The following is a 72,089-nucleotide window of genomic DNA, read 5'->3' as shown; positions in this document are numbered from 1 at the left end:
CATGCAGACTGGCAGCTCGGGCTGCTTCATGTAGACTGACAGCTCTGGCTGCTCCATGCGGACTGACAGCTCTGGCTGCTCCATGCAGACTGACAGCTCTGGCTGCTCCATGCGGACTGACAGCTCTGGCTGCTCCATGCGGACTGACAGCTCTGGCTGCTCCATGTAGACTGGCTGCTTCATGCAGACTGGCAGCTCGGGCTGCTTCATGTAGACTGACAGCTCTGGCTGCTCCATGTAGACTGGCTGCTTCATGCAGACTGGCAGCTCGGGCTGCTTCATGTAGACTGACAGCTCTGGCTGCTCCATGCAGACTGACAGCTCTGACTGCTCCATGCAGACTGACAGCTCTGACTGCTCCATGCAGACTGACAGCTCTGACTGCTCCATGCAGACTGACAGCTCTGGCTGCTTCATGCAGACTGGCAGCTCTGGCTGCGCTGAACAGGCGGGAGACTCCTGCAGCGCTGTGTCGGAGGAAGGCTCTGGCTGCGCTAAACAGGCGGAAGACTCCGGCAGCGCTGGAGATGAGGAAAGCTCTAACAGCGCTAGATAGGCGTGAGACTCCGGCAGCGCAGGAGAGGAGAAAGGCTCTGGCTGCGCTAAACAGGCGGGAGGCTCCGGCAGCGCTGTAGAGGAGGAAGGCTCTGGCTGCGCTGAACAGGCGGGAGGCTCCGGCAGCGCTGTAGAGGAGAAAGGCTCTGGCTGCGCTGAACAGGCGGGAGGCTCCGGCAGCGCTGTAGAGGAGGAAGGCTCTGGCTGCGTTAAACAGGCGGGAGACTCCAGCAGCGCAGGAGAGGAGAAAAGCGCTGGCTGCGCTGAACAGGCGAGGCACACTGAAGGCCTGGTGCGTGGTGCTGGAACTGGTGGTACTGGATCGAGGACACGCACAGGAAGCCTGGTGCGGGGAGCTGCTACCGGAGGGCTGGGGTGTGGAGGTGGTACTGGATAGACCGGACCGTGCAGGCGCACTGGAGCTCTTGAGCACCGAGCCTGCCCAACCTTACCTGGCTCGATGCCCACTCTAGCCCGGCCGATACGAGGAGCTGGAATATACCGAACCGGGCTGTGCACCCGCACTGGAGACACCGTGCGCTCCACAGCATAACACGGTGCCTGCCCGGTCTCTCCAGCCCCCGGTAAGCACAGGGAGTTTGCGCAGGTCTCCTACCTGGCATAGCCATACTCCCTGTAAGCCCCCCAAGAAATTTTTGGGGCTGACTCTCGGGCTTCCATCCGCTCTGCCGTGCTAGCTCCTCATAATGCCGCCTCTCTGCTTTTGCTGCCTCCAGCTCGGCTTTGGGGCGACAATAATCTCCAGGCTCATTCCAGGGTCCTTTACCGTCCAATTCCTCCTCCCATGTCCATAACTCCAGGTGGTGCAACCTCTCCCACTGTAGCTGCTGCTGCTCCTGCTGCTGCTGCCTCTGTTGCCTCTTCTCCTGTTGCTCCTTTGGGCGGCTACACTCCCCTGGTTTAGCCCAGGGTCCTCTCCCGTCGAAGATCTCCTCCCATGACCAGAAATCCTTGGTGAGCATCTCCTTTTTCGGCTGCTCCTGCCTGTTGACACGCCGCTTGGTCCGTTGGTGGTGGGTGATTCTGTAACGGTTTTCTAGTGGTGATGAAAGAGAGTCGGACCAAACTGCAGCATGTCGATTGCGATCCATGTTTAATATAACAAAGAAACACGAACTTACAAAAAACAATAAACGAAACCGAAACAGCCTATCTGGTGCAAACTAACAACGAGTACACATAGGACACTAAGGACAATCACCCACAACAAACTCAAAGAATATGGCTGCCTAAATATGGTTCCCAATCAGAGACAACGATAAGCACCTGCCTCTGATTGAGAACCACTCCAGACAGCCATAGACCTTGCTAGACAACCCACTAAGCTACAATCCCAATACCACCACCAAAACCCCAAGACAAACACACCACAATTACAAAAACCCCATGCCACACCCTGGCCTGACCAAATACATAAAGATAAACACAAAATACTTTGACCAGGGCGTGACAGACATGCCTTAAAGTTGTCGTTTTTGTGATCTATTTACTTGGAGAGCAATTGCCTCAAAGTTTAGTTGATTTCACGTTATTTGGCAGCTCAATTAAAACTAGATGTTGAACTGACACTTGTGCCCAGTGGATAAAGCCATTGGGCCAGCTTGATGTCACACTTATGTCTATGATCCAATCTGAAACTAATTAACCTTTTCCCCTCAGATTGATCTCTTCAGTACAACATTGCACATTGACCACAACTCCACCTCTGCCTTGATGACCAACGTCTTCAGGAACATCCAGCCTGTCAACGACTGGGTGGTGACGACCCAGGGCCGTCCAGCGTCGGGAGCCTCCACAATGTGCTCCTCTCTGGGCCTCATGGCCCTGGCCTGGATGCTGCTGAGGGTTTAGTGACGGCGAATAACTCCTTACCTGAAGTGCATTGCCATATCTCCATGAACCCTCAATCTACCAACATATTTTCCTTATATCGATTACCAACAAGGGTCATCTTGACCCCAAGAAGAAACTATTGGAAAAAGCAACAATCATAGCGAAATGTGTTTAATCCTTGGTTGGTAAATATAGCCCCAGGTTACAGAGTTTTCTACCAGTGATGACTGTAAACTAAGCCCGAGCATGAAGTCAATAAAGAATGTCAATGTACTTGAGAGGTATGATTGATAAATTCAATGTATTTTTGTTATTACATTGGCTATAGTGACTGCTTGTGTGCCCATGTTGTAGCCTGGCTGATGTGACTCACATGGTACACAGCGAGGAGACCTGTGACACACTGGTCTGAACTGGAGTCTGTTGTTGGTGCAGTATTCACGCAAAAGCTGGCTTGAGCTTTGATTGGTTCTCTCAACAACAACAAAATAATTCCTGTGGGCTTGAGACCTCTCGTTGTTTGGATTTGAAAATCAAACAGTGGTATTTGAAGGGGCAGTGCTGGGGGGCTGTGTGGGTGCCCTTGTGAATGCTTGAGTGAGAAAGATACAGAGGAGAAAAAGCCTTTCCAGATTCTGAAGTCAGGGGAACTTCAAGGTTGTTGTCAGCCAGCCAGACTTCCAGTGTCATGTGCAATTTCTCAAATATTCTGACATTTCTCCTGGAATGAGAGAATGAGAATGAGACAGATGGATTGAGATAAGGGAGAGAAAGAAAGGTGGTAATGATGGTATCAATGCAATTGAAACTTGTGACGTCACATATCTTGACATTTGCCACCACCTGAAACTTGTGACGTCACCTATCTTGACATTTGCCACCACCTGGCCTCTCTGATGTTGGATTGTCAGTGTCTAACTTGTGCAGATACTCATATTCCATGGCATTTATTATCAGGTTTATCTGCTTTCTGGGAGACTGTGGGCGTGTTTCATGTGATAAGTGCACACGTCATTTCACTGAAGCACTGCCAAGATATCTGAAAGCAAGCTGTATTAGCATCACTCCAAAGCTGTGCAGTCAAACTGTACTGTATGTTACACTTGTTCACATACAGTAAACTGCTTTGTGTAAATGACATGTCACAGATTGGAAGCCCAAATAAGTGTGTGTGGGGGGGTGGTTCAGGGTTCAGGGTTCAAAGTTGTGTAATACTGTAAAAGAACGTCTGATTGACGCCCAATTACCGTTGACCTGAACAGGGCCCAGGACCAGTGGAAGCAAAATAGCCCCATGACATCAAAGATCCACCACCCAATTTGAAAGTAAGTATGGGGTTGTTTTCTGCACATGCATCTTTCTTCAACACAAAACCTACCACCGTTATGAGTGGGTTTTGCCTCGAAAGAAATATGCATATGGCGAAAAGAGCACCCATACCTACTGTACAATATGCTGGTGGATCTTTGATGTTACTGGGGCATTTTGCTTTTACTGGTCCTGTGACCTTTGTTAAGGTCAAGGCATCATTAACTTTACCCAGAACCACATCCTGGTTTCATAGACAAGATGTAAATCCAGGACACCAAAAATAGTATGATGTGTTACGTTTGGTATGGTTACATAAGACAAATAGTTACTTAAGGCAAAAACTAAGTAGAGTGGTTGGTCGGGGTGGATGGCTAGGCATATAACGTAAGTATTCAGACACCTTCCCTTTTGTTACGTTACAGCCTTATTCTAAAATGGTTTAAATAAAACATTTTCCTCATCAATTTACACACAATTCCCCATAATAATGTAGCAAAAACAGGTTTTTAGACATTTTTGAAAATTATTACAAATAAGAAACAGATAAACCCTATTTACATAAGCATTGCTATGAGACTCAAAATTGAGCTCACGTGCATCCTGTTTCCATTGATAATCCTTGAGATGTTTCTACAACTTGATTGGAGTCCACCTGTGGTCATTTCAATTGATTGGACATGATTTGGAAAGGAACACACCTGTCCTTATAAGGTCCAACAGTTGACAGTGCATTTCAGAGCATAAACCAAGTCATGAGGTTGAAGCAATTGTCCGTAGAGCTCTAAAACACGATTGTGTCGAGGTTCAGATCTGGGGAAGGATATCAAAACATTTATGCAGCATTGAAGGTCCCCAAGAACACAGACGCCTCCATCATTCTTAATGGGAAGAAGTTTGGAACCACCAAGTCTCTTCCTAGAGTTTGCCGCCCGGCCAAACTGAGCAATCGGGGAGAAGGGCCCTGGTCCGGGTGGTGACCAAGATGGTCAGTCTGACAGAGCTCCAGAGTTCCTCTGTGGAGATGGGAGAACCTTCCAGAAGGACAACAATCTCTGCAGCACTCCACCAATCAGAACTTTATGGTAGAGTGGCCTGCTTGGAGTTTGCCAAAAGGCACCTAAAGGACCCTCAGTCTATGGGAAACAAGATTTCCTGGTCTGATGAAACCAAGATTGAACTCTTTGGCCTGAATGCCAAGTGTCACGTCTGGAGGAAACCTTGCACAATCCCTTCGGTGAAGCATGGTGGTGGCAGCATAATTCTGTGTGGGATGTTTTTCAGCTGCAGGGACTGGGAGACTAGTCAAATCATATCAAATTGTCTTATTCACATACACATGGTTAGCAGATGTTATTGCGAGTGTAGCAAAATGCTAATGCTTCTAGATCCGACTGTGCAGCAGTATCTAACAGGTAATATCTAACAATTCCACAACAAAATCTAATATCTAACAAATTCCACAACAAAACCTAATACATACAATCTAATAAAGGGATAAAAGGAGGGATAAAAAGGGATGAAAATACATAAATATAAAATATATGGATGAGCAGTGACAGAGCGACTAAGATGCAATAGATACATACACCTTAGCCAAATACATTTAAACTCAGTTTTTCACAATTCCTGACATTTAATCCAAGTAAAAATGCCCTGTCTTATGTCAGTTAGGATCACCACATTATTTTAAGAATGTGAAATGTCAGAATAATAGTAGAGATAATTATTTCTTTCAGCTTTTATTTCTTTCATCACATTCCCAGAGGGTCATGTCACGCCCTGGTCGAAGTATTTTGTGTTTATCTTTATTTATTGGGTCAGGCCAGGGTGTGGCATGGGTTTTTGTATGTGGTGTATATGTATTGGGATTGTAGCTAGTGGGGTGTTCTAGTTAAGTCTATGGCTGTCTGAAGTGGTTCTCAATCAGAGGCAGGTGTTTATCGTTGTCTCTGATTGGGAACCATATTTAGGCAGCCATATTCTTTGAGTTTGTCGTGGGTGATTGTCCTTAGTGTCCTTGTTCCTGTTAGTTTACACAAGTATAGGCTGTTTCGGTTTTCGTTTCGTTTCGTTCGTTACGTTTATTGTTTTGTAGTGTTTGTATTTAGATTCGTGTTACGTTTGTTCATTAAACATGGATCGCAATCTACACGCTGCATTTTGGTCCGACTCTCCTTCACACCTAGAAAACCATTACAGGTCAGAAGTTTACATACACTCAATTAGTATTTGGTAGCATTGCCTTTATTTTTTTTTTACTTGGGTCAAATGTTTCGGGTAGCCTTCCACAAGCTTCCCACAATAGGTTTTGGCCCATTCATCCTGACAGAGCTGGCGTAACTGAGTCAGGTCTGTAGGCCACCTTGCTCGCACTAACTTTTTCAGTCCTGCCCACAAATTTTCTATAGGGTTGAAGTCAGGGCTTTGTGATGGCCACTCCAATACCTTGACTTTGTTGTCCTTAATGACCTTTCTGGCGACCCACCTCGCCAACATTCAGTGAAATTGCAGAGCACGAAATTCAAATTATAGAAATAGAAATATTTAACATTCATGAAAATACAAGTGTCTTAGATCAAAATAAAGCTTAACTTCTTGTTAATCCAGCCCCAGTGTCATACTTCAAAAGGATTTACAGTGAAAGCACACCATGCAATTATCTGAGGACAGCGCCCCGCATATAAAAGCATGAAAAACCTTTTTCAACCAGGCAGGTGCGCCACGAAAGTCAGAAATAGCGATATAATTAATGCCTTACCTTTGAAGATCTTCTTTTGTTGACAATCCAAAAGGTCCCAGCGACATCACAAATGGTCCTTTTGTTCGATAAAGTCCTTCCTTATATCCCCAAAAAGACCAATTTGCGACCAAGCTTTAATAGGGATGATGTGTGCTAAATTGAGACATTTGAGTTAAACTAAGCACTAAGGACGGTTATTGTGAATTTGGGCTGGATCATTTATAAATGTTTTAGTTATGAGTTGGATAAAGCAAGTGTCAGGGATTTCCTCCTCTTCTTCCGAAGAGGAGAGGCAAAAAGGATCAGAGGACCAATATGCGGCGTGGTAAGTGTCCATGGTTCTTTTAATACATAAATGTGTACATGAACAACTGACTACAAAAACAATAAACGTGTGAAAACCTAAACAGTCCTATCTGGTGCAAACACAGAGACAGGAACAATCACCCACAAACACACAGTGACACCCAGGCTACCTAAGTATGATTCTCAATCAGAGACAACTAATGACACCTGCCTCTGATTGAGAACCATACTAGGCCGAAACATAGAAATACCCAAATCATAGAAAAACAAACAGACTGCCCACCCAACTCACGCCCTGACCATACTAAATAAATACAAAACAAAGGAAATAAAGGTGCGGACTCCGGCCGCAAAACCTTGACCTATAGGGGAGGGTCTGGGTGGGCGTCTGTCCGCGGTGGCGACTCTGGCGCGGGACGCGGACCCCACTTCACCATTGTCTTAGTCCGCCTCATTGTCCGCCTCCGTGGCTCTCTAACCATGGCAACCCCTCTCAATGACCCCACTGGACAGAGGGGCAGCTCGGGACAGAGGTGCGGAAGCTCTGTACAGAGGGGCAGAAGCTCTGGACAGAGGGGCAGCTCGGGACAGAGGGGCAGTGGCTCTGGCGCCTCTGGGCTGAGGGGCTCTGGCGCCTCTGGGCTGAGGGGCTCTGGTGCCTCAGACTCCAGCAGCAGCGCCGGACAGGCGGGAGACTCCGGCAGCAGCGCCGGACAGGCGGGAGGCTCCGGCAGCAGCGCCGGACAGGCGGGAGGCTCCGTCAGCAGCGCCGGACAGGCGGGAGGCTCCGGCAGCAGCGCCGGACAGGCGGGAGGCTCCGTCAGCAGCGCCGGACAGGGGGGAGGCTCCGTCAGCAGCGCCGGACAGGCGGGAGACTCCGGCAGCAGCGCCGGACAGGCGGGAGACTCCGGCAGCAGCGCCGGACAGGCGGGAGACTCCGGCAGCAGCGCCGGACAGGCGGGAGACTCTGGCAGCAGCGCCGGACAGGCGGGACCACCTGCAGGGAGGAGACAGAGAGACAGCCTGGTGCGTGGGGCTGCCACAGGAACCACCAGGCTGGGGAGACCTTCAGGAGGCTTGGTGTTAGGAGGCACCTGAAGGACCGGGCTGTGGGGGAGCACTGGAGCTCTGGTGTGCAACCTTGGCACCACTTCCCCAGGCTGGACAACTACTCTAGCCCGGACCCTCCAGAGTGCAGGCACAGGTTGAACCGGGCTGTGGATAAGCACGGTAGATCTAGTGCTCACTACACGCACCTCTCCCTTCGGCTCCATTCCCACATTTGCCCGGCACGAGCGGAGCGCAGGCAGAGGACGCACTGCACCCTCCCAGCGCCCCGGAGACACAGCACGCAGAGCCGGCGCAGGATACCCTGGACCAAAACTGCGTACTGGCGACCAGACCCGCTGAGCAGGCACCATACGCCCTGGCTCGATGCCCACACTCGCATGGCACTTTCGGGGGGCTGCCCTATAGCGCACCGGGCTATGGGCACGCACTGGCGACACCGTGCGCTTAACCGCAGAACGCGGTGCCTGACCAGTAATGCGCTGCTTATAATAAGCATGAGGAGTGAGCTCAGGTCTGCTACCTGGCTTAGTACCACACCTCGTCTGCCCCCCAAAAAAATTTTTGGGGGGCTGCCTCTCGTACCTGTCGCACTGCCGTGCTGCCTCCTCATATCGCCGCCGCTCAGCTTTCGCTGCCTCCAGCTCTGCTTTGGGGCGGCGATGTTCCCCAGCCTGTGCCCAGGGTCCCTCTCCATTCAGTATCTTCTCCCATGTCCAGGAGTCCTGTGATGCTGGCCACTGTTGTTGCTGCTGCTGCTGCTGTCGTCGCTGCTGTTTACCACGCCGCTTGGTCCGAGTTGGGTGGGAGATTCTGTCAGGGATTTCCTCCTCTTCTTCCAAAGAAGAGAGGCGAAAAGGATCAGAGGACCAATATGCGGTGTGGTAAGTGTCCATGGTTCTTTTAATACATAAATGTGCACATGAACAACTGACTACAAAAACAAGAAATGTGTGAAAACCTAAACAGTCCTATCTGGTGCAAACACAGAGACAGGAACAATCACCCACAAACACACAGTGATACCCAGGCTACCTAAGTATGATTCTCAATCAGAGACAACTAATGACACCTGCCTCTGATTGAGAACCATACTAGGCCGAAACATAGAAATACCCAAATCATAGAAAAACAAACATAGACTGCCCACCCAACTCACGCCCTGACCATACTAAATAAATACAAAACAAAGGAAATAAAGGTCAGAACGTGACAGCAAGAGAGAGTTGCTTTTGAACAGGTGAGGGTTAGGGGCACTGTTTAAATGTATTAGGCCTAGGGAAGCTCTGGAAACGTTATCTCTAAATTGTTAGAACTTACTGGATGATAGCTTGGGTTAACATAAAGGTTTTTGTTTCTTTTGTTTTATTATGTCATTATAATTTTAATGTTACATTGTATTCATAAATAGAGATGTCTGGGTGATAGAATACAAGTAATTACATGTAAGGTTTATAGTCTGTGTTTTGTAATAACACCCAATGATGGAGATGAAGGAGATGGCATGAAGACCTGCATAACATGGGCATAGAACGTTATGGATGAACGTTTTTTCCCCAGTTTTATTTGCATTAAGAGTAGTGGGAAGTTATTAAACAAATATTTGTTTATTTTTCTGTTTTCTTGTTAATAAGTCAATGTGTTTTAAGGTTTTATAGAACATGAGAGTGATCATTGTTCCAGAGGAGGGATTGATGTATATTGACGTAATGATTTTAGTATGTTTATAACTGTAGAAGTGCATTAGGAGTAGTGACTAGTGTGTTATGGGTTAGATGGAATGATATGTAGGTTGAATATTCTTCCAATTCAATAATCTCTTTCCCAATTTCTAACAGCCGGTGAACTCTTGATATATTACAGGCAGTAGTTATTCTCACGGCAGTTGCCGAACAAAACATACATGTATTGTGTAACATGATGTCCTATGAGTGTCATCTGATGAAGATCATCAAAGGTTTGTGATTAATTTTATCTATATTTCTGCTTTTTGTGACTCCTATCTTTGTCTGGAAAAATGGCTGTGTGTTTTTTCGACTTGGCGGTGATCTGACAATCATCTTTAGCTGTAAAGCATTTTTGAAATTGGACACGATGGGTAGATTAACATGTTTATCTTTCATTTGCTCTATTGGACTTGTTAATATGTGAAAGTTACATATTTCTAAATTATTTTTGAATTTCGCTTGCTACCTTTTCAGCGGAATGTTGTCGAGGTGTTCCCCTGCGCTAGAAAGGTTAAATAAAAAATGTACTTATTCAAATAACTAGTCAGCTTAGATTACAACTCTTTATAATTTCCTAACAAAATCATAGAATTTCAAAGTAGTGATACGATTTGAATAGAGATTGGTGTTTTTCATTTATTTTATCATTTAATCCCACCTGGTTCGATCATTTCTAATGAGATTGATCAGGTCTCATAGGAAAGAAATCGACACCATTAAAATATTTGCTCTCTCTCTCTTCTTTCCCTGACCTTCCGAAACCATTTAAATACCTTTCAAAAACATTTCTATCCTTCTGCATAACCAATTTAAATCTGAATTGAAAAGAACCCATCCAAAATAAATCCCACAGTGTCAACAACACTAACCCATATTCATAACCAGTAAATGGTGTGTGCATGCTGGTGTAAGTGTGTGTTAAACCATATGTCAAAAAATAAACAGAAATGGCCCAGCCTTCCCATGCTTTATTCAGCATGCACTACCCTTAGTCACTATACACCCATATGATATTATATGATTGGTCTGTCATAATCATGTACAAATATTCTGGTATTGTTAACAGACCAATTTCCAATCAACACATTTAATATCTGTTTCACCTTCGATTGTTCCTGTTAACCATTCTAAATGTAATACTTTTTCATTTGCAAATGTAGTCAATTTCTCAGCTGAAGAAATCAGTGATATTTGATCCTAGGCATCAAATAAAAAGTTGTTTTAGACATGGTCACCTATGTCTCCCTTAATTAACATACACACTGTATTGAACCTGCATTTTTCCTGGAAGCAAGAATCCTTATTCAAGACCCATCAGATAATATAGTGTTCCATTAAGTGGAATTGACCCCATTTTAAAATAAACAATCCCAGAGCCCCTTTCCAGTAATCCTATCAATTTAACCTGTTGCATAAGTTTAGTAAAATACAAAACTGTTGTTTAACAAATGTAGAACCTTCAAAAAGTTGGTGCTGTCTTATTAGCTTGGCAGTCAAGACGTATTTCATTCTGCTTGTATTACTGGACACTGCTCCACGTAATGGAGACAGATGATCATTTTATAATACATTAGCTTCCTGCTCAAATTCACTGAAGTTGCCTAACTATAAAACCAAGCAACAATAATCAAAACTGTCAAATAATGTTTCTCATACCTCTACTTCAAATTTCCCACTACCTGCTTGCTTTCAACCGCAGCGAATATGTTTTACAATCTTATGGTTCAATCCCTCTACTCATCCTTTAACCTTGTATTGAAACCTCAGCCTATCAAATTACTAAAATATTGATAGAGTGCTATAAAAAGGTACTAATAACATATTACCATTCACATACTGTCAACACTCATCACATCTACATCAATCCTCCTTTTCAATTACTATATTTATCACTAACCACTGCTTCACACTCATTAAACATCTATTATTTTAAGATTAACCTGTAATGTGCCTAATGTAGAAAATACATCAGCCAATTCTTAATCAATTCAAATTCGAAATTCTTATTTTCCAAATGACTGTCTTTTGTTACCTTCACTAGTCTACATCTCTTCACTTAAATGAATCAGAGTTTGTTCTGACACTAGAATAGGGAGTAATGCTGATCTGCCATCAGCTATTAAACAAACTGGGTTGTCACTGGAATTAGCTGTGTTTGTCCCGAGCATCCTATAGTTTTGGTATATTTGTCAGACATGGGGAGATGAGAGGCATAATTTGGATTTACATATGTGTGGATGGCTCCAGAATCTATCATCAAGGGTGTGCCTCTGTTCTCTATTTGAACTTGCAGCATAAGTTCTTGATCAGCTCTCGTGGATATCATTGAAAACTGACCCTCGCCTGTAGGATTCTCTGGGCATCCCTAGTATCCCTGATTAGGCCTAGTATCCCCGCCCATGGGTTTACAGGGCCTTGTGGTTGTCGCTGATTGTTTTGCCAACCATCACAATGTTCATAAACTAACTAAAACATTTTGAAGTTCATTTTAGGTTTAATAACCTCTTTCCTAATTATTTTACCCCTCCCTTCTATTAACTATTTTCTAAGGTAGGGCAATCCACTTCCCAGACAATAATTAATTAGTCACGGCACTTAATACCTTGTATTAGAACCTATACTATAATGTCTGCAAATGTATTACTGAATAATACAGATTACTTGTCTTATTCCAGTATAGCGCCTCAAATATCACTATTATTGATAACCCACGTTACCAAAACCATTCACACTTGTCTTCCTATTTCCACATCATCTTTCATAACAGTTCAACTTTTCTGGGTTCCTTCCTGCACCTTGCTCAGTCTCCCCTGTCCTTTCCAGGTCTTTTTCTTTTACCTAAGAGGGCACAGAGAGAGTCTCCTTATCATCTTTCACCTCTATTTCTCTCTATATTTCCACAACTCCAAACACCAGGGGGTATTACCCACTGGTGTATGGTGGAGGTTGTGTAAACCATTCCACCTTCTTCCTGTCTGACTTTTCATTGTCCTTCTTCAACATTCCTGAACCTGCAGCATAAGCTTTCTTTATACTTTTGAACAATCCTTCTCCTTCTTTAAACATTCTCAGTATTTATTTTTCTCTTTCTTTCTTGTCCTATTGCTTCTGATATCCTTACTTTCACATTTTTATTTATTGTTTAGTTATTCTTTTATCTTCATTTAATATCCGCACTAGCTATGCTGTCTTAGTTATTTTTATTGTGCTATTCACCTAATTAAAACCAATCCTCCTCTGTTGCTTTAATATTTATCCCTGTCATTCCTGGACTATATCTTCCTAGTTGTCACGTTCTGACCTTAGTTCGTTTTTTATGTCTCTATTTTAGTTTGGTCAGGACGTGAGTTGGGGTGGGCATTCTGTGTGTTGTTCTATGTTTTTGTATTTCTGTGTTTGGCCTGGTATGGTTCCCAATCAGAGGCAGCTGTTTATCGTTGTCTCTGATTGAGAACCATACTTAGGCAGCCTGTTTTCTCACTGCACCTTACAGGACTGTTTCGTTTTCGTTTCGCTCTCATTGTTATTCTGTTTAGTGTTTCTGTTCCAATTAAATAACATAAACACTTACCACACTACGCATTAGTCCAATCCTTCATACTCCTCGTCAGAAGAGGAGGAAAACTGTTACACTAGTGGTCTGTTAAGTCGTGGATTGCTCGTCCACACTCTGTTTCCTCCTACTGTTTATCCACATTACTAAATGCCTCTTGGAGGTGCTACTATAAACCATACTACCGTACTGTCCATTATGTGTCTATTACCGTTATTTATTCCAATAGCATAGATTTATTTCAACCATATAATATAGCTATATTTCTCTGTAAATTATACTCCTCTACCCCAGCATATACTTTATACTCCTTGTTTAACACTTGTTTAATAATTCCTCTGTATGCAAGGATAGTTATTCAACATACTATTTTGTCAATCTCCTATCTTTACACAGTTCCATTAAAAACTTCTTAGGGATAGGAGGCAGTATTCGGAAGTTTGGATGAATGAGGTGCCCAAAGTAAACTGCCTGTTACTCAGGCCCAGAAGCTAGGATATGCATATAATTGATAGTATTGGATGGAAAACACTCAAAAGTTTCCAAAACTGAGAATAATGTCTGTGGTTATAACAGAACTGATAAAGCAGGTGAAAACCCGAGGAGAATCCATCCAGAAAAAAATATTTTTGGGAAGTGACACCACTTAAAATGCATGTCTATGGGAAAATCAATGGAATACCTCCCAGATTGCAGTTCCTAGGGCTTCCAGTAGATGTCAACAGTCTTTAGAAAGAGTTTCAGGCTGTTTTTTTGTTCACTTTTTTTCACTTCATTATTTATCTCCGGTAATGAACATACATTTCTCTGTCTTAAATTTGATTGTTTATTTACATATTAGGGTACCTGAGGATTGATTAGAAACGTTGTTTGACTTGTTTGAACGAAGTTTATTGGTAACTTTCGGGATTCATTTGTATGCATTTTAAACGAGGGAAAACGGTGGATTACTGAGTCAAGCGCGCCAACTAAACTGACTTTTTTGGGATATAAAGAGGGACTTTATCGAACAAAAGGACCATGTGTTATGTAGCTGGGACCCTTGTGATTGCAAACAGAGGAAGATCTTCAAAGGTAAGGGATTTATTTCATCGTTATTGCTGACTTTTGTGATGCCTCTGCTTGTTTGGAAAATGTTTGTAATGATTTTGTATGAGGGGCGTTGTCCTCAGATAATCGCATGGTATACTTTCGCCGTAAAGCCTTTTTGAAATCTGACACCGAGGCTGGATTAAGAAGAAGTTAAGCTTTTAACTGATGTATAACACTTGTATTTTCATAAATGATTATTATTATTATTTATGTAATTTGAATTTGGCGCTCTGCAATTTCAGGATTGATTAATGATTCACATAAAAAGGAGGAGAGTCTGAAGGAAATGATAACAGTACCTCACTAATGCTGTTTTCGTAACCAAGTGGAAAGTGCGAATTAACCACATACAACTGAGGAAAACCAACTTGAATGGCCCTCCAACTAGTGGGAATGTCATCATCCCTGAGATCCAAATTCTACCACTTGCTGACCTCTGATGTAACCTACTAAGTAAATTACTTCTATAACAGCATTTTCGGCAGCTAAATTATTTTTAATGTATTTATTTCACCTTTATTTAACTAGGCAAGTCAGTTAAGAAGAAATTCTTATTTACAATGACGGCCTACCAAAAGGCTAAGGGCCTCCTGCGGGGACGGGTGCTGGTATTAAAAATACAAATATATTAAATAAAAATATAGGACAAAACACACATCACAACAAAAGAAACAACACAACTCTACAGAAAGTGAGACCTAAGACAACAACATAGCATGGCAGCAACACAACATGGTAAAAACACAACATGGCAGCACAACATTGTAGCAGCACAAAACAGGGTACAAACATTGGGCACAGACAACAGCGCAAAGGGCAAGAAGGTAGAGACAACAATACATTGCATAAAGCAGACACAACTGTCAGTAAGAGTGTACATTTTTTACCAGGCAAGTCAGATAAGAACAAATTCTTATTTTCAATGACGGCCTAGGAACAGTGGGCTAACTGCCTTGTTCAGGGGCAGAACAACAGATTTGCACTTTGTCAGCTCAAAGATTTGATCTTGCAACCTTCCTGTTACTAGCCCAACGATCTAACCACTAGGCTACCTGCCGCACCATGATAATTAGCAACACAACACAACAACAATATTGATATTGTCCATGATTATCGTCCATGATTGAGTCTTTGAATGAAGAGATTGAGATAAAAACTGTCCAGTTTGAGTGTTTGTTGCAGCTCGTTCCAGTCGCTAGCTGCAGCGAACTGAAAAGGAGAGCGACCCAGGGATGTGAGAGCTTTGGGGACCTTTAACAGAATGTGACTGGCAGAATGGGTGTTGTATGTGGAGGATGAGGGCTGCAGTAGATACAGTGCCTTGCGAAAGTATTCACCCCCCTTTAACTTTGCGACCTTTTGCCACATTTCAGGCTTCAAACATAAAGATATAAAACTGTATTTTTTGATGGGAAAGAATTTCAGTCTCTCGATGTGCAAAACTGATAGAGACATACCCCAAGCGACTTACAGCTGTAATCGCAGCAAAAGGTGGAGCTACAAAGTATTAACTTAATAATAATTTTGCATGCCCAATTTTTCAGTTTTTGATTTGTTAAAAAAGTTTGAAATATCCAATAAATGTCGTTCCACTTCATGATTGTGTCCCACTTGTTGTTGATTCTTCACAAAAAAATACAGTTTTATATCTTTATGTTTGAAACCTGAAATGTGGCAAAAGGTCGCAAAGTTCAAGGGGGCCGAATATTTTCGCAAGGCACTGTATCTCAGATAGGGGTGAGTGCGGCCTAAGAGGGTTTTTATCAATAAGCATCAACCAGTGAGGGTTGCGACGGGTATACAGAAAGACCAGTTTACAGAAGGGTATAGAGTGTTGTGATGTGTCCTATAAGGCGCATTGGTAGCAAATCTGATGGCCGAATGGTAAAGAACATCTAGCCACTCTAGAGCACCCTTACCTACCGATCTATAAAGTATGTCTCCGTAATCTAGCATGGGTAGGATGGTCATCTGAATCAGGGTTAGTTTGGCAGCTGGGGTGAACGAGGAATGATTACGATAGAGGAAACCAAGTCTAGTTTTAACTTTAGCCTGCAGATTTGATATGTACTGAGAGAAGGACAGTGTACCGTCAAGCCATACTCCCAAGTACTTGTATGAGGTGACTACCTCAAGCTCTAAACCCTCAGAGGTAGTAATCAAACCTGTGGGGAGAGGGGTATGGCTGCCTTTCAAGCAATGGGAACCTCCCCAGAGAGGAGAGACAGGTTTAAAAGGTCAGAGATAGGCTTGCCGATTACAGGGGCAGCAACCTTAAGAAAAAGGGTCTAAACCATCTGACCCAGATGTTTTTTAGGGTCAAGTGTAAGGAGCTCCTTCAGCACCTCGGACTCAGTGACCTCCTGCAGGGAGAGACTTTGTAGCGGGGCAGGGGGAAAAAGGGGAGGAGTATCGGGGCTGGTCACATTAGAAGGGGAAGGAGATGACAAATTGTTGGATGGGCAAGGAAGCATGGCTGAGTCAAATAGTAGACCTGACTTAATGAAGAGGTGAATAAAAAGCTCAGCCATGTGCTTCTTGTCAGTAACAACCACATCATCAACTTTAAGTGACATGGGCAGCTGTGAGTGAGAGTTTATTCTTCAGGTCTTTAACCGTTTTCCAGAACTTCTTGGGGTTAGACCCACAGAGAGAGAACTGCTCCTTAAAGTAACTAACTTTCAATTGATACATTTTAGGTAATAAGCTTCTAGTGTTATCGTGCAGAAAACCCAGGCTTTTACGAGAGCAGAAATCAGTGAAGCAGATTTCAGAGCACAAGTCAGAATTGGGGCTAGCAACAGTAGATGGGCCAGGGTGTACATGCACATTTCCAGATATCATCAACAGTCATACAGTCAGACAGAGATGGCCGCCTCGCTTCGCGTTCCTAGGAAACTATGCAGTTTTTTGTTTTTTTTAAGTGTTATTTCTTACATTAGTACCCCAGGTCATCTTAGGTTTCATCAGCGTCAACTCACCATCAGTACGACCAAGAATATGTTTTTCACGACGCGGATCCTGTGTTCTGCCTTACAAACAGGACAACGGAGTGGATTCCATGCAGCGACCCAAAAAAACGACTCCGAAAAAGAGGGAAACGAGGCGGTCTTCTGGTCAGACTCCGGAGACGGGCACACCGTGCACCACTCCCTAGCATTCTTCTTGCCAATGTCCAGTCTCTTGACAACAAGGTTGATGAAATCCGAGCAAGGGTAGCATTCCAGAGGGACATCAGAGACTGTAACGTTCTTTGCTTCACGGAAACATGGCTCACTGGAGAGACGCTATCCGAGGCGGTGCAGCCAGCGGGTTTCTCCACGCATCGCGCCGACAGAAACAAACATCTTTCTGGTAAGAAGAGGGGTGGGTGCGTATGCCTTATGGCTAACGAGACATGGTGTGATGAAAGCAACATACAGGAACTCAAATCCTTCTGTTCACCTGATTTTAGAATTCCTCACAATCAAATGTAGACCGCATTATCTACCAAGAGAATTCTCTTCGATTATAATCACAGCCGTATATATCCCCCCCCCAAGCAGACACATCGATGGCTCTGAACGAACTTTATTTAACTCTTTGCAAACTGGAAACCATTTATCCGGAGGCTGCATTCATTGTAGCTGGGGATTTTAACAAGGCTAATCTGAAAACAAGACTCCCTAAATTTTATCAGCATATCGATTGCGCAACCAGGGGTGGAAAGACCTTGGATCATTGTTACTCTAACTTCCGCGACGCATATAAGGCCCTGCCCCGCCCCCCTTTCGGAAAAGCTGACCACGACTCCATTTTGTTGATCCCTGCCTACAGACAGAAACTAAAACAAGAGGCTCCCACGTTGAGGTCTGTCCAACGCTGGTCCGACCAATCTGACTCCACACTCCAAGACTGCTTCCATCACGTGGACTGGGATATGTTTTGTATTGCGTCAGATAACAATATTGACGAATACGCTGATTCAGTGTGCGAGTTCATTAGAACGTGCGTTGAAGATGTCGTGCCCATAGCAACGATTAAAACATTCCCTAACCAGAAACCGTGGATTGATGGCAGCATTCGCGTGAAACTGAAAGCGCGAACCACTGCTTTTAATCAGGGCAAGGTGTCTGGTAACATGACCGAATACAAACAGTGCAGCTATTCCCTCCGCAAGGCAATCAAACAAGCTAAACGTCAGTACAGAGACAAAGTAGAATCTCAATTCAACGGCTCAGACACAAGAGGCATGTGGCAGGGTCTACAGTCAATCACGGACTACAGGAAGAAATCCAGCCCAGTCACGGACCAGGATGTCTTGCTCCCAGGCAGACTAAATAACTTTTTTGCCCGCTTTGAGGACAATACAGTGCTACTGACACAGCCTGCAACGAAAACATGCGGTCTCTCCTTCACTGCAGCCGAGGTGAGTAAGACATTTAAACGTGTTAACCCTCGCAAGGCTGCAGGCCCAGACGGCATGCCCAGCCGCGCCCTCAGAGCATGCGCAGACCAGCTGGCCGGTGTGTTTACGGACATATTCAATCAATCCCTATACCAGTCTGCTGTTCCCACATGCTTCAAGAGGGCCACCATTGTTCCTGTTCCCAAGAAAGCGAAGGTAACTAAGCTAAACGACTACCGCCCCATAGCACTCACTTCCGTCATCATGAAGTGCTTTGAGAGACTAGTCAAGGACCATATCACCTCCACCCTACCTGACACCCTAGACCCACTCCAATTTGCTTACCGCCCAAATAGGTCCACAGACGATGCAATCTCAACCACACTGCACACTGCCCTAACCCATTTGGACAAGAGGAATACCTATGTGAGAATGCTGTTCATCGACTACAGCTCGGCATTCAACACCATAGTACCCTCCAAGCTCGTCATCAAGCTCGAGACCCTGGGTCTCGACCCCGCCCTGTGCAACTGGGTACTGGACTTCCTGACGGGCCGCCCCCAGGTGGTGAGGGTAGGCAACAACATCTCCTCCCCACTGATCCTCAACACTGGGGCCCCACAAGGGTGCGTTCTGAGTCCTCTCCTGTACTCCCTGTTCACCCACGACTGCATGGCCACGCACGCCTCCAACTCAATCATCAAGTTTGCGGACGACACAACAGTGGTAGGCTTGATTACCAACAACGACGAGACGGCCTACAGGGAGGAGGTGAGGGCCCTCGGAGTGTGGTGTCAGGAAAATAACCTCACACTCAACGCCAACAAAACTAAGGAGATGATTGTGGACTTCAGGAAACAGCAGAGGGAACACCCCCCTATCCACATCGATGGAGCAGTAGTGGAGAGGGTAGCAAGTTTTAAGTTCCTCGGCATACACATCACAGACAAACTGAATTGGTCCACTCACACAGACAGCATCGTGAAGAAGGAGCAGCAGCGCCTATTCAACCTCAGGAGGCTGAAGAAATTCGGCTTGTCACCAAAAGCACTCACAAACTTCTACAGATGCACAATCGAGAGCATCCTGGCGGGCTGTATCACCGCCTGGTACGGCAACTGCTCCGCCCACAACCGCCAGAGGGTAGTGAGGTCTGCACAACGCATCACCGGGGGCAAACTACCTGCCCTCCAGGACACCTACACCACCCGATGTTACAGGAAGGCCATAAAGATCATCAAGGACATCAACCACCCGGGCCACTGCCTGTTCACCCCGCTATCATCCAGAAGGCGAGGTCAGTACAGGTGCATCAAAGCTGGGACCGAGAGACTGAAAAACAGCTTCTATCTCAAGGCCATCAGACTGTTAAACAGCCACCACTAACATTGAGTGGCTGCTGCCAACACACTGACACTGACACTGACTCAACTCCAGCCACTTTAATAATGGGAATTGATGGGAAATGATGTAAATATATCACTAGCCACTTTAAACAGTGCTACCTTATATAATGTTACTTACCCTACATTATTCATCTCATATGCATACGTATATACTGTACTCGATATCATCGACTGCATCCTTATGTAATACATGTATCACTAGCCACTTTAACTATGCCTCTTTGTTTACATACTCATCTCATATGTATATACTGTACTCGATACCATCTACTGTATCTTGCCTATGCTGCTCTGTACCATCACTCATTCATATATCCTTATGTACATATTCTTTATCCCCTTACACTGTGTATAAGACAGTAGTTTTGGAATTGTTAGTTAGATTACTTGTTGGTTATTACTGCATTGTCGGAACTAGAAGCACAAGCATTTCGCTACACTCGCATTAACATCTGCTAACCATGTGTATGTGACAAATAAAATTTGATTTGATTTGAATCAAGGCAAGGAAGATGACAGGGAGAGCTCTGCAGTGTTGATTTATGACATTTGAATGTGCATTAGATGGCAACAAGATCATACTGTACAGCAATTTCATCAGGTAACATAAATACAAAGCCGGCGAGAGGTGGTTAGAATGGGATGGGAGGCCAAAAGTCTGTGTAGCCAATAGAGAGTCAGAGTCCCGAGTGTGGGAACAAACAGTCTGTCCCACCGTTGGGTAAACAAGAAAGTTCATATTCAACAAAGCATGAAGGAGTCATGTAAAATATAACAACAAAAAGCAATCTATTAATGTTTCTTTTTTTACTCTATAATTTGTTTACAAACATGATAGCTGGACATTTAAATGTTGGTTGACGCAGCTTGTTGGCCATTAGCCAATCGGGATTTCTCAACGAGTTCAAAGGACATGAATTCATCTAAATGGTATTTACTACTTCACAACTGGTAAATTCCCACCTCCCACCTGGTTGCAAATTCAGCATGACTAAATATACAGAATTCATTGAGGCAATAGTGTACATGTGGAAAAGTAATGTAGGCACACTGAGACATGCATTCAGGTATACCACCTAAGTCTACCACCGCCCTAAGTCTTCTATACTGCTGTTGACATACAATGACCTTTCACGACAACTGGTAAGACTGCATTGACTAAAGGAATGGCCGTTTGTCAATGTTCATCAATTGTCTTGTCATTCTAAGGCAGACACCATGTCAACATCCCTTTAATCCTCAGTAACTGTTTTGACCCCAGCCCAAAACACACAATTCCACCTATTGTAATTTGATAAATAGGAATAATTTTTTTATCAAGGTTTTTCTGTAGACATACTTTAATTACAAGTTATTCATACCACCAGAGGGCAGAGGGGAACCTGTATAAATTATTTTGACCAGTAAGACAGATCATCTGCCTAGATATAGCTATCCACGTACTCACCTAAGATTATACTTTTCTATACCACGTATCATAAGACTGTGTACAAAACCAAAATTACCTTATTTTGTGCATATAAAAGTCTTCCAATGCATATAAAAATCTTCCAATAAAGTCGTACAAAAAGTCGTCTCTCAGGATGTCGTGGAAATTTCCTTAATTACCAACTGATGAGAGAGCAAATCACACACGAGTCAGAGTTATGCTTAATCTTCACATTTAATAATAATCAAGCTTTTGCAATAGCATTTTGACTTTCAACAGTTCAGTATCTCTAATGAAAAGTTGAGAGTGCCCTACATAATGGCAAATGGGATCCTTTATTGCAAAGATCCACCCCCTCCTAGACGACATGACAAACCACAGGTCTTAGGAACTTACACAGAGAAAAAAACGTACTTCAGAGAGAATATCCCCTAGTCAGACAGAGTTGGCTATAAATTATCCTTCAGTTTGGTCTCCTAAACAAAGCTCTTATCTCGTCCTTGGTACAAAATGGTACCAAGACATTACCCCCACCCTATGATATATGATAACTATGATAACTGTTTAAACATATAGAATAATACATTTGGCGACGGGGATGGGATGTGAATCTTCACTCGGTGACCGCTCCTGACGACCTAGGTAATCGTGCACAAGGGATCCCTCAAACTCGGGATCTCAGGGAGACCACACTTCGAGAACGGAGCAGATGGACCAACCTAAGATCGGAGAGGCAGCGAGCCGAGTGGATACCACATCCCGAACATAGTAAAAAATATATATTAAAATTAAAGGTGAAGATTGAGCATAACTCTGACTCGTGTGTGATTTGCTCTCATCAGTTGGTAATTAAGGACATTTCCACGACAAGGATCACCTTTTGAAGTGAACTGATGTACTGTCTCTTTAAATGGCAGTCGCTTTAACTACATAAATATGACAGCATTAATATTTACTTCAAAGTTCAGAAAACTAAATGACACTTTAATCAAATTATGGTCAATTAGCTTCTTAGTATTGTGGGTTGAATTTTGGAAAAGAAATGCACATTACATATTTTTTCATTATAAGGTACATTAAAATGTACTGTAATTTTGTTAAAATAAGTCTTTCGGTCATTTTTCTTTTTCAGATTAATTACATGTCTAATGATGTTTGGATAATAAATAAGTTGATATTTTGCTATAATTGTTGCTTTATCAAATAGCTTCTCCTTGGATCAAGGTGAATCCTGTTGGTAATCGATGTATGTATGGTAGTGCACTTCAGGTGAGGCGTTACTAGCCGTCACTAAACCCTCAGCAGCATCCAGGCCAGGGCCATTAGGCCCAGAGAGGAGCGCATTGTGGAGGCTCCCGAAGCTGGACGGCCCTGGGTCGTCACCACCCAGTCGTTGACAGGCTGGATGTTCCTGAAGACGTTGGTCATCAAGGCAGAGGTGGAGTTGTGGTCAATGTGCACTGTTGTGCTGAAGAGATCAATCTGAGTAGAGAAGGTTAATGAATTACTGGGATCATAGACATAAGTGTGACATCAGGCTGGCCCAAAGGCTTTACCCAATGGGCACAAACGTCAGCTCAACATCTACTTTCAGTTGAGCTGCCAAGTAATGTGAAATCAACTAAACTTTGAGATAACTGCTCTCCAAGTAAATATATAAATATATCACAAAAACAACTTTGTCACTGCATTCTGGTTAAAAGTTGAATAAAAATGACAAATTACTGAAATAGATGTACAGATTGTGATATCTTAATTTGATCATCCTGTTGTTGCTTCTACTGTATTCATGTAACGGCTTTCTTCCGTCGAAGGAGAGTCGGACCAAAATGCAGCGTGGTGGTTACTCATGTTCTTTAATGAAAAATTGAACGATACATGAAATAACTAAATACACAAAAACAACAACCGGAACGTGAAAACCTATTAAGCCTATCTTGTGACAACAAACACAGAGACAGGAACAATCACCCACAAACACACAGTGAAACCCAGGCTACCTAAATATGGTTCCCAATCAGAGACAACGAGAATCACCTGACTCTGATTGAGAACCGCCTCAGGCAGCCATAGACTATGCTAGACAACCATACTCAACCACAATCCCAATACCTACTAAAACCCCAATACAAAAACACACCACAAAATAAACCCATGTCACACCCTGGCCTGACCAAATAAAGAAAGAAAACACAAAATACTAAGACCAAGGCGTGACAGAACCCCCCCCCCCAAGGTGCGGACTCCCGGCCGCACACCTAAACCCATAGGGGAGGGTCCGGGTGGGCGTCTGTCCACGGTGGCGGCTCCGGCTCGGGACGTGGACCCCACTCCAACCAAGTCTTAGTCCCCCTGTAACGCGTCCTTTGATTGGCGACCCTCGCCGCCGACCTTGGCCAAATAACCCTCACCAAGGACCCCACTGGACTGAGGGGCAGCTCGGGACTGAGGTGGAAGCTCGGGACTGAGGTGGAAGCTCGGGACTGAGGGGTAGCTCGGGACTGAGGGGAAGCTCAGCACTGAGGGGAAGCTCAGCACTGAGGGAAAGCTCAGCACTGAGGGGAAGCTCAGCACTGAGGGGAAGCCCAGTACTGAGAGGAAGCCCAGTACTGAGAGGAAGCCCAGTACTGAGAGAAAGCTCAGGCAGGTAGTAGGCTCTGGCAGATCCTGGCTAGCTGCTGGTTCTGGCAGATCCTGGCTGACTGGCGAATCCTGGCTGACTGGCGGATCTGGAAGATTATGGCTGACTGGCGGATCCTGGCTGACTGGTGTCTCTGGCTGCTCTGGCTGCTCCATGCAGACTGACAGCTCTGGCTGATCCATGCAGACTGGCAGCTCTGGCTGCTCCATGCAGACTGGCAGCTCTGGCTGCTCCATGCAGACTGGCAGCTCTGGCTGCTCCATGCAGACTGGCAGCTCTGGCTGCTCCATGCAGACTGGCTGCTCTGGCTGCTCCATACAGACCGGCTGCTCCATGCAGACTGGCAGCTCTGGCTGCTCCAAATCAAATCAAATTTATTTATATAGCCCTTCGTACATCAGCTGATATCTCAAAGTGCTGTACAGAAACCCAGCCTAAAACCTCAAACAGCAAGCAATGCAGGTGTAGAAGCACGGTGGCTAGGAAAAACTCCCTAGAAAGGCCAAAACCTAGGAAGAAACCTAGAGAGGAACCAGGCTATGTGGCTCCATGCAGACTGGCAGCTCTGGCTGCTCCATGCAGACTGGCAGCTCTGGCTGCTCCATGCAGACTGGCAGCTCTGGCTGCTCCATGCAGACTGGCATCTCTGGCAGCTCCATGCAGACTGGCAGCTCTGGCTGCTCCATGCAGACTGGCAGCTCTGGCTGCTCCATGCAGACTGGCAGCTCTGGCTGCTCCATGCAGACTGGTAGCTCTGGCTGCTCCATGCAGACTGGCAGCTCTGGCTGCTCCATGCAGTCTGGCAGCTCTGGCTGCTCCATGCAGTCTGGCAGCTCTGGCTGCTCCATGCAGACTGGCTGCTCCATGCAGACTTGCAGCTCTGGCTGCTCCATGCAGACTGACAGCTCTGGCAGTTCCATGCAGACTGGCAGCTCTGGCTGCTCCATGCAGACTGGCAGCTCTGGCTGCTCCATGCAGATTAGCAGCTCTGGCTGCGCTGAACAGGCAGGAGACTCTGGCAGCGCTGGAGAGGAGGAAGGCTCTGGCAGCGCTAAATAGGCGGGAGACTCCGACAGCGCTGGAGAGGAGAAAGGCTCTGGCAGCGCTGAACAGGCGAGGCGCACTGAAGGCCTGGTGCGTGGTGCTGGCACTGGGTAGAGGACATGCACAGGAAGCCTGGTGCGGGGAGCTGCCATCGGAGGACTTGTGTGTGGAGGTGGCACTGGATAGACCGGACCGTGCAGGCGCACTGGAGCTCTTGAGCACCGAGCCTGCCCAACCTTACCTGGCTCGATGCCCACTCTAGCCCGGCCAATACGAAGAGCTGGTATGTACCGCACCGGGCTATGCACCCGCACTGGAGACACCTTGCGCTCCACAACATAACACGGTGCCTGCCCGGTCTTTTTTGCCCCCCGGTAAGCACAGGAAGTTTGCGCAGGTCTCCTACCTGGCGTAGCCATACTCCCTGTGAGCCCCCCCCAATACATTTTTGGGGCTGACTCTCGGGCTTCCATCCGCGTCGCCGTGCTGCCTCTTCATACCAGCGCCTCTCCGCTTTCGCCTCCTCCAGTTCTTCTTTGGGGCGTCGATATTCACCAGGCTGTGCCCAGGGTCCTTTTCCGTCCAATATTTCCTCCCAAGTCCAGAAGTCCTGTGATCGCTGCTCCTCACGATAAACAGGGGGAGTTGGCTCAGGTCTGAACCCTGACTCTGCCACACTCTCCCTGAGCCCCCCCCCCAAGAAATTTTTGGGGCTGACTTTCGGGTTTCCTTGCCAACCGTGTTCCCTCGTATCGTCGGCTCCTCTCTCCGGCTGCCTCTGCTCTCCTAAGTGCCTCCACCTGTTCCCATGGGAGGCGATCTCTTCCGGCCAGTATCTCCTCCCAAGTGTAACAACCTTTGCCATCCAAAACATCTTCCCATGTCCATTCCTCCTTTCGCTGCTTCTGCTGTCACTGCCTGTCACCACGCTGCTTGGTCCTGGTGTGGTGGGTGATTCTGTAACGGCTTTCTTCCGTCGAAGGAGAGTCGGACCAAAATGCAGCGTGGTGGTTACTCATGTTCTTTAATGAAAAATTGAACGATACATGAAATAACTAAATACACAAAAACAACAAACGGAACGTGAAAACCTATACAGCCTATCTTGTGACAACAAACACAGAGACAGGAACAATCACCCACAAACCCACAGTGAAACCCAGGCTACCTAAATATGGTTCCCAATCAGAGACAACGAGAATCACCTGACTCTGATTGAGAACCACCTCAGGCAGCCATAGACTATGCTAGACAACCATACTCAACCACAATCCCAATACCTACTAAAACCCCAATACAAAAACACACCACAAAATAAACCCATGTCACACCCTGGCCTGACCAAATAAATAAAGAAAACACAAAATACTAAGACCAAGGCGTGACAATTCAAGGTTTAAAAAGCTTTTATAAAGTTTGTGATTTTCATTTCAGACTTGACATTCCCTAATGAAAAATGTAGCAACCCCTGTAAAAAAATGTCAAAAAATTATAATCCACATAATTCATATTTCCTGTTGTTGCAGGATTATTAACCTGCTGTTTAAAACTGGCTCAAAATTAAGATACAGGATATGTACAGTTGAAGTCAGAAGTTTACATACACTTAGGTTGGAGTCATTAAAACTCGTTGTTCAACCACTCCACACATTTCTTGTTAACAAACTATAGTTTTGGCAAGTCGGTGAGGACGTCTACTTTGTGCATGACACAAGTCATTTTTCCAACAATTATTTACAGACAGATTATTTAATTTATAATTCAAAGCATCACAATTCCAGTGGGACAGAAATTTACAAAGACTAATTTGATTGTGCCTTTGGGGCTGCAGGGGAGCCTAGTGGTTAACGCATTGGACTAGTAACTGAAAGGTTGCAAGTTTGAATCCCGAGCTGACCAGATACAAATCTGTCATTCTGCTCCTGAACAATGTAGTTAACCCACTGTTCCTAGGCTGTCTTTGAACATTAGAATTTGTTCTTTACTGACTTGCCTAGTAAAATAATAATTAAACAGCTTGAAAAATTCCAGAAGATTATGTCATGGCTTTAGAAGCTTCTGATAGGCTAATTGACATAATTTGAGTCAATTGGAGGCGTACCTATGGATGTATTTCAAGACCTACCTTCAAACTCAGTGTCTCTGCTTAACATCATGGTAGAAAACACCCAATACCTAAAAAAGTGTAGACCTCCACAATTCTGATTCATCCTTGGAGCAACGCCTGATGGTGCCATGTTCATCTGTACAAACAATAGTAGGCAAGTGTAAACACCATGGGACCACGCAGCCGTCACACCGCTCAGGAAGGAGACGCCTTCTGTCTCCTAAGGATGAACGTACTTTGGTGCAAAAAGTATCTATATCAACAGTAAAACGAGTCCTATATCGATATAAACTGAAAGGCCGCTCAGCAAGGAAGAAGCCACTGCTCCAAAAAAGCCAGACTACGGTTTGCAACTGCACATGGGGACAAAGATCGTACATTTTGGAGAAATGTCCTTTGGTCTGATGGAACAAAAATAGAACTGTTTGGCCATGATGACCATTGTTATGTTTGGAGGAAAAAGGGGGATGCTTGCAAGCTAAAGAACACCATCCTAGCCATGAAGCACGGGGGTGGCAGCAGCATGTTGTGGGGGTGCTTTGCTGCATGAGGGACTGAAGCACTTCACAAAATAAATGGCATCATGCGGAAGGAAAATTATGTTGATATATATTGAAGCAACATCTCAAGACATCAGTCAGGAAGTTAAAGCTTGGTCGCAAATGGGTCTTCCAAATGGACAATGACCCCAAGCATACTTCCAAAGTTGTGGCGAAATGGAGACCATGGAGCGATGGGAGAGAGGGGGTTTTCCAGCAACCCCATCATCATCACCCCAGCTCCCACAACAAGCCACACCGCTGTCCACCCCTCCTTCACCTGAACCCAGTGGGATTCGAGCTCCCGAAGGAATATGATGGGGTGGCTGCCAGGTGCCAGAGGTTCCTAGTCCAGCTGGAGCTCTACCTGGCAACCGTCCACCCGGCTCCTTCGGGACGCGAGGGTGTGAAAGCCCTCATCTCCTTTGTATCTGGGAAAGCGCTTGAATTGGGCCAACGCCGTCTGGGGAAGGGAAGGAGCGACGTTGGACAACTATGAGGATTTCACCCGCCGCTTCCGGGCGGTTTTTGATCATCCACCTGAAGGAAGAGCAGTGGGAGAATGCTTGTTTCATATTAGACAGAGGATGAGGAGCACACAAGACTTTGCACTGGAATTCGAACTCTGGCCGCCGGCACGGGATGGTATGAGCGGGCCCTGATCGACCACTACAGGTGTAGTCTACGCAAGGACGTTCATCGGGAGCTAGCCTGCAGAGACACCACCCTTACATTTGACCAGCTGGTGGACCTATCCATCCGGCTGGATAACCTGTTGGCCTCCCGTGGACGTCCGGATCGGGATCCGTCAGTTCCATCCCCCAGCACCTCCGATCCGACACCTATGGAGCTAGGAGGTGCTGCTCTGAGGGGGACCGGAGGGTGGGCATTCCCTGCACCACCTGTGGCCGCAGAGTACACACTGCTGGTCGTTGCTGGGGAGGTTCTGCAGGGAGTCGAGGTAGCAGGCAGGGCACTGTTGGATCATCCCAGGTGAGTAGGCACCCGACTCAACCAGAGCTCCCTGTTGCTCACATGCTTGTGTTCATATAATTTCCTGAGTTTTCCCTGCATTCCCAGTATAAGGCGCTAGTAGATTCAGGCGCAGCTGGGAACTTTATTGATCATTCATTTGCACATAGTTTAGGGATCCCTACTGTTCCTGTTGATATGCCCTTCCCTGTGCACGCCTTAGATAGTCGGACATTAGGGTCAGGGCTGATTAGGGAGACCACCGCTCCCTTATGCATGATAACGCAGGAGGGTCTTAAGGAGAGAATTAGTCTCTTCCTTATTGATTCTCCTGCATTTCCCGTGGTGCTGGGCCTACCCTGGTTGGCCTATCATGGCCCCACTACTTCGTGGCAACAGAGGGCTCTCAAGGGATGGTCACGTAAGTGCTCGGGGAGGTGTGTAGGTGTTTCCATAGGTGCAACTATGGTGGAAAGTCCAAACCAGGTCTCCACCGTGCACATCCCCTCTGAATATGCCGATTTGGCTCTCGCCTTCTGTAAGACAAAGGCGACTCAACTACCAGCCCATCAACGGGGGGATTGTGCGATACATCTCCTGGTAGACGCAGCACTTCCCAGAGTCACTTGTATCCTCTGTCACAGGAGGAGACGGCGGCTATGGAAACATATGTCTCCGAATTTCTGGGGCAGGGATACATTCGGCCTTCCACTTCACCTGCCTCCTCGAGATTCTTTTTTGTGAAGAAGAAGGATGGAGGCTTACGCCGGTGTATTGACTATCGAGGTCAATTGACTATGACTATGTCATGCCGTACGGGTTGATGAATGCTCCCGCAGTCTTCATTGACATTCTGATATACTCCGCTACACGCGCCGAGCATCTGTCCCTGGTGTGCAGGGTGCTTGGTTGACTGTTGGAGTATGACCTGTACGTCAAGGCTGAGAAATTTCTGTTCTTCCAACAGTCCGTCTCTTTCCTAGGGTACCGCCTTTCCGCACCAGGGGTGGAGATGGAAAATGACCACATTTCAGTCGTGCGTAATTGGCCGACTCCAACCACGGTAAAGGAGGTGCATAGGTTGTTAGGGTTTGCCAACTACTACTGGAGGTTTATCCGGGGTTTTGGTCAAGTAGAGGCTCCCATTACCTCATTGCTGAAGGGGGTACCGGTGCGACTGCAGTGGTCAGCTGGGGCAGACAGGGCTTTTGGTCACCTAAAGGCTCTGTTTACCTCGGCTCCCATGCTGGCTCATCCTGATCCCTCCTTGGCATTTATAGTGGAGGTGGACGCGTCCGAGTCTGGGATAGGAGCCGTGCTGTCTCAGCGCTCGGGTACGCCACAAAAACTCCGCCCCTGTGCTTTCTTTTCGAAGAAGTTCAGCTCGGCGGAGCGTAACATTACTGTGCAGCCGTATTCATTGATCTGGCCAAGGCTTTCGACTCTGTCAATCACCACATCCTCATCGGCAGACTCGACAGCCTTGGTTTCTCAAATGATTGCCTCGCCTGGTTCACCAACTACTTCTCTGATAGAGTTCAGTGTGTCAAATCGGAGGGTCTGCTGTCCGGACCTCTGGCAGTCTCTATGGGGGTGCCACAGGGTTCAATTCTTGGACAGACTCTCTTCTCTGTATGCATCAATGAGGTCGCTCTTGCTGCTGGTGAGTCTCTGATCCACCTCTACGCAGACGACACCATTCTGTATACTTCCGGCCCTTCTTTGGACACTGTGTTAACAACCCTCCAGGCAAGCTTCAATGCCATACAACTCTCCTTCCGTGGCCTCCAATTGCTCTTAAATACAAGTAAAACTAAATGCATGCTCTTCAACCGATCGCTACCTGCACCTACCCGCCTGTCCAACATCACTACTCTGGGCGGCTCTGACTTAGAATACGTGGACAACTACAAATACTTAGGTGTCTGGTTAGACTGTAAACTCTCCTTCCAGACCCATATCAAACATCTCCAATCCAAAGTTAAATCTAGAATTGGCTTCCTATTTCGCAACAAAGCATCCTTCACTCATGCTGCCAAACATACCCTTGTAAAACTGACCATCCTACCAATCCTCAACTTTGGCGATGTCATTTACAAAATAGCCTCCAATACCCTACTCAACAAATTGGATGCAGTCTATCACAGTGCAATCCGTTTTGTCACCAAAGCCCCATATACTACCCACCATTGCGACCTGTACGCTCTCGTTGGCTGGCCCTCGCTTCATACTCGTCGCCAAACCCACTGGCTCCATGTCATCTACAAGACCCTGCTAGGTAAAGTCCCCCCTTATCTCAGCTCGCTGGTCACCATAGCATCTCCCACCTGTAGCACACGCTCCAGCAGGTATATCTCTCTAGTCACCCCCAAAACCAATTCTTTCTTTGGCCGCCTCTCCTTCCAGTTCTCTGCTGCCAATGACTGGAACGAACTACAAAAATCTCTGAAACTGGAAACACTTATGTCCCTCACTAGCTTTAAGCACCAACTGTCAGAGCAGCTCACAGATTACTGCACCTGTACATAGCCCACCTATAATTTAGCCCAAACAACTACCTCTTTCCCAACTGTATTTAATTAATTAATTTATTTTGTTCCTTTGCACCCCATTATTTTTATTTCTACTTTGCACATTCTTCCATTGCGAAACTACCATTCCAGTGTTTTACTTGCTATATTGTATTTACTTTGCCACCATGGCCTTTTTGCCTTTACCTCCCTTCTCACCTCATTTGCTCACATTGTATATAGACTTGTTTATACTGTATTATTGACTGTATGTTTGTTTTACTCAATGTGTAACTCTGTGTCGTTGTATCTGTCGAACTGCTTTGCTTTATCTTGGCCAGGTCGCAATTGTAAATGAGAACTTGTTCTCAACTTGCCTACCTGGTTAAATAAAGGTAAAATAAATAAATAAAATAAACTATGATGTGGGGGACCGGGAGTTGTTGGCTGTCGTTTAGGCTCTGAAGGCGTGGAGGCATTGGCTTGAGGGAGCTAAACACCCTTTTCTCATTTGGACTGATCACTGCAATCTGGAGTACATCCGGGCGGCGAGGAGAATGAACCCTCGCCAGGCAGGGTGGGCTATGTTTTTCACCCTTTTTGTTTTCACCCTATCCTCTACATACCAGGTTCCCAGAACGCTAAGGCAGACGCACTTTGCCGGATGTATGACACAGAGGAGCAGTCCACGGATCCCACTACCATGCTTGCTTCTTGCCTGGTGGCACCGGTGGTGTGGGAGGTGGACGCGGACATCGAGCGGGCATTACGTACAGAGCCCGTCCAGTTGGATGTCTGTACGTTCCGTCTGCTGTCCGCGACCGTTTAATCTATTGGGCCCACACGTCGCCCTCCTCTGGTCATCCTGGCATTGGTCGGACAGTGCGCTGTGTTAGTGGGAAGTACTGGTGGTCTACCCTGGCTAAGGACGTGAGGGTTTATGTTTCCTCCTGCTCTGTGTGCGCCCAGTGCAAGGCACCTAGACACCTGCCCCGAGGGAAATTACAACCCCTACCCATTCCACAACGGCCATGGTCACACCTATCAGTGAATATCTTGACGGATCTTCCTCCGTCACAAGGAAACACCACGATCCTGGTCGTTGTGGATTGGTTTTCTAAGTCCTTCCGTCTCCTTCCTTGGCACAGCTGGCGCTGCAGTACAGCGCCCTTAACCACTGCACCACCCGGGAGGCCCAGGTGGAGAGAATTAACCAGGATGTGGGTAGGTATCTGCGGTCCTATTGCCAAGACTGGCCGATGGAGTGGGCGGCTTTCATCCCCTGGGTAAAGATGGCCCAGAACTCACTCCACCACTAACCTATCTCCTTTCCAATGCGTACTAGGTTATCAGCCGGTTCTGGCACCGTGGCATCAGAGCCAGATCGAAGCACCTGCAGGGGATGAGTGGTTTTGGTGCTCGGAGGAGACAAGGGACGCTGCCCATGTGCACCTGCAACGGGCCATCAGGTGGCAGAAGGAGAGCGCTGACCGCCACTGCAGTGAGGCCCCGGTGTTCACGCCGGGGGACCGGGTCTGGCTCTCGACCCTCCACCTGCCCCTCCACCTGCCCTGCCAGAAGCTGGGTCCGCGGTTTGTGGGGCGATTCAACATCCTGAGGAGACTGAACAAGGTTTGTTATAGATTACAGCTCCCCCTGATTACCGTATTAACCCCTTGTTCCATGTGTCGTTCCTCAGGCCGGTATTATTTCGGAATCATTACTGTGATAATATTTCAAAAGCAGAATGGATAAGGAATGGATCCTGCACTTGAAGAAATTTGAATACAGTCCATGTTTCTTGTCGGAGCTATGTTTATTTCTTGGTAAGTAGAAATTGTATTCAGTTTATTGTGAAATTGTTGCACAAACTCACCAAATCCTGGCTGACTTTGATAGGGTCCTTGAACACGGTCCACACCACAGCCTCGTTGCAGTTTGGAGTGGTCAGGGATCCACGGTAACGGTAGTATTTAGTGCGGTCCACCCCTTCCAGGAGCTCATCCAATGAAAAAGCATCATGAGTAATGTTTATATACTCATCTGGAGGAAGAGAGAAATAAAACGTATACCAAAATAATATGGTACTGAAATGGAACAAGAAAAATACAAATGTTGAATTCAAAGAGAAAAATTCAACCCAAATCCTCTTCCAAACTTTATTTCGAGGAAGTAGTTCTTGATCAAATCAGAACCAGTTAAATCTCTCCTCTCACCTTTTAGTGTGATGTTGGCCAAGTATGATGTCAGAGTATTCCAGGCTGCTGGTGAACCAGTCACATTACTTGGCATGGCCTTTATGGAACAAGATTGACTTTATAAACAAAAACAGTAATAAAACACTGAAATGCCCAATCTACAGTGGAAAAATGGATGCCATTTCTAGGAAGGTTAAACCATCCACTCGCCTTTATGAAGAAGCCAAGAACAGCGAGTCCCGTGTCGTCTGCAACGGCCGCGGTCGTATTGCCATTGAGCGACGACTTGGCATTTACTATGTGCATCTGAAAGGTGAAGCATAACAGATGATCTATAAAAGTTATCTGAATCCATTGGAAAATTAAAATATTGGAATGATACATTTAAAAAGGTAGACTACAATCTGCCATACTTACAGCTGTTCAAAAGAAATGTCATTTAATGATATATATATATATGCTCCAATTCTTGAGGAAAGGAACGTATAAATGCCTCATGAGCTCAGTACAACAGTGGACTATTGCACCATTTATTAATTTGAGAGAGGTTACATTTCCCCATCTGTCAGATTTATAGTAAACCAAGTGGCAGGGATGCAGTTTGGCTGGAGGGGAATAATTCAGACTGGACTAAGGCTAAATGAAGACCTTGACATTGGTCCATTGCAGTGTGGTATATGTGCATCAGTATGAGAAGTGTCACCCCATGTGACATGGGCTACATTTAGAATCTCAACCCTTCTCCCGAAGTGCACGCATACACTCTTCCCTGCCTGAATTTAAAAGGAATGGATTAGTGTTTGGAATATGGTGGAAATTCCTTCCAGCCATGCTTGCACAAATCCAAGAAGTGGGAGTGTGGAAAGGAGGGGGCATAATTCTGGAGAAGGTTAGAGAATCAGAACACAGCAATGTTGTGTTGAACCTTTCCATACCTCCATGGGGTAGCGTGTTCCATCCACTGTGTGCTCCGACCCAGGTACTGAGGTACCATTCCCCCAGTGGAGGTGAAACTGGAGGCTGTCATAGGCCTCAGACAGGGCCCCACCTGTAACCTGGACACCACTCGTGAGCGTCACTTTGACTGAAAGAAAGAGAGGAGGAACAATAGGAGAGGAATTGGTTACATTTCAAAAATGAAGGTTCCTGGTTTAGTACATACATTTTCCTCAAGTGGGCATCCATCCATTCTCCTCACCAGTTTTGCCAGTGTTCTTGATCTTGTTCATTGTGGAGTTGTCTCCGTATTTAGTGAAAGTGAAGGCAGTCAGGGTTTCATCGCTCACTGCTGATGCAGAGACGATGTTGATGGGAGACTGACGGGATCCATTGCAATGTTCAGTGACAATGGCGGACCAAGTGGTGTCATCTTAACGTGGAATCAATCATACCATGGTGTCAATGTACCATCGTTTTATAAGAGTCATATAATATGCTAATAAATCAATTCTCTAGTCTATTATCCACTGCTATCGTAATCACTTCAATTTGTGAGTAGAATTTACACTGTAATCAGTGGGTAAAATCAATACTTACCACAACTAGGATCATGGTAACACCACACTGTTACAATTGAAGAAGGGAAAAAGTTATGCAGAGTCACAACATTGATAGAAGAGTCACAGTCCAACAAAATAATAGAATAATCACTTACAACCGCCTGCAGCACCGTATGTAGTGGGGACAAAGAGTGTCGCAACAATAACCACAAGTCGATTCATCTGAAAGTGAGGTATAGGAAATTATGAATAGAGAGACCACTAAGCACCGACCGACGTCGGAAGAGCCATGGATGTTGAAATGTGGTTGAAATTTGGTCAGTCCGCCCTGGCCTTGATTTCAACATCCCACAAACTTAGATTTTTTGTTGGCGATTTTATCTAGAGCAACTTAGTCAGGTAATTCAACTAAGGTAGATAAACAACCACATTTCATAGTCATAGCGAGTAGGGGTGTTAACCCGATGTCCTGGCTACAGATGTAGGATCTTAATTTGACCCAGTTTGCGACAGTAGGAAAATAATCCTGCAGCAACAGGAAATGTGAATTATAATGTGGATAATTGCGTTATTCATTATTTTTATCATCATCATCATCATCATAATCTGTAAATTATCAACCTGGCCCCATTTCCATCATTGCCATGTAATAATCCCCCTCATTCCTAATTGTCATATATCACTCCTCACTTATCGACCTGATAGCTGATATGTGTTGAGCGTTCTGGCACAAGTGGTTGCCTGCATCATCCATGTGGGTACTACAAATTGGTGGTGGATGAGCGCTTTAAGCATCCGGAAAGGAGCTATAATTATTTTATAATTATTTTGTTATTATAGCAAGTAAAACGTTTCTATAACCTTTTACTGAGAATGTTGTTGTAGTTGAAATGTTCGGTTGGTTCTGATGCTTTTGAAAAAAGCTAACATAAGTGCAAGTGACAGATGGGAGCATTATAAATATTTCATAGGGCAATCATATTTTAAAATATTTTTTTACATGACTGGAGACCCCAACCTCACACTTTATACAATTCATACCTTGGTAAATTACTAGGCAGCCTGAAAACAAACAAATAATGTATTAGCCAGGCCAAATAAATGAGATGTGCACCACTTAAAACATGTTGGGCTCCATTTTCGGCTCGCTGTAAGGAGGCGCAAGTGTCAAACGGACATTATATCGTTAAGTAAAGACTTGCACACTGGCATTTTCCATTCTGAACGCCAGGTACGGAAATTTAGCTGTCTAACATCAGCTCACTTGTGCTGAGGGAGAGGGGTGGCAATATTTGAGGTGTGTCCTTGTAAACTGACGCAAAGGTGGCATTTTCATACAGCACTAATGGGAAGTTAAGACCCACAAAAAGCCGGTATTAACCGTACCGCAGTTCATAATACCGAGGTAAAGACAGATTCAAGTTGGATATTCAACTCATATTCACCTGTAGTTTTCCTTACATCCACAAACAGCACTGAGGGACCGTCAAAATAGTGACAAATCAAAATGTTCACATTTCAATAGCTCTTAAACCATTACTCCTAAAACGTTTAAAACGGGTTCCAGCTAACCCGATGGCATAGACACACATTGCACACACTTTTTTTTCGGTTTACATCTCAAACTGTTTTCAATTATTTATTTACATTTTTTCAAACAGAAATTTGCATCCTGTAGCTCTAACTCCAAAAAGTTATGGGACACTGTAAAGTCCATGGAGAATAAGAGCACCTCCTCCCAGCTGCCCACTGCACTGAGGCTAGGTAACACTGTCACCACCGATAAATCCACGATAATCGAGAATTTCAATAAGCATTTCTCTACGGCTGGCCATGCTTTCCTCCTGGCTACCCCAACCCCGAAAAACAGCTTGACACCCCCGCAGCTACTTGCCCAAGCCTCCCCAGCTCCTCCTTCACCCAAATCCATATAGCAGATGTTCTGAAAGAGCTGCAAAACCTGGACCTGTACAAATCAGCTGGGCTAGACAATCTGGACCCTCTCTTTCTAAAATTATCTTCCGCCATTGTTGCAACCCCTATTACCAGTCTGTTCAACCTCTCTTTCGTATCGCCTGAGATCCCTAAAGATTGGATAGCTGCCGCGGTCAAAGGGGGTGACACTCTAGAGCCAAACGGTTATAGAGCTTTATCCATCCTGCTCTGCCTTTCTAAAGTCTTCGAAAGCCAAGTTAATAAACAGATCACTGACCATTTAGAATCCCATCGTACCTTCTCCGCTGTGCAGTCCGGTTTCCGAGCCGGTCACGGATGCACCTCAGCCACACTCAAGCTACTAAACGATATCATAACCACAATCAATAAAAGACAGTACTGTGCAGCCGTCTTCATTGACCTGGCCAAGGCTTTCAACTCTGTCAATCACCGTATTCTTATCGGCAGACTAAACAACCTTGGTTTCTCAAATGACTGCCTCGCCTGGTTCACCAACTACTTGCCAGATAGAGTTCAGTGTGTCAAATCGGATGGCCTGTTGTCCGGACCTCTGGCAGTCTCTGGCTCTTGCTGCGGGTGATTCCCTGATCCACCTATACGCAGACGATACCATTCTGTATACATCTGGCCCTTCTTTGAACACTGTGTTACTAACCTCCAAATGAGCTTCAATGCCATTACAACACTCCTTCCGTGTCCTCAAACTGCTCTTAAAAGCTAGTAAAACCAAATGCATGCTTTTAAACTGTTCGCGGCCCGCACCCGCCCGCCTGACTAGCATCACTACTCTGGATGATTCTGACTTAGAATATGTGGACAACTACAAATGCCTAGGTGTCTGGCTAGACTGTAATCTCTCCTTCCAGACTCATATTAAACATCTCCAATCCAAATGTAAATCTAGAATTGGCTTCCTATTTCGCAACAAAGCCCCCTTCACTCACACCGCCAAACATACCCTCGTAAAACTGACTATCCTACCGATCCTCTACTTCAGCGATGTCATTTACAAAATAGCTTCCAATACTCTACTCAGCAAACTGGATGCAGTCTATCACAGTGCCATCCGTTTTGTCACCAAAGCCCCTTATTCCACCCACCACTGCGACCTGTATGCTCTAGTTGGCTGGCCCTCGCTACAGACTCGTGGCCAGACCGACTGGCTCCAGGTCATCTATAAGTCTACGCTAAGTAAAGCTCCGCCTTATCTCAGCTCACTGGTCACGATAACAATACCCACCCGTAGCACGCGCTCCAGTAGGTACATCTCACTGCTCATCCCCAAAGACAACACCTCCTTTGGCCACCTTTCCTTCCAGTTCTCTTCTGACAATGACTGGAACGAATTGGAAAAATTGCTGAAGCTGGAGACTTATATTTCCTTAACTAACTTTAAACATCAGCTATCTGAGCAGCTAACCGATCGCTGCAGCTGTACATAGCCCATCTGTAAATAGCCCACCCAATCTACCTACCTCATCCTCATTTTATTTACTTTTCTGCTCTTTTGCACACCAGCATTTCTACTTGTACATCATCATCTGCTATTTATCACTCCACTGCTAAACTGTAGTTACTTCGCTATTTATTGGCCTATTTATTGCCTTACCTCCTCACGCCATTTGCACACACTGTATATAGACTTTATTTTTGTATTTTTTATTTTGTGTTATTGACTGTATGCTTGTTTATTCCATGTGTAATTCTGTTTTGTTGTTGTATCGCACTGCTTTGCTTTATCTTGGCCAGGTCGCAGTTGTAAATGAGAACTTATTCTCAACTAGCTTACCTAGTTAAATAAAAGTGAAATTAAATTAAATTAAAATGAACACCTCAGAAAAGATTCATAATGCACACTCAGTGGGCCTACACATTGGACATCCTTTTTTTGTCCATTTGCATCTCATGAGATTTTGCTTTTTTTTTTAGATTACAATTTCAATAGCTCCTTAGTCTTATTACCTACAACCCTCAAGCTACGTTCAGAATATCCACTGAGTAGCCGTATATGTAGCACAACCTTTTGTTTGTCCATTTCCATCTCAAACGATTTTACATTGATTTTCAATGTTTTTCAATATTTCTCATTTCAAAAGCTCCTTGGTCATGTGACCTACTGACCTCAAACAAGTTTCAGAATGTACACTCAGTGGGACTACACATTGCACACCCTTTAGTTTGTCCATTTTCATCTCACATGTTTTAGATGAATTTTGCAAACATTTGAATTTCAATAGCTCCTCGGTCATGTGACCTACTGACCTTAAACAAGGTTCAGAATGTCCACTGACTACCCTTCTATATCGCACACTTTTGAGTTTGTCCATTTTCATCTCACAAGATTTTACATTAATTTTTCAAACTTTATCATTTCAAAAGCTTCTTGGTCATGTGACCTACTGGACACAACCAAGGTTCTATATTGTACACCCTTTAGTTTGTCAAATTTAATCTCACACGGTTATACATTCATTTTTTTACTTTTTACATTTCAATAGTTCCCTGGTCATGTGACCTACAACCCTCAAACTACTTTCAGAATATCAACTGACAAGCCTTTTACATGTTAGTCCATTTTGGTTAGTCCATTTTAATCTCACACGATTTTACATTAATTGCCTGCTCTGTTCCCCTGAAGGACAGTGTCACTCACACACCTATTAATTTGGGCCTCTAGCCAGGCCCCCATTGACCTGGTGACCTCTGACTCCAGAACTCTAGGCCTACACTCCCTGCCTGCCTGCTCTCTCCCTGGGCCTGAGAACGTATAGCTTACTCCCTGGAACTACAGACCTCCAGGCCTACACACCTACTCTCCCTAACCGGTTGACAACCCGGTCGACACCGGTCAACATCTCACTGGGAATCACCCATCCTCGCATCCCGACCGGGCCTCAGCCATCTCCATAACCTTGCCCACCAGGCGAAATGGGGCAACCAAACTTAAGCACCCCTCCCCAGACACTAAGACGTCTATATTTCCGCTGTCAGGAACCACATGCACCTGGTAACCTGAAACATGCTCGGTGCACCTAGTTACCCCGAAACAGGCTCTGTGCACCTGGTTACCCTGAAACAGACTCTGTGCACCTGGTAACCCGAAACAGTCTCTGTGCACCTGGTGACCCACCACACGGGAGCCTCTTGGGAGCCTAGAGGGAGGCTGTCGCTGCAGTACCTGGTTTGAAACCAGGCTGCATCACATCCGTCCATGAATGGGAGTCCCACAGGGCTGCGCACAATTGGCCCAGCATCATACGGGTTTGGCCAGGGTAGGCTGTCATTGTAAATAAGAATTTGTTCTTAACTGACTTACCAAGTTAAATAAAGGTAAAATTAAATTTAAAAATGAAATCCCCACTCCAACCTCCATGGCGCCTGTGTTCGGCCACCCCTGCTCAGACTCTGAGTGCCCCCCATATTGAAGCAATGCAGTTAGAACAATGTGGACTACAAACATGTTCAACATATTTTTCAAATATGAGGTAGGCAATTTAAGAACTAGGCTATAACGGACTAACATTCAAATTGAAGTCGATGACAATGCAATACAAACAATACAATAAGTAATTGGAAGAAACCACATATTTAGCCATGGAGCATGTAATGATTGGCTAGCCAGTGGCGGACCAAGCCTCGACACACACACAACTTGTTTATTCATAAAAACCCAGACCTTTCAAGCCACTGCCAGCATCTGCGTCCATAAAATAAAAATAGCACACATACAGTATACAGTGGGGCAAAAAAGTATTTAGTCAGCCACCAATTGTGCAAGTTCTCCCACTTAAAAAGATGAGAGAGGCCTGTAATTTTCATCATAGGTGCACTTCAACTATGACAGACAAAATGAGGGAAAAAAATCCAGAAAATCACATTGTAGGATTTTTAAAGAATTTATTTGCAAATTATGGTGGAAAATAAGTATTTGGTCACCTACAAACAAGCAAGATTTCTGGCTCTCACAGACCTGTAACTTCTTCTTTAAGAGGCTCCTCTGTCCTCCACTCGTTACCTGTATTAATGGCACCCATTTGAACTTGTTATCAGTATAAAAGACACCTGTCCACAACCTCAAACAGTCACACTCCAAACTCCACTATGGCCAAGACCAAAGAGCTGTCAAAAGACACCAGAAACAAAAAATTGTAGACCTGCACCAGGCTGGGAAGACTGAATCTGCAATAGGTAAGCAGCTTGGTTTGAACAAAATCAACTGTGGGAGCAATTATCCCTCGATCTGGGGCTCCACGCAAGATCTCACCCCGTGGGGTCAAAATGATCACAACGACGGTGAGCAAAAATCCTAGAACCACACGGGGGGTCCTAGTGAATGACCTGCAGAGAGCTGGGACCAAAGTAACAAAGCCTACCATCAGTAACACACTACGCCGCCAGGAACTCAAATCCTGCAGTGCCAGACGTGTCCCCCTGCTTAAGCCAGTACATGTCCAGGCCCGTCTGAAGTTTGCTAGAGAGCATTTGGTTGATCCAGAAGAACATTGGGAGAATGTCATATGGTCAGATGAAACTCAAATCATCGTGTTTGGAGGACAAAGAATGCTGAGTTGCATCCAAAGAAAACCATACCTACTGTGAAGCATGGGGGTGGAAACATCATGCTTTGGGGCTGTTTTTCTGCAAATGGACCAGGACGACTGATCCGTGTAAAGGAAAGAATGAATGGGGCCATGTATCGTGAGATTTTGAGTGAAAACCTCCTTCCATCAGCAAGGGCATTGAAGATGAAACGTGGCTGGGTCTTTCAGCATGACAATGATCCCAAACACACCGCCCGGGCAACGAAGGAGTGGCTTCGTAAGAAGCATTTCAAGATCCTGGAGTGGCCTAGCCAGTTTCCAGATCTCAACCCCATAGAAAATCTTTGGAGGGAGTTGAAAGTCCATGTTGCCCAGCAACAGCCCCAAAATATCACTGCTCTAGAGGAGATCTGCATGGAGGAATGGGCCAAAATACCAGCAACAGTGTGTGAAAAGCCTTGTGAAGACTTACAGAAAACGTTTGACCTCTGTCATTGCCAACAACGGGTATATAACAAAGTATTGAGATAAACTTTTGTTATTGACCAAATACTTATTTTCCACCATCATTTGCAAATAAATTCATTAAAAATCCTACAATGTGATTTTCCTGATTTTTTTTTCTCATTTTGTCTGTCATAGTTGAAGTGTACCTATGATGAAAATTGCAGGCCTCTCTCATCTTTTTAAGTGGGAGTACTTGCACAATTGGTGGCTGACTAAATACTTTTTTGCCCCACTGTATCTGACACACCCCCAAACCTACTGTATAGCCCTACCGCCAGCACTTAGAATTACCATTGCGTTCGTTTTGTTAAAATAGAACCCATCATATCTTAAAAGCAGGGCATATTGTGGCATCAATGTCTGTTTGCATCAATGCCAGCATGATCTTACCTTGAAGCCACACCTGTCTTCACCTGTCCGTCCTGTGCGCTCAGCCTCCCATCCTTCCTCTTTTTATTCAGTCGCACACCTCAACTAGCTAAACTAAACACGCCTCCTTTGATCACCTTGGGGGGGTGTATGTTGATGCTTCTTTCACCTGGGCTAACTTTAGAGCAGTAGGCCTACAGTAAAAAAAAAGAAAGGCAGAAAGACTAACTGGAACCTTAATTGTACGTAGTCCTCATAGCAGCACAACCAGTCAACCTAAACAAAGTGACATGATTCAACAGTAGGCTATTTGGTCTACAGTTCATCATAGTGTTTTAAACAATACAACAGCTGCAAAAATACATCCACAATGCACTTTATTTGCAACCTGACATAGAGACAAATTCCATAGATTAATATAGATTAGGGGAATATCTTCACACCCCTTGACTCTCTACTGGATAAAAGCATGTTTGCTCTCTTCAGAAGAAAAACTGTCCAGCTTCAAAGGAAGCAATCTTTCCTCCTTTCCTCTCTTTCTCTATTGAGAAGAAAAGAACATGTTGTTAATTCTTCTTTCTCATTATGCTGAGAATGTTCCAAAGCCAAGATACTCTCCTACTAAATAACCACCGGACAACCACACTCTCCAAGCTGTAAGAAACATGGTTCTCAGAACATTGTGTGCTAGCTGGGTTGTCTCTCCACCTTTTCCATTACAACTTACACCACTCACTGATATGAACTGTGGGGAGAATTGAAATAACATATTGAAATAGAAAAGAGGAAACCCAGGCAGACACCATTTTATGCCAAGTGAATCAATCATCCCTGAGGTTTTTATGAGAAAAAATGGTTCTCGGCAGAGATTTGTAGATCCTATTGAAGATGCATGTCAATAAGTCATATTATTTATGATCCATTGCAATAATCTGAGTCATTGTCAGGGCAGATAGTGTTAAACCTTCAGTACAGTGTCTCAGAATTCATTAAAAATAAGAGCATACTGTTAAGTTCAGGGCACAAGGCAGATGCATCAGACACCCACTTTCCATATTCCATAACTTGAATGACATTTTGGTTGCGTTGTTAGTCATTCTTTTCAGATTACTATCAAGGTGTCTGTAACTAAAACGTACTACAGTGTTTAATCCTTGGTTGGCAAATATAGGCCCAAGTTACGGAGTTTGCTACCAATGATGACTGTAAACTAAGCCAGAACATGACGTCAATAAAAAATGTCAATGTACTTGAGAGGTATGATTGATAAGTTCATTGTAGCTTGGTCAATACATTGGCCTTAGTGACTGCTCATGTTCCTGTGTTGTAGCTTGGCTGACAAAACTCACATAGTACACAGCAATGGAGATCTGATGTGTTTTTCATTTTCAAAATGTACTACAGTATTTAATCCTTGGTTGGCAAATGTCCCAGGTTACAGAGTTTGTTACCAATGATGACTGTAAACTAAGCCGGAGAGTGCCAAACATTAGTACAGTTTCCTCCTGACTACAAAGTCCCTCTAGCTATCACGATTAACGACTTGGGGCAATATAAATCCAATAGATGGTGATGATTATTATTATACCATACAAAATCATTACGTAATCCACCACTGTATAATTTGTTTCAGGTAAAATATACACAATTTTTCTATCATATTTTGATAATACATTTTGGGGATGACCAAAAAAAAGTACAAATTAGATCTGATTGTTAAAATGAAATATATTTATTTAGGTGGAGATTGGATCATTAAACAGCAACACAAATAAATTATGCTAAAAATACATTTCATAAATATCCAATCTTCATAACCCCTCTGTCACGCCCTGACCATAGTTTGCTTTGTATGTCTATATGTTTTGTTTGGTCAGGGTGTGATCTGAGTGGGCATTCTATGTTGTATGTCTAGTTTGTCTGTTTCTGTGGTTGGCCTGATATGGTTCTCAATCAGAGGCAAGTGTTAGTCGTTGTCTCTGATTGGGAACCATATTTAGGTAGCCTGTTTTGTCATTGTGGGTGATTGTCTATGTTAGTTGCTTGTGTCAGCACAGTTCTTATAGCTTCATGGTTGTTTTTTCGTTTATTGTTTTGTGTTCAGTGCTTTCTTTAATTAAAATATCATCATGAACACATACCACGCTGCATTTTGGTCCACTTCTTACGAGATCGTGACACCCTCCATCTTCCAAAATAACCTCCACTTGCAGTTCTCTCGCTATTTCTGTGTTCACCCATCCATTTCTTCCCCTCGCGTTCTTCAATACCATCATAGGTCATAGGGGTAGATACAGTACATTGTTAAAAATGATTCACATTACTTTATAAAATACACAATCTCATCGTCATACTCAATATTTAGTGATTAAGTCTTTAAATTAAGTTATTTCTTTGGAGAAAGTCAGTTCTACTAGCAGTTGCACTAATTTAAATCTGAGACTGTTGGCTCCTATTAGCCTTTCACGCGATCATGCCGACCCAAACTGCTCTGAACTGGCTCTGCTATTTCACATTCATTGCCCTTTCCAGCATGATTCCTGCAACTATGGTGGATGCGTAACCAGGCCAGTGCAGCTTGGCTCAAGTCTACACAGCATGGTTCAGTAGTGAGAAAATGGACAAATGTGAAGTGAAAATGAGTCAGCCAAAATAAGTCAATGTGTTTCTTCAGAATTCCTGCTTTCATTATTTAAAGGGGTAATCTCAAATTCCATGAATAACACAGAGGCCACTCCACCACTGTTTTGGTAAATAGCTGAGGGATGGGGCTAAAGAAATGTAACCACTGAAATGGTTAGGCAAATCTATTGATTGATGCAAGGACTGACCATCCATAAGATCAAAATGTGATGCTATAAAAAGCATTAGTGCTATTAGCCTTAGCCTATTAAGCTAGTTCAAATCTGCATCAAACCACAGAGGTTTGATGTGATGCTATAAAAAGCATTAGTGCTATTAGCCTTAGCCTATTAAGCTAGTTCAAATCTTTTTATAGCATCACATTTTGATCTTATGGATGGTCAGTCCTTGCATCACATCAAGACCAACAGCGATGATTCTACCGAGCTCCAGCTAGCTCTGTGTGCAGAGCCTACCCACCCTAACAGCTCCATAGCTTCCTCCACCTCCAACTGTTCCTGATGATCTTGGAACAGAGGAGCCAGGTTAGACTAGCATCCTACCCTAGCCACAGGTTTTCTGTCCAAAAATGTTAATTTAATAGGAACTGGTTCATAGAAAGACAGTCGCTGGAATACTCAGTTACTGCAGATGCTGAATTTTTTTTCCCATGTCGAAAGTTCTGTGTTGTCTAATGCTAATGCAGAGAAGGCCTTCACCCAAGCTGGGTATTCTAACTGGAAGAATGCTATTGATAGTACCAAATGATTTGATGCACCACCACTAGCTCCAAGAAAACAGCGACCTTATGTAAGTACAAATCTCCAGCAATACTTGGAGAAAAGTACAGCAGGCCAGCAGTACAGAGGAGAAGAGACTGAATGTAAAAGACTGTTCTTCAGCACGTTGGATGCTGTCATTGGTGAAATGTCAGAATGATTCAGTGAACGCAACAGCCAACTTGGTGGAGGCCCTGTGTGCCCTTGACTCAGGCAGCCATTAATTTCTATATAGAAGTGTTTTCAGACTGAAAATGCCCACTCTGGCTCCAATGAGGACAAATGGACCCCACTTGATATCCTGCAAAGATTCCATTGGCCTCTCTCCGCTATGCCGATGCTGAAACATGGACTGACTGCACTGAAACATGGACTGACTTTTGCGGTGTTTACAACTACAACTAATTTTCCGCTTCGACAAATGTGATCAGTTTTATCTTGCTTTAGTGTGTAGGGTGCTGCCCATGGTGCTGATTAAACCTGTCACTTGTTGGTCAAAATATTTTTTTTACTGGGGAAGGGTACCAAAAAATGTCTGCAACATTGAAGGTCCCCAAGAACACAGTGGTCATTGGAAATGTGGTTGAATCTGCTCTTGAAATTCACTGCTCGACAGAGACCTTACAGATAATTGTGTGTGTAGGGTACAGATATTGCGTAGTAATTTAAAAATCATGTTAAACACTACTATTGCACACAGAGTGAGTCCATGCAACGTACTATGTGGCTTGTTAAAGATGCACTATACAGAAATCGCTCCGAGATTTCCTGGTTGCCAAAATTTGAATAGTTTGCCTAATTTCAGATTATGGGACAAAACAAGCAAGTATAGTGTAGAGAATCATTGTAACATCTAAACTGCTGTGAAATATATTTTACATAACCAAAAATATTGTATTTTCAGCTGTTTGAAGCTGGTGTACAAAACTGAAAGTTAAAGATGGAAAAAGAAAAGTTAAGAACGGGAAGCATTGAATAGCGAACATAGAACAGATCTACTGCTTCGTAAGACTTGCTTTCAATGAGAATGACAGATCTATAACACACATTTCTATTTGAATTTCATCAGATCGCCCCAAAAAGTTACATACTGCAGCTTCAAGCACATTTTTCCTGAACATATTTAGGCCAGCCATAACAAAATGTTTAATACTTATTAGACTCAAGACATTTCAGCTTTTAATTTTTTATTAGTTTGTAAACATTTCGAAAAACATAACTCCACTTTGATATTATGGGGTATTATTGAGTGTAGATCAATTACACAAAATCTAAATTTAATCAATTTAATATTCAGACAAACACAACAAAATGTGTAAAAGTTCCAGGGTTATGAATACTTTCTGAAAACACTGTAGAGTACAGTACAGATGAGGGAGAGACTTGTGACAACAAAGCCAGACAAGGAGCAGATAAAATACAGTGATTGGCATTTGATAAAGGCAGGAGATAGATGGGTCACCTCAGATGAATAGTCATAGCTTACTTGTGTTGAAAAACTAAGGTGTAAAGAATGTAAATACAGTGACACGGCACTGTGAATTTAAAAGCACTTCTCTGATTGATTAGTGTTGAATTTTGAATGTCGCACCAGAAAATGTGCCAATTCGTCATCATCAAGATAATCTTTCCTCAGCTTTTAAAAATGTACAGTAAATTGTTTGAATGCATCCAGTGCTTTGCAAAAGTATTCAACCCCTAGGCATTTTTCATATTTTGTTGCATTACAGCCTGTAATTTAAATTGATTTTTATTTGGGATTTCATGTAATGTATATACACGTAATGGTCCAAATTGGTGAAAAGAAATTAAAAGAATAACTTGTTTCAAATGATTTATTTTTGTTAATAACCTGAAAAGTGGTGCGTGCATATGTATTCAGCCCCTTTGCTAAGAAGCCCATGAATAATATTTGTTGCAACCAATTACCTTCAGAAGTCACATAATTACTTAAATAAATGCCACCTGTGTGCAATCTAAGTATCACATGATCTGTCACATGATCTCAATATACAGTTGAATTCGAAATGTTTGCACACACTTAGGTTGGAGTCATTAAAACTCATTTTCAACCACTCCTCAAATGTCTTGTTAAAAACTTCTTAGGGCTGCAATCCCGTTAACAGGATGATATGACAACAGCCAGTGAAAGTGCAGGGCGCCAAATTCAAAACAGAAATCTCATAATTAAAAGTCCTCAAACATACATGTATCTTATACCTTTTTAAAGGTAATCTTGTTGTTAATCCCACCACAGTGTCCGATTTCAAATAGGATTTATGGCGAAAGCACCACAAAAGATTATGTTAGGTCACCACCAAGCCACAGAAAAACACGGCCATTTTTCCAGCCAAAGAAAGGAGTCACAAAAAGCACAAATAGAGAGAAAATGAATCCCTTTGATGATCTTCATCAGATGACACTCATAGGACTTCATGTTACACAATACATATCTGTTTTGTTTGATAAAGTTAATATTTATATCAAAGAATCTAAGTTTACATTGGCGCGTTACGTTCACTAGTTCCAAAAACATCCAGTGATTTTGCATAGCCACATCGATTCAACAGAAGTACTCATCATAAATGTAGATGATAATACAAGTTATACACATGGAATTATAGATATACCTCTCCTTAATGCAACCGCTGTGTCAGATTTTTTAAAAACTGCAATAATCTGAGACGGCGCTCAGAAAGATAATCAAATTAGCCGCCATGTTGGAGTCAACAGAAACCAGAAAAGACATGATAAATATTCCTGTACCTTTGATGATCTTCATCAGAATGCACTCCCAGGAATCCAAGGTCCACAATAAATGCTTGATTTGTTCGATAATGTCTGTTATTTATTGCCAAGTAGCTGTTTTTGTTAGCGTGTTTGGTATACATATCCAAACGCTCGTGCATTATTTCGGACAAAAACTTCAAAAAGTTATATTACAGGTCGCAGAAACATTTCAAACTAAGTATAGAATCAATCATTAGGATGTTTTTATCACAAATCTTCAAAAAGTTCCAAACTGAGAATTCCTTTGTGTCTACAGAAGCAATGGAACGCAAGTCGATATCAAGTGGAATGCGCGTGACCAGGAAATGGCCCTCTGCCAGTAACCTGACTCATTCAGCTCTTATTCAGTCCCACAACACAGTAGAAGCTTCATTCAAGTTTCTAAAGACGGTTGACATCTAGTGGAAGCCCTAGGAAGTGCAACTTCATTCATATCCCAATGTGAATTCAATAGGGCCTGGGTGGGAAATATACAAACCTCAGAATTCTCACTTACTGTTTGGATTTCATCTCAGGTTTTTGCCTGCCATATGAGTTCTGTTATACTCACAGACATCTTTCAAACAGTTCTAGAAACTTCAAAGTGTTTTCTATCCAATTTAATTATACTAATAATATATTAGTCTGGTCTGATGAAACAAAAATAGAACTATTTGGCCATAATGGCCATCGTTATGTTTGTAGGAAAAAGGGGGAGGCTTGCAAGCCGAAGAACACCCATCCCAACCGTGAAGCACGGGGGTGGCAGCATCATGTTGTGGGGGTCCTTTGCTGCAGGGGGGACTGGTGCACTTCACAAAATAGATGGCGTCATGAGGCAGGTAAATTATGTTGATATATTGAAGCAACATCTCAAGAGATTTGTCATGAAGTTAAAGATTGGTCGCAAATGGGTCTTCCAAGTGGACAATGACCCCAAGCATACTTCCAAAGTTGTGGCAAAATTGATTAAGGACAACAAAGTCAAGGTATTGGAGTGGCCATCACAAAGCCCTGACCTCAGTCCCATAGAAAAGCTGTGGGCAGATGTGAAAAAGCATGTGCGAGCAAGGAGGCCTACAAACCTGACTCAGTTACTCCAGCTCTGTCAGGAGGAATGGGCCAAAATTCACCCAACTTATTGTGGGAAGCTTGTGGAAGGCGACACAAAACGTTTAACCCAAGTTATTAAACAATTTAAAAACAATGTTACCAAATACTAATTGAGTGTATGTAAACTTCTGACCCACTGGGCATGTGATGAAAGAAATAAAAGCTGAAATAAATAATTCTCTCTGCTATTATTCTGACATTTCACATTCTTCAAATAAAGTGGTGATCCTAACTGACCTAAAACATGGAATCTTTACTAGGATTAAATGTCAGGAATTGTGAAATACTGAGATTCAATGTATTTGGCTAAGGTGTATGTAAACTTCCGGCTTCAACTGTATTTTCACCTGTCCTGAAAGGTCCCAGATTCTGCAACACCACTAAGCAAGGGGCACCGCCAAGCAAGCGGCACTATGATGACCAAGGAGCTCTCCAAACAGGTCATGGACAAAGTTGTGGAGAAGTACAGATAAGGGTTGGGTTATAAAAAATATCTGAAACTTTGAACATACCTACAGAGCACCATTAAATCCATTATTAAAAAATGGAAAGAATATAGCAGGACCGCTACCTCTGCCTTTGTGCAAGGAGGAGCAGGAGGAGCACTGCCAGACCCTGCAAAATGACCTCCAGCAGGCCACAAATGTGCATGTGTCTGTTCAAACGGTCAGACACAGACTCCATGAGGGTGGTATGAGGGCCTGACGTCCACAGGTGGGGGTTGTGCTTACAGCACAACACCATGCAGGACGTTTGCCAGGGAACACCAAGATTGGCAAATTCGCCATTGGCGCCCGGTGCTCTTCACAGATGAAAGCAGGTTCACACTGAGCACGTGTTACTGTAATTTAATTATGCCAATGTGTTTTCATTAATTGAAAACCCTTAATCTATTTTATGAGAATTTGTAAGATTCTTGTTTGCATAAAATAGACGGAGACCAGGCATTTCAATAATAGGTAACAGAATTTATTCTCGGAGCGCGCTACCCCGTTACCACGAGCAACAGTTTATATACAATAAAATGACGTAATTTCATTGCTTAAAAACTTCTTAGAGATAGGGGGCAGCATTTCTACTTTTTGATAAAAAGCGTGCATAATTTCAACTTCCTGCTACTCATGCCAGGAATATATTATATGCATATGATTAGTAGGTGTGGATAGAAAACACTCTGACGTTTCTAAAACTGGTTCAATCATGTCTGTGACTATAACAGAACTTATGTAGAAGGCAAAACCCCAAGGACACACTGTTCAGAAAAAAGAAAAGAAAAATCCCTCTGACAGTTCCCTGAAATGTCTTTGTCAAGGGAAATTAGATAGCGCCCATTTTACAGTTCCTACAACTTCCACAGGATGTCACCAGTCTTTGGAATTGGGTTGAAGTTAATCATTGGTGAAACAAAGAAGAGGCACTTCCTGGCAGAGGTTACAATGTTGATAGTTATGTAAGAGGAACAATCGTATTGTTGACTTGCTGTTATTGAATACAGATAGCCCCATCAACAATTTGATCGATTATTAACTTTAAAAATACCTAAAGTTGGATTACAAAAGTAGTTTGAAATATTTTGGCAAAGTTTATAGGCAACTTTTGAAATGTTTTGTAATGACGTTGTGTTTTGGAAAGCTGTTTTTTTCCGGATCAAACCTGCTTTATAAATGTTCATTTTCGGTATACATGGACGGAATTAATTAAAAAAAAGGACCAATTGTGATGTTTATGGGACATATTGGAGTGCCAACAAAGAAGCTCGTCAAAGGTAATGCATGTTTTATATTTTCTTTCAGCGTTTTGTGTAGCACCTGCTAACGCTAGTTCTATTGTTTACAACTGGATCAGCTGGTTCAGGGGGGTGCATGCTATCAGATAATAGCTTCTCATGCTTTCGCCGAAAAGCATTTTTAAAATCTGACATGTTGGCTGGATTCACAACAAGTGTAGCTTTAATTGAATACCCTGCATGTGTGATTTAATGAAAGTTTTATCGCGTATTATTTGAATTTGGCGCTATGCATTTCCCGAGGCTATTGGCCACTTGAGAAGCTAGCGTCTCACTATCCCTAAGAGGATTTATTAACAGAATCCCCTCCTCTCGACCGGGACAAAGTGAGGTTAATAGTTCATTCTAACGTACTAACACACACACAGGTCACACAACATAACTGAATTAACTTTTGACCCATCAACATTATCGATCACCACTTATCTGACAGTTCTAATTAACAGAGAAACTAGGAATGTTATCACAGCCTTATCTAAAACACCCCAGAGCTCAGTTCCGTCGGTTCAACCATAGGTTAACTACCTTATCTTCTTACTTAATCCACAACACATTCGTTTCTGCCTAGTTGGAATGGTGTTAATTAACTTTAATTGCTCCTTGTCCGTGTCACACAATCCCTTCTTATGAACTCATATTGTTAATCAGATATAGTAAAACAGAGTATATGTTTACTTAGTTACAGTTCCATTTAAAATGATTTGTTCAGTCATTTAATCATAATTTTCCAAACAGCACGTGACAGACGTGACAGAGTCGGGAGACGCCGTGGAGAACGTTCTGCTGCCTGCAACATCCTCCAGCATGACCGGTTTGGTGGTGGGTCAGTCATAGTGTGGGGTGGCATTTCTTTGGGGGGCCGCACAGCTCTCCATGTGCTCGCCAGAGATAGCCTGACTGCCATTAGGTACCGAGATGAGATCCTCAGACCCCTTGTGAGACCATATGCTGGTGCGGTTGGCCCTGGGTTCCTCCTAATGCAAGACAATGCTAGACCTCATGTGGCTGGAGTGTGTCAGCAGTTCCTTCAAGAGGAAGGTATTGATGCTATGGACTGGCCCGCCCGTTCCCCAGACCTGAATCCAATTGAGCACATCTGGGACATCATGTCTCGCTCCATCCACCAACGTCACGTTGCACCACAGACTGTCCAGGAGTTGGCAGATGCTTTAGTCCAGGTCTGGGAGGAGATCCCTCAGGAGACTATCCGCCACCTCATCAGGAGCATGCCCAGGCGTTGTAGGGAGGTCATACAGGCACGTGGAGGCCACACACACTACTGAGCCTCATTTTGACTTGTTTTAAGGACATTACATCAAAGTTGGATCATCCTGTAGTGTGGTTTTCCACCTTAATTTTGAGTGTGACTCTGAATCCAGACCTCCATGGGTTGATAAATTTGATTTCCATTGATAATTTTTGTGTGATTTTGTTGTCAGCACATTCAACTATGTAAAGAAAAAAGTATTTAATAAGAATATTTCATTCATTCAGATCTAGGATGTGTTATTTTAGTGTTCCCTTTATTTTTTTGAGCAGTGTAGTTTAATCTTTACTCATTCATTTTATACAACCATTAGATGGGAGCCTCACAACATGGTTATGGTAATGTGGCTGTATTGTCTCTCATGAGTTTCACAAAATTGTACCAAACGGACCAGTTCGTAGCTGGATTCTTCACCGATCTTTTATACATTCTCCAGAACATAAATATTGTTTGGACCTCCAGTTCTGTGAGGTGGAAGGAATTCCTTTGTTCTCTCTATGAAAACTCACTCTCTCTCTCTCTATACTCTGGCCATGAGGAGAGGATCTCTTCTAGGAATTTACGACCTCTCTGACCACAGCAGCCTGGGTGTATGCGACAGAGAGGGAGATTGTTCAGAGGTAGGGGAATGGTGCTCGCTGTGTCCAAAGAGGGCAACGTCATGACAATATGGAAGAAGGTACTCTGGTCAGATGAAACTAAAATTGAGCTTTTTGGCTATCAAGGAAAACGCTATGTCTGGCTCAAACCCAAGACCTCCCATCACCCCGAGAACACCATCCCCACAGTGAAGCATGGTGGTGGCAGCATCATGCTGTGGGGATGTCTTTCATCGGCAGGGACTGGGAAACTGGTCAGAATTGAAGGAATGATGGATGGTGCTAAATACAGGGAAATTCTTGCAGGAAACCTGTTTCAGTCTTCCAGAGATTTGAGACTGGGACGGAGATTCACCTTCCAGCAGGACAATGACCCTAAGCATACTACTAAAGCAACACTTGAATGGTTTATTATGGGGAAACATTTAAATGTATTGGAATGGCCTAGTCAAAGCCCAGACCTCAATCCAATTGAGAATCTGTGGTATGACTTAAAGATTGCTGTACACCAGCGGAACCCATCTAACTTTTAGAGCTGGAGCAGTTTTGCCTTGAAGAATGGGCAAAAATCCCAGTGGTTAGATGTGCCAGGCTTATAGAGACATACGCGACTTGCAGCTGTATTTGCTGCAAAAGGTGGCTCTACAAAGTATTGACTTTGGGGGAGTGAATAGTTAGGCACGCTCAAGTTCTTTTTTTTGTCTTATTTCTTGTTTGTTTCACAAGAAACATATGTTGCATCTTGAAAGTGATAGGCATGTTGTGTAAATCAAATGATACAAACCCCCCCAAAATCCATTTAATTCCAGGTTGTAAGGCAACAAAATAGGAAAAATGCCAAGGGAGGTGAATACTCTCGCAAGCAACTGTATAAATCAGTTTTTTTTTAAACTAGTGCACAAATGCTAAATCAAAACCACAAGTCATATTAATAATACTAATTTCTTCATGCTATAAAGCATAGCAGCTCGCTGCTGATTTTAATTGGCTCCTGAAACATGGTCCAGACAACGGCCTAGTTACTGGTGGGGGTGTACAGGAACCCATATATCGGTAGAAATTTGTGACGTCCACCCCTCACAGCAGGTCATTGATGGCAATGGAATTGTTCATTCGGATGGTACTGTCTGATAGAGAAAGACAATTGACCAAAAAGACAATAAGAAATTAGTGATAAACGATTGATGTTGTCTAAAGCAAGAATATGACTTAAAATATGTCTCTAGGGTATGTGGGACGCTAGCATCCCATCTGGCCAACATCCAGTGAGGTTGCAGAGCGCCAAATTCAATTACAGAAATGCTCAATATAAAAATGAACTTCTTGCCCAGAACATACCTAGCCCAGAACATAGCCCAGTTGACAAATTATTACAAACAGTAACCAGCCAAGCAGACGCATTACAAAACTCAGAAATAGAGAGAAAATTAATCCCTTAGCTTTGATGATCTTCATATGGTGGTAATCAGAAGACATTCATTTACTCAATAAATGTTCCTTTTGTTCGATGAAGTCTCCTTACATCCAAAAACCTCCGTTTTGTTAGCGCGTTTTCTTCAGTAATCCACAGGCTCAAACTCAGTCAAAACAATTAGACAAAAAAATCCAAATTGTATCCGTAAAGTTCATAGGAATATGTCAAACAATGTTTATATTCAATCCTCAGGTTGTTTCTTAGCCTAAATGATCTATAATATTTCAACCGGACAATAACGTCGTCAATATAAAAGGTAAACAAGCAATGCACATGCGCCTGAACAAACTCTGCGTCACGTTAGGGTCCACTCGTTCAGACTGGTCTTACTCCCTCATTTATAAGAATACACGCCTGAAATGATTTCTAAAGACTGTTGACATCTAGTGGAAGGCATAGGAACTGCAAATGGAGTCCTAAGTCAATGGATACTGTCATGGCATTGAATAGAAAACTACTTCCTGAATGGATTTTTCTCAGATTTTCGCCTGCTAAATCAGTTCTGTTATACCCCCCGAGTAAAGTACATGTTGGATTAAAAAAACTCACGACAGGTCTGATGGAAAAAGCAATTGTCGGTAAACGTTCCTAAATGTTGACAAAACAAAAATGACCTAAGTTCGAAACAAATGAAGTGACAAATGGCAGTGGAAACAATTTTTTTGCGTAACTGTTGATAGAATAACCATCATGTTGCGTTAAAATTACCGTCACATGATGAGATGTTGTGTCAGCACATTACATTTGAAGTTATGCAGGAGAAGACCTAGGGATCATGTACACTGTAGGTAGTTGTGTAAGATACCACCAACCTGGTGTGTTGTTCAGAGTACCTGACGCACACATACATAACAGCCCACATGCACAGACACCTGCTTTGCATATTCCACTGAAGAATATGCAGGTAGTGTAGAATAATACCCAATTGTTAAGAACAAAGGTCAATTGCTGACACACACACAAAAAAAAATGTTTTTGGAAGGGCTGGCCCCTTAGTTTCAGTGAAGGGAAGTCTTAACGCAACATTACACAATGCCATTCTAGACTATTCTGTGATTGCAACTTTGTGGCAACAGTTTGGGGAAGGCATTTTCTGTTTCAGCATGACATTGTACCTGTGCAAATAGCGAGGTCCATTACAGAAATGGTTTGTCGAGATTGTTGTGGCAGAACTAGACTGGCCTGCACAGTCCTAGATCAGTCCCACTTCCCAGAAGTGGCTGTTAAAGAAGCAAAGTGAGGACCAACTCCATATTAATGCCGATGATTTTGGAATGAGATGTTCGACAAGCAGGTGTCCACATACTTTTGGTCATGTAGTGTATCTCATAAGGCCTTATTTTGAGGCCATACTTTGAGGCCTAGTTTTACCCTAACACAGTGGCCTGAAACGTATTGTTTACAGGCCACATCAAGTCACATTATGCTGGCTTGCAAAGTGTTGTGTAATTCCTATTGGAATCCAGCCAGAGTTAGGATATTTCAGTTGGAATTTTCATTCACCTGCAACCTGCATGCAGAATGACCGTCAGGGTTATTAACATTGATAATGGAGACCATTTAAACCTTTGCTGCAGTGAGCTAAATCAGGGCCACACCGAGTGATCTTGGTAGTCTTTTAAACAAATCTATATTGAAACAAAAGTATACACCTCACACAAATGGTTATGGGCTTAAAGGAAATAAGACACCTGTAACATGTCAGATATAGAGTTGAAATGTTTTCCATGTTGAGTTTGCATCCCAAAATTACACTTTATATCAGTGTTTCCCAAGCCTGGTCCTCGAGCACCCTCAACAGTATACATTCTCATTGTAGCCCTGAAGAAACACATCTGATTCAACTAGTCAACTAATCATCAAGCCCTCAATAAGTTGAGTCATGCGTGTTTATCCAGGGCTACATTGAGAATGTGTACTGGAGGACCAGGGTTGGGAAACACTGCTTTATGCGGTATACTTCACAGAAGACTGAAATATAACAAAGCTGTTTAATTAACATTGTTTTTTAAACAATCTTTATTTATTATTAAATTATGAAATATTAATAATGTTCCACCCATGAGGCTAAAGGGGGGGGTTTGGTTGTTGACTGCAGGAAAGGGCTACGCTGAAACAAACATTTCAGTAACGGGTGCAACAAATCTAACTAACTGATTGGATAAGCTTAGAAAATATTACTTACCTTTGTGTAGCATAACATTAATCAATCAATCAATGTACAATTAAAAAACACATCATAAAAACAATCCTAATAATTCCACATGCAGTGGAGCATGCTGGAAAATATAATTATGGGCTTGGTTTTGATGGGACTGTTTTACTCTCCACAGAGTAAAACTGACAATCACACTGGTTATTGACACCAACACTGAGGTTATTTTACACCAATGAGTGTTATTTTAACACTTACAGATTTAATTTAAAATCTGAATCAACACTAGAAATGTTACACTGAAAAATCAACACTAGGTAACATTGGCAAATGTGCTGTGGATATCACATTTGATGTATGTTTTAGTATGCACTGTACGTACAAGATGTTCAAATAAAGCTAAACTTAAATTAAACCTAGCATGGCATTCCCAGGTAAGAGAGAGCTCGAGCTCTCACAAGTTAACAAGTTGGCAATAACCAAACTCACTTCTGTCGTTACTCTCTTTTCTTTCTAATTCATGAAACGTAAGACTTTTGCAATAGCTTAAATTACATCTTCATTCAGCTAAACGGATCTAAATGACCAAACTGCTCCTAAAATCACTAGCCATTACTTCTGCTTTTCATTTTTCGAGGAATCACAATGACTAATGCAGAACTAAGTATAGAGCTGCCCAAATCCCAGAGAATTAGTGCGTTTTCAAACATGAATTCAAGACATTGGTAATTAGTTTTTCACCATTTCACCTGAATGATTCTGTTATTCAACAACCACAACAAAAACAAAAATGCTGTCTGAAGACAGGCCGTGCCTTGAAAGCCATGACTACCTAAGGGGTGTGACTCAGTACCTACGCCCTCAACCTGTTTCCTGTCATGCCAAGTGCATGTGTAACACAAACAGACACAATGCCGTATCTAAGGAAATCACTGCGACGGGTGCATCTCAATAGTGTGAGGCAAGAAGTTTCAGAATTTACTATGACTTGCAAAGTTTCACCTTTTTATCTACAAAGCCATCTTTTCGCTCAATTCCTATCTTTACCAAATCTTCCTGGGTGTAGCCTACAAGTGCAATCAAATCGAAGTTTAGTGGGCACATACACAGCTTAGCAGATGCAGCAAAATGCTAACGTTACTGGCTCCTAACAATGCAGTAAAATGTAAATCGAGTACACAAAGAAATGCTATAATAATCATTATAATCTGAAGTACAGAAGAATGCAGTCTGCACACTGTAAAAATACATCCTCCATATTCACTGTTCAGGTTAGCCTTTTTGCCCTATAAGATGTTAGTGTCAGCTTCCCCTAGGCCAACCATACCCATATTTGGGTAGGAACTTTCCTGAAGGTTTGGGAGGGGGGAGAGGAAGGAGGGCTGAGCAAATTTGTGTAGTCACGAGCACATGATCTCATGACCTCACAGCATGCACAGACATATCTGCTGACATCATTACCAGTAGATCACATCACCCCACCATGACACATATACACACACATGTACAAACAGACCCCAAGTACTAACCGCTCCATATTGGACATCACAATCTGGTCACGGTAGGAAAAACAGAAGTATGGCACTTTCTAACCACAAATGTGAGTTTCACCACTGAACTTGACCTGAAACCCTAGCCCTGGGTTCAGTTTCATTCAATGGACTGGGCCCGTGCACATTTAGGTGCCTCTATGACTTATGGAAGAACCATCCCCCTAACCTAAATCGAACATTACTACTAAATATTCCAACACTAGAGAAATTCATAGGCCTAAATTCAACTAGCTGGTTGTCACGCCCTGACCATAGAGAGCCCTCGGGGTTCTCTATAGTGTTTTAGGTCAAGGCGTGACTAGGGGGTGTTCTAGTCTTTAATTTCTAATTTTAATGTTGGTGTGAGTATGGTTCCCAATTGGAGGCAGCTGATGATCGTTGCCTCTAATTGGGGATCATACTTAGTGTGGTCCTTTTCCCACCTGCGTTGTGGGATATTGTTTGTTTTGTGCCTATGTGTGCTATGTACTGCACATTCGTTAATTCTTTGTTGTTTTGAAGTTTCACTGTAATAAATATGTGGAACTCTACTCACCCTGCGCCTTGGTCCACTCATTCTTACGACGAACGCGACAAATTATCCCACCACTACAGGACCAAGCAGTGTGCCCAGGAGCTAAAGGAGAGTTGGACATGGGAGGAAATACTGGGTGGATGCGAGACCCTTCCTTGGCGGGAGTCGCCAAGGAGTATAGGAGGACAGCGACGACGCCGGGGTCCACGGCCACAAACAGCCAAAGTACAATCCCAATTTTTTGGGGGGGGGCACAAGGGGAGGTCGGCTGAGTCAAGAACCAGAGACCATCTGGGAGTTGATGGAGCAGTTGGAGGAGGGAGATCGGAGAGAGATGTTGGTTAGGTGTATTTTGCACCGCACGCGCCCTGAAGAGCGTGTCACCAGTCCGGTGCCACCTGTGCCGGCTCCACGCACCAGGCCTCCAGTGCGCCTCCCCAGCCTAGTACGTCCTGTGCCGGCTCCCCGCACTCGCCCTGAAGAGCGTGTCATCAGTCCTGTGCCAGCTCCACGCACCAGGCCTCCAGTGCACCTTCCCAGCCCGGTATGTCCTGTGCCGGCTCCCCGTACTTTTAACAGGGGCGGGCAAATGACAGGTCAAGGCAGGCAGGGGTCGATAATCCAGAGTAGGAGCAAATGTACAGGACGGCAGGCAGGCTCAGGGACAGGGACAGGCAGAATTCAGTAATCCAGAGTAGGGGCAAAGATACAGGACGGCAGGCTCAGAGTCAGGATAGGCAGGGGTCAAACCAGGCAGGGGTCAAACCACCCAATTCCTGGACCTGTCACTAAAAACAAGCTACAGTACATATGGACAGTACCAAAACAAATTATCTAATGATTCTGCCTCTATGCAGCAAAATCTTCAGAGCTGGGAAGGTTGTATCCCCCATATAAATAATATTCTGTTGGTTGCAAGAATTCTATGTAATCATTTAAATTGAAAAAGTTTGGAATCCTGCATCGTTTTGCGTATCAGTTCCTAAACCATGTGCCATGGAATCGGTACGTCAAAAATCTCTTCCCAACTATTTTGCAGTCTATATGGCTCGGATGTCAATTTTTTGGTTCTGAAATTAAACTAGTATACTTTTTGTTCATCCCAATTTTCTTTAACCAATTATGGTCTTTAATGCAGAGCCGACAGACAAGATCCTTACTTTTTCCCCCTTCCACTGTCCTTTTCCATTTTTGCGGTAATGCAGTTAGTTGGTTGTAATTTTGGGTAGAATAGACATTTCCATATGTTTTAGTTAGCTACATGTATGACATAACTCCACCAGTCATAGTTATATCATTTATGAAGATTATACATTTAATAGATTTTTATTTTAATTATGCTTTTTTAAATCAATTTGTATATTTTAGTTTAACCAAAACATTTGTTGTATTATTTGTTCTGTCTTTTCTGGTGGATTAAATTGAAATTGCAACCAACTTGCTGTGGCTTGTTTTAAAAATAGCGAAATTTGGGAGATGATTTCCTTTTCAAATAACTGAAAGTGAGAGGTTGTAATCTGAATAAAGGGAAAAAGGCCTTTCTTGAACATAGAGACATTCTTACTAATTTGCTAGAGAACCCGTTTGGATTCATTCTATGTTTGGATTTTGTATGACTGAAGCGTTTAGTTATCAGGTTTGAAGGTAAGACTCTGGCGTCTCCGGACAGACGGGAGACTCTGGCATCTCCGGACAGACGGGGAGACTCTGGCGGCTCCGGACAGACGGGAGACTCTGGCGGCTCCGGACAGACGGGAGACTCTGGCGGCTCCGGACAGACGGGAGACTCTGGCGGCTCCGGACAGACGGGAGACTCTGGCGGCTCCGGACAGACGGGAGACTCTGACGGCTCCGGACAGACGGGAGACTCTGGCGGCACCGGACAGACGGGAGACTCTGGCGGCACCGGACAGACGGGAGACTCTGGCGGCACCGGACAGACGGGAGACTCTGGCGGCACCGGACAGACGGGAGACTCTGGCGGCACCGGACAGACGGGAGACTCTGGCGGCACCGGACAGACGGGAGACTCTGGCGGCACCGGACAGACGAGGTGCACTGTAGGCCTGGTGTGTGGTGCCGGCACTGGTGGTACTGGGCCGGGGACACGCACCTCAGGGCGAGTGCGGGGAGCAGCCACCGGAGGGCTGATGCGTGGAGGTGGTACTGGATAGACCGGACCGTGCAGGCGCACTGGAGCTCTTGAGCACCGAGCCTGCCCAACCTTACCTGGTTGAATGCTCCCGGTCACCCTGCCAGTGCCCGCACTGGGCTGTGCAGGCGAACCGGGGACACCATGCACAAGGCTGTTGCCATGTACGCCGGCCCAAGGAGACACACTGGAGACCAGATGCGTAGAGCTGGCTTCATGGCACCTGACTCGATGTCCACTCTAGCCCGGCCGATCCGAGGAGCTGGTATGTACCGCACCGTGCTATGCCCCCACACTGGGGACACCGAGCGCTCCACAGCATAACACTGTGCCTGCCCGGTCTCTCTCGCCCTCCGGTAGCACAGGAAGTTGGCGCAGGTCTCCTACCTGGCTTCGCCATACTCCCTGTGTTCCTCCCCCGCAAGAAATTTTTGGGGCTGACTCTCGGGATTCCTTGCCAGCCGTGTTCCCTCGTATCGCCGGCTCCTCTCTCCGGCAGCCTCTGCTCTCCTAGCTGCCTCCACCTGTTCCAATGGGAGGCGATCCTTTCCCGCCAGGATCTCCTCCCAAGTGTAGCAACCCTTGCCGTCCAACACATCATCCCATGCCCATTCCTCCTTGCGCTGCTCCTCCTGCCGCTGCCTGTCACCACGCCGCTTGGTCCTGTTGTGGTGGGTGGTTCTGTAACGGCTTTCTTCCTGGGAAGGAGAGGCGGACCAAAACGCAGCGTGGTTATAGTTCGTGGTTCTTTAATAAGAGACACTTAACATGAACTAACTACAAAACAATAAATGTGGCAAAACCGAAACAGTCCTAACTGGTGCAGAAAACACAAAGACAGGAAACAACCACCCACAAAACCCAACACAAAACAGGCTACCTAAATATGGTTCCCAATCAGAGACAATGACTAACACCTGCCTCTGATTGAGAACCATATCAGGCCAAACATAGAAATAGACAAACTAGACACACAACATAGAATGCCCACCCAGCTCACGTCCTGACCAATACTAAAACAAGGAAAACACACAAGAACTATGGTCAGAACGTGACAGATGCTCCAAAAAATATGTCTCTGCTAAAACAAATCAATAGCTAACTAGCTAGCAAAAATGTTCTTCATTGGACCTGCATTTACAATGTATTAAATAAATGTTTTTGTGCTTATTGATTTAGCTTTCTGTAACTTTGTAGCAATTACAGTGCATGCGTAGCTGCATATTTCAAGGTGTACTGATATCTTTTCCAACTGTCCTGTCTTCTGGTTTAATGTTCATTCTAGAAAGCCCTTCTAGCTTATCAGAAACCACTATTCAACAATGCTGTGGTATAAAAATGTTAATTACAAACAAGAAACACTTTTCTATGATAACACAGAAATCTGCATAGGGTTCAATAAAAGGACTTCACCAAAACAGTACAAAATTAATACATCAATAGCTACAAATAAAATACATACAAAAAACATAATAGTGTATCTAAATCGTGGCCTCTAAAATGGCCATAAGGCGTGCTTCTCTGGCAGTCACCTCCTTCTCCTGCCTCCTCATATGGAACCTTCTGCAAGGGAGAGGAGCCTACAGCTGCAGTGTATTTTTGCTTAAGCCTACGGTTCTCCAACAGTTCATATAAGGAAATCAGTCAATTGAACTAAATCCATTAGACCCTAATCTATGGATTTAACATGAATGGGCAGGAGTGCAGCCTTGGGTGGGCCTGGGAGGGCATAGGCCCACCCACTGGGGATCTAGGCCCAGCCATTAAGGATGCGTTTTTCCCCACAAAAGTGCTTTACTACTGACAGAAATACTCCTCAGTTTCATCAGCTGTCAGGGTGGCTGGTCTCAGACGATCCCGCAGGTGAAGAAGCCGGAAGTGGAGGTTCTGGGCTGGTGTGGTTACATGTGGCTGCGGTTGTGAGGCCGGTTGGACATACTGCCATAGTTTCTAAAATGAGGTTGGAGGCGGCTTATGGTGAATTCTTTGGCAACAGCTCTGGTGGACATTCCTGCAGTCAGCATGCCAATTGCACGTTCCCTCAAAACTTGAGAGATCTGTGGCTTTGTGTTGTGTGACAAAACTGCACATTTTAGAGTGGCCTTTTATAATCCCCAGCACAAGGTGCACTTGTGTAATGATCATGCTGCTTAATCAGCTTCTTGATATGCCACACCTGTCAGGTGGATGGATTATTTTGGCCAAGGAGGAATGCTCACTAACAGGGATGTAAACAAAACATTTTTAGAGAAATACACTTTGTGTACTTATTGAACATTTCTCTGATCTTTTATTTCACAAAACCGACTGATAATGACAACTACTTTAAGGATTTTTTCATTGGAAATATTAGCAAACTTATGCATGACATGCCAGCAACAAACACTGACACTTCACATCCAAGTATATCTGACCACATTATGAAAGGCAAGCATTGTAATTTTGAATTCTGTAAAGTGAGTGTGGAAGAGGTGAAAAAAGTATTGTTGTCTATCAACAATGACAAGCCACCGGTGTCTGACAACTTGGATGAAAAATTATTGAGGATAATAACGGACGATATTGACACTCTTTCAATTTAAGCCTACTTGAAAGTGTTTGACCCCAGGCCTGGAGGGAAGCAAAAGTCATTCCACTACTTAAGAATAGTAAAGCCCCCTTTACCGGCTCAAATAGCCAACCGAACAATCATTTCCCAACCCTTAGTAAACTTTTGAAAAAATGGTGTTTGACCAGATACAATGCTATTTTACAGTAAATAAATTGACAACAGACTTTCAACATGCTTATAGGAAAGGACATTCAACAAGCAGAGAATTTACACAAATGACTGATGATTGGTAGAGAAATCGATGATAAAAATATTGTGGTGGCTGTTTTGTTAGACTTCAGTTGGGCTTTTGACATTATCAATCATAGACTGCTGCTTGAAAAACGTATGTGTTATGGCTTTACACCCCCTGCTATATTGTGGATAAATAGTTACCTGTCTAACAGAACACAGAGGCTGTTCTTTATTGTTAGCCTCTCCAACATAATCCAGGTGGAATCCCCAGAGCAGCTGTCTAGGCCCCTTCCTTTTTTCAATCTTTACTAAGGACATGCCACTAAGTTAGTCCTAAATATGTATAAAACTAAAAGCATTGTTATTGGGACAAATCATTCACTAAACCCTAAACCTTAATTAAATCTTGTAACAAATAATGTGGAAATTGAGCAAGTTGAGGCGACTAAACTGCTTGGAGTAACCCTGGATTGTAAATTGTCATGGTCAAAACGTATTGATACAACAGTGTCTAAGATGGGGAGAAGTCTGTCCATAATAAAGTACTACTCTGCCTCCTTAACAACACTATCAACAAGGCAGGTCCTACATGCCTAGTTTTGTCGCACCTGGGCTACTGTTCAGTGGTGTGGTCAATTGCCACAAAAATGGATTTAGGAAAATTACAATTGGCTCAGAACAGGGCAGCATGGCTGGCCCTTGGATGAACACAGAGAGCTAACATTAATAATATGCATGTCAATCTCTCCTGGCTCAAGAGGAGAGGAGATTGACTTGATCACTACTTATATTTATGAGAGGTATTGACATGTTGAATGCACCGAGCTGTCTGTTTGAACTGCTGGCGCACAGCTCGGACACCCATGTATACGCTACAAGACTTGCCACAAGAGGTCTCTTCACAGTACCTAAGTCTAGAACAGACAATGGGAGGCTCACAGTACTGCATATAGCAATGCCTACATGGAACTCTATTCCACATTAAGTAACTGATGCAAGCAGTAAAATAACAAATACACCTTATGGAACAGAGGGGACTGTGAAGCAACACAAACATAGGCGCGGACCCATGCATACATACACACGATAACATACACACTATACACACACAAATGGATTTTGTATTGTAGAATTGTGCTAGTGGTGGAGTAGGGGCCTGAGGGCACACAGTGTGTTGTAGATATGTGGTAGTGGTGGAGTAGGGGCCTGTTTATAATTTCAAGTAGATTCAAATGCTAATCTTGACTTGACTGTTCCCCCAGAGTTGCTCCAATGGAAGGGGTTCCCCTCTCCTGTCTTGGGCACCACTGACTACTGATCCTCCTCCAGCCCAGAGAGGACTTCAAGAACATCCAGCTGTTGTCCAAACCGTTGTCAGAAAATCACTTTTTGTTATTCATTTTAAACTTGACCAATGCCTCCTTGTCTTCTGTACTCTATTATCACAGTTTTCATATAATGTGGTTTTCTAGCAGGAGAGCATATACAAGTGTAGTAGTCTGAGTGTAGTTATTTCTAATGAAATGTGTGATATAACTGCCCCACAATCCTAAGTAATAAGGTTGATATAGTAGTTGCCACATTCTGACCTTAGTTCCTTTTTTATGTCTTTATTTTAGTTGGTCAGGGCGAGAGTTGGGCTGGGCATTCTATGTTGTTTTTCTATGTTTTGTTCTGTTGTTATATTTCTATGTGTTTGGCCTAGTATGGTTCTCAATCAGAGGCAGGTGTCAGTCTTTGTCTCTGATTGGGAGCCATATTTAGGTAGCCTGTTTTCTATTGTGTTTTGTGGGTGGTTGTATCCTATGTTAGTGTTTTCACCATACGGGACTGTTTCGGTTGTTTGTACTTTTGTTATTTTGTTCAGTTGATTTATTAAATATATCATTATGGACACTTACCACGCTGCACATTGGTCTGATCCTTCTTCCACCACTGATGACCGTTACAGTAGTCTATCAAAGTAATCAGAATTATTTGACAAAATGTAAGTTTGACTATATTTAAGTTGCTTCGCTGAAGTAAAATGCTTTAAACTACCACAGAAATACTTTTAGAAAGAGTTAAAGCAAGTCCCGCAGTTATTCTACTTGGAAAATTACCATCACGTTCATTTTTATATTGATGTCTGCCAATCCATGACTAGTGTTGTATGCACTACCTTTGCATTCAGTATCATTGTGGTTCATGTGTATTTTTATATGATTATACATCTCGTGCTCCTTACTGCTAAACCAATTGCCCTCTGGGACAAATAAAGATCAAACTTGAACTTGAAACTTGGTCTGAATTATGCAATCCTTACAGGAAACGTCTGACTAAGCAGAAGTACCCCCCTCCCTGACACCCCAGCCAACCTCTTCCCCACTCCAAAAGAGTTAACAAAAAATAAAACACTGAACCGGACGGACTAGATCCGGTTCCTCATTTTAGTGTTTAAAAGCTGAGGCTCTGGTCAGGAGAAATTAGCGATCTCCTCCCTTCTAGCCGGTTCTAGCCTTCTGAATCAGTCAAGAACACTACAGAACATCTCATTAGCAACCATGCAGCTGTGCTACGGACCAATGGCATGCCTCACTCTCTTCCTCTTGTTAACGGCCACTGGCACCGGTAAGTACAGTCTAGTCCTGTAGTGAAAGTTCGGGGTATAGCCCTTGCAGGACTTCAACATACAACATTGCATCTGTTCATCCAACAAATAATATATTATGCCAGGAGATCTGAAACCCTTGGCAAAATGATGGGTGTTGCCCTAATAAGTATGTGTTATTAACTCTGTAAATACAGTATTTTCTGGAACAAAATGAGATATTACAAATATGCTGTATAGGGGAAGTTAAGAGTGGGATGGTGGTTGTGGGTTAAAAAAGTTGTTCTGAACCCCATATGCTTCCTAAAATCTTCAGGAGCAGATAAGGTGCACAACTGTTGCACAGAGGTCTCCAGGCAGAAGATCACGGTTCCTATCATCGGAGCCAGAATGCAGAAAAAGAATCTTCCCTGTGTCAAGGCTGTCATGTAAGAACCTCCCATCCCTACTAACACAGAACATGGAACGTCACAAATGAAATGTATAGGCCTACTTTGACCATCTCCAGCCAAATTAATGAGTAAGGACGAGATTATGACAGTTGTCTAAATGTTGTCGTCTTGGGTTCAACACAGCTTTGAGACTGAAGATGGAGAGATCTGCAGCCACTGGAAAGAGACCTGGGTTCGACACACATTCATTCAGCTGGAGTAAGTCATCAATAGAATAACGAATGAGTGATCAATTAGTCAGTTAAATTCATTCATATACATAGTGTAATACATACTGTAGGCTAACTCAGTTATACTCTCCAGTTACATGGCTGGCTAGAGTAAGTGACCTGCACGAAGACCAGTACAGGGGCCAGAGGAGAAGACAGAATGTACAAGACAGACATGGTTGAAGTTGAAATGCTAACGTTGTTGCTATTTCTTCTAGAATGGCCAGAAGGTCACTGAATACACAGAACACCACCACCACCACCTCCACGTAGAGGACAATCATCATCAATCATTACCAACATCGTGACTGGCTGAACTTGAGGGACAGCATTGTTTATACCTGTCATTTAAATTATCAACCTTTTAAATTATGTTATTTATGATAATTAAGGTATAATTTAATCCATTTAAATATTGTGAGATAAATTGGTGTATTTATTATTTATTTATTTCCAGTTGAAGGATTTATTGGATGTTTAATGTGTGTGTAGGGGGCTATGTATGATGTGCTTTTAACATTAAATTAATTCCTGTGATGTATATGTGTATCAAACTGGTTTAAAAACAAAGCCAAAGCCTATTTAAGCTCAAATGGAAATTGAAGACGTAAGATTTTATGCCACCATTTTTTTTACAACAAAATAAACAATATTTTACAATAATAGTGCACTTGAATCCCTTGTTATCCTTTCTTATAGTCTCTCGGTCATTGCGGTTTGCTGTTCTCTCAGTCATTGCGGTTTCCTGTATGTTGTCAATTCACAATCTTTCGTAGATGAATAGGTTTTATTCAATTAATTCTTTTCTGCTGTTGTTCCACACTTTGGCTGCACCTATTCTTATGGATTGTTGCCTCCATCTGGCGGATGCAATGTAGCATTGCAGCTTCGGCCTTCACGTTGATTGACATGTTTGACATTAGCTAGGTTTCCATCCAATTGGCGACAGATTTTCATGCGAATATTCAAAAAATATAATAATCATCACGTGGTTATTTACACATTGATTTGAAGATGTTGTGAGACAGATTATCTAACTGAATTATTGGGGAATTCAATATGGTGGACGCCCAAAAATATGCTTTGACCCAGACATAGCCACTGGAAGTAGTTTGGGAGTGGGGGTGCTGCGATTTTTCACGGGGGTGTATCATTTTTTTTTGTTGCCTTTGCCTCACAAAGTAAGCAGAAGTATAGTGCTGCGGGCCCGAGGGACCTCACTTTTTTCAATTTGAGAATACAGGGAAAATGTGTTCTGATCAATTCTAAATAAATTATATTTAATCACCACAAGAATTTCAGGAAAAACGATAGAATTACAAACTAAATAAATATGTAGGCTACAGCAGCCAGAGTTAGGTAAATGGTGTTTTTTCCCCGTCTTCTCTCTGACGAATGATAAGAACTGTAGGCTACACGTGCACTGCAGAGGCCCGTTGGATGCTTGACAACTTCAGGACTTCGAAACATATTTACAAAATTGCACCATGTCTGCCTTGATGTTCATAAAACTCTGCCGAGCTGCTGTTGCGCAGTGGAACCCAGACCGATACGTAACCACTTGGTTACAGCGACACTGTTCTGCCGAGGACACGCAAACCAGTGTGGCCACTGCAAAGCCCAAGAGCCTGACGCTTTCTGGAAGTTGCTGTAGCCCTGCTTGGGATATTTAGCTAAATTGTCTATTGGTTGAGAAAGCAGGGAGTGTTCTAGATTGGTAAACTATGTCAGGGTGGAATTTGTAAATGTGAATTGGGCCAAGTTGAAGGTAATGATGCATTGAGTTTATAGTTTATTGAGATACATGAATACACCACACAAAAAACTTGATTTTATGGCTGTTTAAAAAAAAAGTCCCGCAATTCTATGTAGTAAACTAAAGATTTATATTCACTACTTGGTCAATTGATTTGATTATTATGAATTGATAGCTCACCCTTATTTTCTTTTATTCTGTAATAAGGTATATTGTAACCATGTGTTCAAGCTAATCAAATCAAAGCTGTCTAAGAGTCGCGAGTGGCGCTCCAATCGTTAAAAATAACACTCATCAACATGTTGCCTAATAGTCCTACTCATCACTTAGTATTATTATTACAAATAGAAGATTATCACTTCTCACAATGCAGGGTAGCCTAGTGGTTAGAGTGTTGGACTAGTAACCAAAAGTTTGCAAGTTCAAATCCCCGAGCTGACAAGGTACAAATCTCTCTTTCTGCCCCTGAACCGGCAGTTAACCCACTGTTCCTAGGCCGTCATTGAAAATAAGAATTTATTCTTAACTGACTTGCCTAGTTAAATAAAGGTAAAAAAAATGCTGCTCGTTTAGTAAAGTTAGATCAAAGGTGAATAAATGTCTTGCAAGATCACATACCGATAAATTCGTGTTTTACATAACAGAACCGAATATAATAGCATAGGTCTATGAAGTTACTTATACACCCAAAACATCACCTAATTTCTAATAAGATTTTATGATTGTTAGCTGAAGCTGAACAGTCCAAAAAAATTATCATGCGCCAAAACTGAGGCAGGATATACAGTGGGGCAAAAAAGTATTTAGTCAGCCACCAATTGTGCAAGTTCTCCCACTTAAAAAGATGAGAGAGGCCTGTAATTTTCATCATAGGTACACTTCAACTATGACAGACAAAATGAGAAAAAAAATCCAGAAAATCACATTGTAGGATTTTTAATAAATTTATTTGCAAATTATGGTGGAAAATAAGTATTTGGTCAATAACAAAAGTTTATCTCAATACTATGTTATATATCCTTTTTTTTACTATGTTATATACCCTTTTTTTAGCAATGACAGAGGTCAAATGTTTTCACACAAGTCTTCACACGGTTTTCACACACTGTTGCTGGTATTTTGGCCCATTCCTCCATGCAGATCTCCTCTAGAGCAGTGATGTTTTGGGGCTGTTGCTGGGCAACACGGACTTTCAACTCCCTCCAAAGATTTTCTATGGGGTTGAGATCTGGAGACTGGCTAGGCCACTCCAGGACCCGCTAACTAGCTAGCCATTTCACATCGGTTACACTACTAACACAGACTTACTTCCATTCCTCTCCTCTACCACCTAACAGTTCCTCATCTCTGAACATGGTCATCAGTACATCAAGTATGAAGGCCAGAAAGGCAATAATTAACAATGCAGACAAAGGCAACTACAATTCCCTACATTTTGAGGATCATCTTCTTCTTCTTTGGTATTATGGCGGTTCGCAAACAAATGTTATAGGTGCATGCCGTCAGCTACTGTGTTGGCTGTGTATCAGCCTACTATTCTGTAGTATGAATTCATTACACTTGGTGAAAAATTTGCCCTACCAACTAACCTTAACCCCATAAAAACCTCATCACTATTCCACTACTTTGGCCCTATCTGATCCGCCACCAGGCCAGCAGCCTGGGAGGACGGGACACATTCAACACACCTTGGAACTCTTCTGCAGTAAAATCTCCTACACCCAAGTACTTCTCTGCAGCTGCCACCACAACATCTATCCTTTGTGATTTATATTCCCTTCTTGTTGTACAGTTGACAACCATGGACATAAAGGACAAAGCGCCCACCTTACTGAAGCACATTATTCCTACCACTCTCTAATGACCTCGGCCTTGAAGAGTACCTCCAGGTAGTACACACACATGTTTAACCTGTTTTAGAGAAGCAGTTATGTGAAGCTTCTGCATCTACTTAAAGCCAACACCTCGTTTGCTTTTAGTGCAGCACAAAGGATGTGTGTCCCTGTATATTTTGTGTCTTGGTCAATAATGTGATGATATTGGTCTGTGTTGTGACTGTGTTTTCTCCCCTCCTCCAGCTGATGACCTATGATCTATGGTGCAACGGTTCCCAAGTCTCTCTAGAGCGGAGACAACAAGGACAAGGCCACCAGTGGCATCATTTGTGAGGTGGCACTCATGGGCACCGTCCAGGAGATGTGCTACGGCGTCTTCTAAACACAAACACACACACCTCATGATAGAATAGATCTGTTTACTTTAACTGGAATTGAGAACATGATGTTGAATAAATTGGCTTTATATGATGATTCAAAATGTTTAAATATATCTTCCCAACAGGTCATTTGAAGTCATGATGGTTTCAGTTCTTTTGCACTGTTGAACTGTTTCAATTCACAATCACATTCACAACTAATGTCCATGCAGTTGTCAGCTCTAGTTTTAAGGTAATGTGACTAAAATAAATAATAAAGGCAATAGAATATATTTATTTCTGCAGGCCTTAAAAGAAACAAATATAAAAATTGTAAATCAGAAAAATATAACTAATTGAAGCAATCAACTTAATTAGATTATATTGTGGGTTCATAAGATACCTGAAAGCTTGAGCATGAATAAAGTACAATCCTCAACAACGGCAAACCTCAGATATGCAATGCATTAAATCTGCATCATTTGGCCACATTACTCAATTGGGTTGTTACTGGTGATGTTGAAGGTTATGGTGCTGTTGGAGTTGCGATTGGAAAAAGTTGTGTCGCTGTGGGTGAATCTTCCTTTCAGAGTTGGTTGGGGGGTTTTGGCCATCACAGTGTTGCTGTGGATATCTTCTTCAGTTTGGAGCTGCACATAACACAGAATATGAAACTCATTTTGAGTTTGAAGCAGACTTACATGATTTTACTTTTCAGAACAAGTGTGCTGGAAGGCAGTAGTTTGTACACGAAGACATTAAGTAAAACCCGTATGGCAAGTTTGATTGACATCCAGCCTTGAAACTCTCCTGTAAGTACGATTTGGTGTATTTGTAACTCTGAGACATTGGTGTGTGTGTAGTTGAGTGAGAATGCTTTGTGTCTTAAGAAGAGAGCATGTGTGTACCTGAGACGAACCAGAGCCGTCCTCACCCACTCGTCCTTAATGCTGGCGCATACCTTCTTGTTCTTCGTGGTATAGAAGCTACAACAGAAAACACACTTAAC

At 43.5% G+C, this 72,089-nt stretch overlaps 2 protein-coding genes across 2 annotated transcripts in view; both read right to left on the bottom strand.

The window, feature by feature from the left end:
- Positions 1-20,791: 20,791 nt before the first annotated feature.
- Positions 20,792-42,468, bottom strand: LOC112260799 (carbonic anhydrase 4-like). The gene is made up of 9 exons (XM_024436151.2): positions 42,333-42,468; positions 35,094-35,160; positions 34,976-35,002; positions 34,638-34,808; positions 34,375-34,523; positions 33,650-33,745; positions 33,458-33,536; positions 33,118-33,284; positions 20,792-22,910 (listed from the first exon to the last, which is right to left on the bottom strand). The coding sequence occupies exons 2-9, from the start codon at positions 35,158-35,160 to the stop codon at positions 22,719-22,721; spliced, it is 948 nt and encodes a 315-aa protein (XP_024291919.1). The 5' UTR covers positions 42,333-42,468; the 3' UTR covers positions 20,792-22,718.
- A 28,658-nt stretch (positions 42,469-71,126) lies between these two features.
- Positions 71,127-72,089, bottom strand: part of LOC112261140 (C-C motif chemokine 20) — a 1,542-nt gene continuing 579 nt past the window's right edge. Inside the window, exons 3-4 of the mRNA XM_024436478.2 lie at positions 71,989-72,066; positions 71,127-71,730 (exon numbers count right to left, since the gene is read on the bottom strand). Coding sequence (XP_024292246.1) covers positions 71,694-71,730; positions 71,989-72,066 — 115 coding nt within the window. The 3' untranslated portion in view covers positions 71,127-71,693. The remainder of the gene's footprint in view (positions 71,731-71,988; positions 72,067-72,089) is intronic.

This window comes from Oncorhynchus tshawytscha, linkage group LG10, assembly GCF_018296145.1.
Source record: "Oncorhynchus tshawytscha isolate Ot180627B linkage group LG10, Otsh_v2.0, whole genome shotgun sequence".
Lineage (NCBI taxonomy): Eukaryota > Metazoa > Chordata > Actinopteri > Salmoniformes > Salmonidae > Oncorhynchus > Oncorhynchus tshawytscha.
The sequence above is the reverse complement of the archived record's forward strand: the minus strand, read 5'-3'. Positions and strand labels throughout refer to the sequence as shown.

What these genes read in the sequence shown, in the direction of transcription:
- LOC112260799 (XM_024436151.2), bottom strand. Translation starts at nt 35,160, where the DNA reads ATGAATCGACTTGTGGTTATTGTTGCGACACTCTTTGTCCCCACTACA. An exon ending in TTCTTGGCTTCTTCATAAAG is followed by an intron (nt 33,537 to 33,649) that starts GCGAGTGGATGG and finishes TGTTCCATAAAG; the next exon opens with GCCATGCCAAGTAATGTGAC. An exon ending in TCAAAGTCAGCCAGGATTTG is followed by an intron (nt 22,911 to 33,117) that starts GTGAGTTTGTGC and finishes TTCTCTACTCAG; the next exon opens with ATTGATCTCTTCAGCACAAC.